The 70,088-nt window shown below is 50.8% G+C and overlaps 2 protein-coding genes across 5 annotated transcripts in view; both read left to right on the top strand.

Annotated features, from left to right (window-relative positions):
* Positions 1 to 14,696, top strand: part of NOS1 (nitric oxide synthase 1) — a gene marked incomplete at its 3' end in the record, with an annotated part of 110,733 nt that extends 96,037 nt beyond the window's left edge. For 2 of the 3 annotated variants that reach the window (XM_084764821.1, XM_084764822.1), the window contains 6 exons: positions 4,830 to 5,040; positions 5,969 to 6,056; positions 7,067 to 7,188; positions 8,647 to 8,795; positions 11,197 to 11,391; positions 12,336 to 12,458. In XM_084764821.1, coding sequence (XP_084620947.1) covers positions 4,830 to 5,040; positions 5,969 to 6,056; positions 7,067 to 7,188; positions 8,647 to 8,795; positions 11,197 to 11,391; positions 12,336 to 12,458 — 888 coding nt within the window. Of the gene's footprint in view, positions 1 to 4,829; positions 5,041 to 5,968; positions 6,057 to 7,066; positions 7,189 to 8,646; positions 8,796 to 11,196; positions 11,392 to 12,335; positions 12,459 to 13,610 lie in introns of those variants that run through there. The other variant, XM_084764820.1, reaches the window with a different exon arrangement.
* Positions 14,697 to 35,724: 21,028 nt separating this feature from the next.
* On the top strand, positions 35,725 to 69,440 carry FBXO21 (F-box protein 21). 2 transcript variants are annotated; one of them, XM_084761704.1, is made up of 12 exons: positions 35,725 to 36,059; positions 36,832 to 36,967; positions 38,962 to 39,056; positions 45,442 to 45,563; positions 48,235 to 48,381; positions 48,574 to 48,710; positions 49,984 to 50,120; positions 54,363 to 54,542; positions 55,564 to 55,696; positions 60,275 to 60,486; positions 61,772 to 61,929; positions 67,223 to 69,440. In XM_084761704.1, the coding sequence occupies exons 1-12, from the start codon at positions 35,821 to 35,823 to the stop codon at positions 67,408 to 67,410; spliced, it is 1,884 nt and encodes a 627-aa protein (XP_084617830.1). In that variant the 5' UTR covers positions 35,725 to 35,820; the 3' UTR covers positions 67,411 to 69,440. The 2 variants fall into 2 exon arrangements, with proteins under 2 accessions (XP_084617830.1, XP_084617831.1); XM_084761705.1 differs by having other exon boundaries at positions 35,731 to 36,059; positions 60,296 to 60,486.
* The last annotated feature ends 648 nt before the right edge of the window (positions 69,441 to 70,088 follow it).

The raw sequence follows: 70,088 nt of genomic DNA, 5'->3' as shown, positions 1-70,088 counted from the left end.
CAGTCTTGAGCAGGGGAGGGGCGGAGAATGGGGGAAGGAGGGGGTGGAAGCATGTCCTCATTTGCATATGGCCGCCATATTGGCTCATCCCATCTCTCCGCAAATGCAGAGTGGCCCCTCTTGAAACTCAGTAGACTCTGGCTACCACAGACATTGCTATAACTCTTACCACCTTCCTTTGTGACTTTGAGCGCTTGTCAGCACCACCTTAATCCATACATGGAAGAAAGGGAAGCAGAGACCCTCACAGTGTGTTCAAAGGTGCCCGCCCCAAGCTTCTATGCAGCCTTGCTCAGTAAGGCATCGAAGGCTGGGGATGTGCCTCAGTGGGCACAGCTCTTGCCTAGCACACAGGAAGCCCTGGGTTCGATCCCCAGCATCACATAAACTAGATACATGCCTGATATCTCAGCATATGGCAGGAGGATCAGGAGTTCAAAGTTAGAGAGTTCGATGCCAGCCTGGAAAGCATGAGACACTGTCTTTAAAAAAAGATAGGACTGGCAACATAGCTCAGTGTGTAAGGGTACCTGATGTCAATTCAGTACCCCGGGACCCACCTACGCCTGAAAATTGTCCTCTAACTTCCACTTGCACATGCACGTGCGCACATACACCTGTGCATAAATAAATAAATAAATAAATAAAGGCTGTAGGCTGAAGAGATAACTCAGCAGTGTAAAGCACCGGCTGCTCTTGCAGGGGACCAGAGGACCAAGGTTTTCTTCCCAGAACCCACACGGCAGCTCACAACTCCAGTTTCAGGAGATCAGGCAATCTCATTCGACCCCTGGAATTTGACCCCTGGAATTACAGGGGAAGCTCACGGTACACACACATGCACTCAGTCAAAACAGTCATACACATAAAATAAATAAACCTGAATTTTAAAATTGAATATTATTTTAAATAATGACACCTAATGTGATGGAGCACTCAACACACCCTTTCCCAAATTGGAGGGGGGGGCATGGGGTCTCCTCCCCAGGAAGCAAGACCCAGCAGAGGCCATTTCTTTTGCTATCCAAGAAGGGGGCCTGGGTGGTGAGTAGCAAGGGAAAGGCTCATTAGCGAGTGCATATTATCAAGAAATGTGAAAATAAACACCAGAAGGGATGTAGGACTCTGAAGTGGGGAGCTGGAGACAGATGGCACGGTAGAACGGGCGGCCGGCACTGCAGCCTGAGCTCAGTGCGATTTTATAACTTTTAGAGTATGCATAATTTAGACTAGAAACTTGTGGTTAATGGCGGGGGTGGTGAGTACCAAGAAGGAACTTTTTTTTTTTCATAGTATTCGTTAAGAGAGAATTTCATATAAAGTCCATTTCTTCCTAAAAGCACAGAGTCTCCAAGACAAGAAAAATGAGTGAGATGATGATGATGATGATGATGATGGTGGTGGTGATGGTTGTTGTTGTTGTTGTTGTTGTTGTTGTTACTGTCTTTGTCCAAAACATCTGGAGAGGGGGCGCCAGAGGGAGCTGGGAGACTGCAAAACAAAACTGACCCCAGAGAAGAAGGGAGGGAGGTCCGATGAAAGTGTCCCAGCTTGCATTGTGATTTCTGAAAAAATGGCCAAGGTCCTTGTGGGGTTCTGGAGCCAAAGCCATAGTTCTCTAGAAGGGGTCACCTTGACATGTGACATGGCCTTGAGCATCCTGCAGGAATCGAGGTAGTGGTCCCTGGTCCCTGGGAGGTCAGTTTTACGTGAATGGCCGTTCTGAGTCCTCCGCCGGAGGCTCTTGCTTGTGAGATCTCTGTTGTGTTTTGAATATGAGTTGTGGGCTGGAGGGTTTGCTCAGCAGTTTAGAGAACTTGCTGCTCTTCCACGGGACCCAAGTTTGGTTCCCAGCACCCACATCAGACGGCTCATAACTATCTGTCAACTCCAGCCCCAAGGGGATTTGGCCTCTGCTGGCACCTGCACTCAAGCGCACATACTCACATGTAGACACACACACATATGCACACACCTATACATAATTAAAATAATAAAAATAAAAATAAATATTTGAATGTGCAGGGCCCCCTACTCCTGCACTTGGCCCCCAGTGGTGGCGCTGTCTGAGAAGGTCATGGAGCTCGTGATGGGCAGGGCCTCCTTGGAAGAAGTGGGTTGTTAGGGGTGGGCCTTGAGGTCTTAAAGCCCAGCCACACATCCCAGGCCATTTCCTGCTTCATTCCTGCTGCGTGCATGTGCAATGGGAGTGCCACCTGATGCTGCTGCAGCCACTTATCCACCATGATTGGCTGTATCTCCTTGATTCGTAAACCAAAACCAACCCACCTTCCTTTTGGGTCTATTCTTGTTGGGATTCAGACAAGCAGCAAGAGGAAGTCAGTAACGCTGCCTCCAGCTCCTGGAGGCCAGTGAGGCAGTGTTGATGATAGATACTTTTAAAAGCATCGTTATCAGGGCTGGAGAGATGGCTCAGCAGTTAGGAGAACTTGCTGTTCTCAAAAAGACTGGAGTTCAGTGCTCAGCAGTCACATCAGGTGACTCACAACCTCTAATTCCAACCTGTAACTCTCAACCGGCTGTAATTCTAACTCTAGGGAGTCTGGCGCCCTCTTCTGGCCTCCAACAGGACCTGCACTCACACACAGATACACAGACACAGATACAAGACACACACACATACATGCAGACAACACAGATGTAGAAACATACACATAAATAATTTAAAGTATTTTTTTAAGGTAAAAACTATTCTTACCTCGCAGGCTACACGAAGCATGTGACAGTCAGGAATTGGTGTGCTGGCTAAAGGTTGGCCTCCCCAGCTCAGATGCGAAGCCTAGTCCCGGCTTACCGGGACTCTTGAGTCTCAGCGCCCTCCTCTGAGAAACCGGATGAGGATAAACAGCTGCTGTAGGGTGTCTATGGCCCCTGGAGTTCTCACGTCAAAATTAAACTCCCTCAGTTAGACTTGGTGTGTCATTTAACAAGGGGATGACATTAAGGGGCAGGGGACTGGGCTGGGAGTACAGCATGATGGTTGGAGGGTAGAGTGTGCCCAAGGCTCTCAATTTGATTACTAGAACTGGCACTATAGGAAGGGGACAGAGAGCCAGGTGTGGTGGCGCACGCCTTTAATCCCAGCACTTGGGAGGCAGAGGCAGGCGGATCGCTGTGAGTTCCAGGCCAGCCTGCTCTACAGAGTGAGTTCCAGGACAGGACACCCAGAGGTGTTACACAGAGAAACCCTGTCTTAGGAGGAGAAGAAGAAGAAGAAGAAGAAGAAGAAGAAGAAGAAGAAGAAGAAGAAGAAGTAGAAGAAGAAGAAAAAGAAGAAGAAGAAAAAGAAGCAGAAGCAGCTGGGGGTGGGGGGAACAGAGACAGGAGGGAGGCAAAGGAAGAAGGGGGGAAGGAAGAAAGAGGAAAATGAAGGGAGGAAGGGGCATCTTTTACAAATCAGTTGAATCAAGGGCTATGCACTCATAGATTGGATCAGCGTTGTTTATAAAAATAAACCACAGTTGGGCGGTGGTGGTGCACGCCTTTAATCCCAGCACTCGGGAGGCAGAGGCAGGCGGATCGCTGTGAGTTCCAGGCCAGCTTGGTCCAGGACAGCCAAGGCTACACAGAGAAACCTTGTCTCAAAAAAACAAAAAATTAAACAAATAAACCAGGAAAACTTCCTCTCCCCTTCTGTCATATTAGAACATGTAGCTGGCACCATCTCTGCACAGTAGCTCCTCCCCAGACACCAGATGTACTGGTGTCCCTGTCACGAACCTCCCGAGTATGCAAGAGAGAATTCTATTGGGCAAATTAAAGAGCCTTAGGTACTTTCAGAATGTCTACAGGTGTCTCTGTAACCAAATGACCAATGGGAGGCAACATAAGGTGAGAAAGGTTTTTCTTGGGCTCACAGCTGACAGGATGCAGCCATCATGCCGGGAAGGCATTGCAGCAGTCACGTGAGGTAGCTGGTCACATTGCATCTGCAGTCAGGAAGCAGAGCATGATCAGGAAGTGGGAGTAACTGTAAAACTTGATGTTCTGCCCCCTCATGACACTTCCTCAAGCTAGGCTCCTCCTTCTAATGACTCCACAGCCTCCCAAAACAGCCCCACCCACTGAGAACCAAGTGTCCAAACACACGAGCCTGTGTGGGACTGTTCACACTCAAACCACAACCATTAAAAGTCCATCTGTTCAACCAAGGACAATACAAGTAGTAAACATCGAACCCCTACTCTGATCTAGCCAAAGGACAGGACATTCTCCACAGTTATGTGGAGAGCAGGGACCGACTCAGACATGAACTCTGGTGCCCCATATTTGACACTCTGTGGCACTCAGAGAAAGGATAAGCAGGCTACCAAGATGAGACTTGATAGATAGCCTATGACCATATAGTTGGGGAGGAGGTCCCCCTCAGTCATAGACCTAGGGGAGGGGAATAGGGTGAAAGTGGGAGGGAGGGAGGAACATGTGGATACAAGTGAGGGGGAAACAATTTAGATGTAATCTGAATACATTAATTAAATAATTTTTAAAGAAAAAAAAAGTCCATCTGTTGCCGGGCGGTGGTGGTGCACGCCTTTAATCCCAGCACTCGGAAGGCAGAGGCTAAAGGGTCGCTGTGAGTTCGAGGCCAGCCTGGTCTACAAAGTAAGTCCAGGACAGCCAAGGCTACACAGAGAAACCCTGTCTCAAAAAAAAAAAAAAGGCCATCTGTTTCAAAGCCAGAGCCACATGGCCCCACGGTAGGTACCGAATGCCCTCCGGTCAGTTCACCTCTTCCCTGGCTCTCCTCCAAGCCTCACAGGAAATCCAGGGCCTGAACTCCAGCCCCTCTCTGTCCTCTCTTGCCACAGGGGCTGCAGGAATACGAGGAGTGGAAGTGGGGTAAGAACCCCACAATGGTGGAGGTGCTGGAGGAGTTCCCGTCCGTCCAGATGCCCGCCACGCTTCTCCTCACACAGCTGTCCCTGCTGCAGCCTCGTTACTATTCCATCAGCTCCTCGCCAGACATGTACCCCGACGAGGTGCACCTCACTGTGGCCGTCGTCTCCTACCACACCCGAGGTGCGCGCGCGCGCGCGGGGAAGTGTGTGCCGGGAGACCCTTGGGTCTGCATTTTCCTCCGAGGTGTCTGGAAGTCTCTCTCTCTCTCTCCCCCTTGAACTGCCTGTGGAACAAATCCAAAATCTTGCAAGACACTCCCAGCCAAGCCCAGGGTCTAGAGCAAAAGAAACACAGCAGGATGAGTGTGTCCCCACGGTTGAGCTAACCCTGAGTATGGTTGGAAATAGGTGGTGAGAGATAGGCAAGGTAGCTGGGTGAGGTGGTGGCGCACGCCTGTAATCCCAGCATTCGGGAGGCAGAGGCAGGTGGATCTCTATGAGTTCCAGGCCAGCCTGGTCTACAAAGGGAGTCTAGGATAGCCAAGGCTACACAGAAACCCTGTCTCAAAAAGAAAAGAAAAAGAAAGAAGGAAGGAAGGGAGGGAGGGAGGGAGGGAGGAAAAGAAATAAACAAGGTTTGTGTTTGGGAACCTGAATCCTCTCTGAATCACACTGTCCTCTCAGACCCCAAAATGGCACCTAGAACAGGCCTCCCCCCACCCTGTCTTCCCTGCTGTGTAACGCTCGCAGGGGCATCAAACAGGCCTAGCTGGAGCTCAGTTACACAAGCTCTCTTGTGATCAAGTAATTGAAATGAGCCTCGAGGCTCGGAGGCCCATTCAGAGCACCTTGACCCTGGGCCCTTGAGCGGGCAGGGTCTAGGTATTCACAACCAGGCCAATCCAAACCCTAAGCATGTGCCAACCTTAGCTCACTCCCGTCATGCGAGCTCCGCTTCCTCTTCAGAGGCAGAGATCCAGAGCTGGAACTCCAAGGCAACAGCACTTGGCATTGAGCTGGGAGATGCCTCCCTTGGGGGGGGGTGAGGATGGGGGAAAAGTGAGAAGATGCATGACATAATGAGATGGACCACTTGCTCATTCCATCAGATGGAGAAGGACCCGTTCACCACGGCGTGTGCTCCTCCTGGCTCAACCGAATACAGGCAGACGATGTAGTCCCCTGCTTCGTGAGAGGGTGAGTGGCCCGTGAGGAGAGGTCCGTGGCCATCTCCCATCAGCCATGCACTGGAGTGTATGAAGGACCAGCTTGAGGAATCCCCAGTGCCCACTTAAAAGCAGTCAGGCTGACGCATGTCTGTAACTCCGGTGCTGGGCTGGGGAGGCAGTGATGGATGGGTCTGCAGAGCTTAGTGAAAGCTAGCCAAGGATGAATCGGTGAGCTCTTGGTTCGGTGAAAAGCCCTGGCTCCAAAAACAAAGTAGAAGGGGCTGGAGAGATGGCTCACAGGTTAGGAGCACTGACTGTTCTTCCAGAGGACTTGAGTTCAATTCCCAGCAACCACATGGTGGCTCACAGCCATCTATAATGTGATCTGATGCCCTCTTCTGGCCTGCAGGTGTATATGCAGGCAGAGCACTGTATACATAATAATAATAAATAAATAAATAATACTTTAAAAACAAAGTGGAAAGCGATAGACATCCAGTGTTGACCTGCTGACCTCCAACCTCCACATGCACACATACATACATACATTCATGCATGTATGCACACATACACATGTGTGTATATATATGAAATTTTATAAATGTGTATGTTTTCATATATACATATATGTATATATAATATGAATTTTATAAGTTAAACTTCAACCCATGGTGATTTTTCACCCTCTTCCTACCACCCTGGGGTCATTGGATAATGTCCAAAGACAGCTTGGATCGTCATTAATCATGGAGTTACTCCTGACATCAAGCTGGTAGGAGCCCGGGGTGACACTTGAACTCCCACTGTGCATATAATAGCTCCCCAAGAAAAGGGTGCCCATCCCCAGAGCCAGAACACATGGACAGTCCCAGTTCGCTCAGGCTTATTGTCTGTGGGGATTGGAGAGAAAAGAATTCCCACTCTAAAGAGGGCCCATGGTCCCACTAGCCTCTCTAAGATGGCTGCCTGGGCTACCCTGGGGTCTGTCATTGGGGTTGGAGTGCCACACGGCAAAGCTTCTGTTTCTTCTTTGTCCAGTGCCCCTAGCTTCCACCTGCCTCGAAACCCCCAGGTCCCTTGCATCCTGGTTGGCCCAGGCACCGGCATTGCACCCTTCCGAAGCTTCTGGCAACAGCGACAATTTGACATTCAACATAAAGGTACATGCAGTCCAAGTCACTGCCTGGGGAGGGGCTGCCACACTGATATGGCCACAGGGCTGCCGTTTGAACAGCCCACCCAAACAGACCTGCTGCATGGCCTGTCTCAGGGACCTGAAATCTCATCCTCAGAGGACATCTCTTTGACTGGAGACTTGGTCTAAAAGCCCAATATTCCACCAAGGAAAAGCACTCGTCCTTGTCAAGTGGATTTGTGTGTGTGGCTGCCTCATGAACCACCCCAAGAACAGGCTTGCTATGTGAGATGAGCTTTTGGGTTTGGGAGAAGGGGAGAAAAGATTCCCAGTTGCAGACTCATTAAACAAACAAGGAGTCCAATAGGACAGGACAGAAGGACAACACAAATCCAATTTTAAAACCCAGACCAGGTGTGCTAGTGCATATCATTAAAGACTCGGAGGCAGATGAATCCCTGGGACTTCGGGCCAGCTTGGTCAGCACAGTTCTGGGCCAGCAAGTATTAATGTAGGTAGGTAGATGGATGGATGGGTGGATGGATAGATAGATAGATAGATAGATAGATAGATAGATAGATAATAGATAATGTAAAAATAAAAATGGCCCACACAGATATGCTCTGACAGAACAGAGACCCCAAGAGATCGTTGGCAGTGTTACCATTGGCCCATTGCACACCAAACAAGAAAAATATAGTCAATATTGAACACCTAAAGACTTATAAACAATTATTTTAGAGAGTTTACATCATTTTTATAAGTGAAGCTGAAACTGAAGGTACAAAGGACGATGTATAGGCGTTCTAGAAAATGCTATGCTTCAGCCAGGCCTTGGCTGGCTGGCCCACGCCTTTAATCCCAGCTCTCGGGAGGCAGAGGCAGGTGGATCACTGTGAGTTTGAGGCCAGCCTGGTCTACAGAGTGAGTTCTAGGACAGCCAAGGCTACACAGAGAAATCATCTCTTGAAAAAAACCAAAAACAAAAAACAAAAAATAATAATAAAGAAAATGCTATGCTATTTTACATGAGGTTTTCATACCCGGGAAAACCTGGAATCATCCTTTTCCTTGCATCCTGAGGCATAGCTGTGCTTCCCTTAAATGGGAAAACTGAGGCCCTGAGAAGGCTTGCTGGGGTCACACAGAGCCGGGATCAGACCCAGGCCACGGGGCTGCAGTCTGGACTCTTGAGAATTTTCCAACAGCGGCTGCTAAGGAGTCAGGGCTGAGCAAATGAATGGAGTGAAACCAGGGAAGGAAATGTCTAGTGAGCGGCCCCTGTTCCCCAAAGGCTGTGCTTGCCTGTGCGCATGGATGCAGATGTGTGGGTGCCCCTGTGTGTTTAACTACCTGTCCCATGCATGTGAGCTTTCCTCTGCATGCTGTGCCCCGAGGCCCCTGCACCCCAGTTCCTGTAGCTCAACCACCGCCCACGTGGGCATCAGAGCCATCCATGATACGGAGTCTTCCCGGTCCCCAGGAATGCATCCCTGCCCCATGGTCCTCGTCTTCGGGTGTCGACAATCCAAGATAGATCATATCTACAGAGAGGAGACCCTGCAGGCCAAGAACAAGGGCGTCTTCAGAGAGCTGTACACTGCCTACTCCCGGGAACCTGACAGGCCAAAGGTAACCCGGCCCACTTCCGGCACAGTGTGCGAGCATGAATCAATAAGTTTGCGCATGTCAACTCCTCCTCCCCTCCCTTTCCTCCTCCCTCCCCCCTCCCCAGTTTTTATTGCCCACTTGGAACAATCTAGAATCGCCTGGGAAGGAGGGCTGGAGGACTCGCTGGACTGGGATTGGGTTAATCAAGTGGGAGGGCTCACCCTGAATTTCATGGGCGGGACCCTGGCCTGAATGAAAGCCCAAATCCGAGCTAAGCACTGAGGGTCCCTCAGCCGTCCCGCTCTGCGCATGACAGTGGACCACCTGCCTAGCTGCTTCATGATCCCGCCACTGTGACACTGTGACATCCTCCCAATGATGGAACTGAGCTAAAAATCAACCTCCTCTGCCCTAATTTGCTTTCATCAGGGTATTTTATCGCAACGACAGAAAGGACTAAGACTCCCCACTTCTGAATGTACTCAGAAGGCCTGTTGAGGACCAAGTCCCCTGAAAAGACTTAACAGATGTGTTATATGATCTTGCTATGTAGCCTAGGCTGGCCTAGAACTCACTTTCTGTTTGTTTTTGGTTTTTTGATACAGGGTTTCTCTGTGTAGCCTTGGCTGTCCTGGACTCACTTTGTAGATCAGGTTGGCCTCGAACTCACAGCGATCTGCCTGCCTCTGCCTCCCGAGTAGAACTCACTTTTTAAAAGTTGTTGTTTTTTGGTTTTTTGGGGTTTTTTTTAAAGATTTATTTATTTACTATGTATAGTGTTCTGCCTGTATGTACACCTGCAGGCCAGAAGAGCGCACAGGATCTCATCATAGATGGTTGTGAGCCACCATGTGGTTGCTGGGACTTGAACTCAGGACCTCTGGAAGAGCAGCCAATGCTCTTAACCTCTGAGTCATCTCTCTAGACCTAGAACTCATGCTTTAGCCCAACCGGACCTAGAATTTGTAAACTTCTTGCCTCTGCCTCCCAGATGCTGGGATTAGAGGTAGATTGTATAGGTGGATACAATTGTAGAATTGTATGGCACATTCTGTGTTGTGTTTATTAAAAACAAAAACAAAAATGCAACTTTTAAATAGGGCCCAGCTGAGCATGGTAACCCATACCTAGAATCTCAGCATTTGGGAGGCTAAGGCAGAAAAATTGTGAGTTCAGGGCCAGCCTGAGCCACACAATAATACCAGTTTCAAAAAAATTAGCTAGTTAGTTAAAATTAAAAGTTAAGAAGCTCAAGCCCTTTTTATTTCACAGCCCACAGGAGAGAACACCAATCAGAATAGACATAGGCCACAGGACTGGAGCTCTGACTGCTGGCTTAGGGGGCAGTTTAGAGATCCCAGGGACCATGCTAGGAACTATGACATGAGGAGAAGGGACCATCAGAGGATGCAGAGAGTGGCTGGTTGATGCCTGGTTGGGTGGTCATCAGTGGAATCTACCAACTGAACACCAGCCTCACACAGGAGGAGTTTCTGGGCCTTTAAGTAATTCTGCAATGGAGTGCCTCTGGCGCTACCTTGCCAGGATCTAGCTTGCCCCCCACTTCCATCATGGCCTTAATAGCCAGCTTGTTTGGGGAGCTAAGGTGGGCCACGGAGCTTGGCAGCCCCTTACCTTGCCCCATGCCTGGCTTTCCTGCCCTGCCTATTCTCTGACCCAACAGTGACCACCACCCCTTAGGGAAAGAAGAAAGTAGCTCAGGCCGTAATAAAAACACTTGGCAAAAGCAACTTAAATCAGGAAGGTTTTATTTAGACTCTCAGTTAGGGAGTACAGGCTAAGGTCTATCTGTCACGGTGAGGAGGGCGTGGCGGCGGGAACCCGAACCAGACCAGTCACGGGTGCTACTGCAGTCGGAAGGTGGAGAGAGATGAATGCTGGCACTCTGTGTGCTTTCTCCTTTCATCCACTCAAGAACCCCACCCAGCCTTGGGAATAGGGTCACCCCTATTCAGGGTGGGTTTGCCCACCCCCACTACCCCAGTCCAGAGACTCCCTCACAGAGGTTTGTCTCCTGGGTGACTCTAGGTTTTATCAAGTTGTTGGTCAAAATGAACCTTACATGCTGGAGTGGTGTTCTCCCCCCTCCATCCCCATCCCCCTCCCCCCAGATGATCTAGGGAGCACTGCCCTGGCTCCCTAGCAGAGGGAGCTCCAGCAGCCAAGCTCCAGCTACCTAAGGCTGGAGTCAGCTCACTCCACATCATGGTTTGGTTCCCTGTTTCACTCTTTCTGATCCCCTTGTCCCATTTCCCTGAGGCTAGCTCACAAAGCGTCTCTCCCTACCCACAAGCCCCACTGCATCACACTCTGGTTCCTGGGGGGGGGGGGCGGGGGCGGAGGCTGTGCTGGAGTCTCTCACAGGGGAGGTACCCCCTCTCACCATCTTCCTCCTCTCTAGAAATACGTACAGGACGTGCTGCAGGAGCAGCTGGCTGAGTCTGTGTACCGTGCCCTGAAGGAGCAAGGAGGCCATATTTACGTCTGTGGGGATGTTACCATGGCTGCCGACGTCCTCAAAGCTATCCAGCGCATAATGACCCAGCAAGGGAAATTGTCAGAGGAGGACGCTGGTGTGTTCCTCAGCAGACTGAGGGTGAGCGACAGCTGGCAGCCAGCATCCAGAAGTTTCCCTCTCATCCAACCTGTACCATAATTCAGGGAGCTCTTTCTACCCTTGCAACTGAGTACATGGGCCTTGCCACAGGAGCAGAGTCCTAGAACTGAGTACATGGGCCTTGCCGCAGGAGCAGGGTGCTAGAACTGAGTACACCATGGGCCTTGCTGCAGGAGCAGGGTGCTAGAACTGAGTACACCATGAGCCCTGCTAGGCAAGCCAAGCTCCTGGCCACTATCCTCATCAGCATTGAGAGGAGTCTCTCTTCCCAAACAGACACACACACACACACAGAGAGAGAGAGAGAGAGAGAGAGAGAGAGAGAGAGAGAGAGAGAGAGAGAGAGAATGTCACTCTTAAATAATATTCTTCTTAACATACACACACACACACACACACACACACCTGCCATGGAGGTTTCTGAACCTGCCCCCTCCCCAACCCTGCTTTCCCCCTCCTGTGCTGGAATCAAAACCCAGGGTCTTGTTCATGCAGAGAAAACTCTGTACCACTGAGCTACACCCCCAGCCCCCACAGCTACTTTCTTTTTCCCCTCCTATCTCTGCTGGTACCAGTTGGCTGCAGCATCTCATGCGGATTCAGCCTTACTGGGATCTGAGCTTTCAGTAGTGAGTTGGAAACACGAGAGAGAGAATTAGAGGCTTCCTCATTTCTCCTGTGCTCAGAATCCTCAGGGAGGCCACCCTATATATACACCCCAAATACCCCCACAGATTCTCTACCTAGAAAGGCACAAAAGGGCAGGGTACCCCTAACCTTGTAGCCTTACAGACCAAAGATACCCCAGGACCTTCAGCTCAGCCTTTGCCTGGGTAGATGCTGTGCCATGTATCGCTCTGTCTGTCCCTCTCCCAGCCGCTTACCTGCCATTCGATCCATCCCCTGACTGTGTCTGTCCATAGGATGACAACCGGTACCACGAGGACATCTTTGGAGTCACCCTGAGAACATACGAAGTGACCAACCGCCTTAGATCTGAGTCCATTGCCTTCATTGAAGAGAGCAAAAAAGACACAGATGAGTAGGTCATGTCTAGGCCTGGGGAGGAGGGGCTGCAGCTGGGGTGGGGGGGAGTCAGTTTTACCATGGTTGGGCAAGGGAGGGGGGGGGGAGGATCCCCAGACCAAATGCACGGCCATGGTCCTGCTGCTACCTGGGCAGAAGGTTGCCCATTCCAGGCCAGCTTCTGCTGCACATGGAGACCTCCCCACGATAAAACAAAAGAAAGGGGTGCCCGTTCCCCCAATCCTGCTAAGTCTGGCATTCCAAAGTCAGGGCACAGTGGTTAGCAAGGCCTCTGGGGGACTCTGAGGAGCCAGAGAATGGCCGGTCCTGCTCTGGGTGCAGATGCCTGTCTAGGGCGCCACCTTGTGGAACAACTACTGTAGCTCTTGCTGCCCACCCCCACCCGTACGCTAGAAGTCACTGGGGACAGTCTGATAGATACAGATTAAAACGAAGAGGATCTTGACAGTTTCACTCAGCCTCCTGAAGTTGCTGGAAACAGCCCGAGGCAGCATGAGATTGGTATGGAGAGTCATTATTTAAACCTTCCCTCCCAGGGTACAACAGGAAGACCAGTGTGCTGATGCCCACCCCATCTTCCTACACTGCCCTTTGCCCTTCCCCTTAAAGCGGGAGTCCTGCTGCCACTCTCCTGGTCAGAGCAGCTTCATTTCCTGACCCTCCTAGCTGTTTCTCCTTCAGACAGCTCAACTGTCCCAAACACTGCCTGTCCACGCAGCTTACACTATTGTTGCACGTGCACACGTGCCTATACATGTATATATACCTGTGCGCAGGCACCTGCAGGGTTAGAGGCAATTGTGAACTGCCCCACATACTGGGAACCGAACTCGGATTCTCTGGAAGAGCAGCTAGTACTTTTTGACCATTGGGACATCTCTCCCCGCCCTTCTGGTCTATTTATTGTTTGTTTTTGTTTTTTGTTTTGTTTTGGGTTTTGTTTGTTTTGGGGGGTTTTGTTTTGTTTTGTTTTGTTTTGTTTTTGAGACAATCTATATGGCTCAGGCTGGTCTGAACTGGCTCTCCTCCTGTTTCTGTCTCCCAAGTGCTAGGATTACAGATGCACCCCCACTGTCACACCCAGATCACCCAGAGAAAGCTAAGGAGCCTGGCTTCCATGCCACTAATGCCCTCCCCTTCTCATCCAACAGGGTTTTCAGCTCCTAACTGGATCCTCCTGCCCCATAGGATGGTGGGGTGGCCACCCCAAGTGCCCAAGCAAGGGCGGCTGCAGGTTGACTAAACGCGGACACACATGGCTGAACCTTCCCCCAGGTGGCCTCTTGTCCTGTTACTGTGTCCTGGTCCTTTCTCTCCCTCTGGGGTCTCTCACCCCCCAGCCCTGGGTTTTCTCCTTGACTCTTCTGCTTGGATGCATCGTCTTTATACCCTGCAGTGGCTCTCACAAAACCGAGTCCTCCCTACCCACTGCTGCCAAGGGCAGGTTGCAGTGCATGAAACCACTGGGTCATGGCTGTCCCTCCCATTGGGGTCTGAAGGTGGCTGGCACTGCGGCTTCAGATCATCCCCCTTTCCATCCTTTTTTATGATGGTGGGGGGGGGCGTGTCAAGCCTAGCCCTTTGGGGCTGTCCTTTTGCCTGCACATGTGTGCTGACCTTACATGTGATTCCACTGCCTTTGTGAAGGGATGTTCAGTGCCATGAAACGTGTTCCTAGCTGTTGTTAAACCCTCCTGTGTCCACCATGACAGGCCTGCCTGCATCAGCCTCCCTGGGACACATCGAGCCCCCTTCCTAATCTAGGTGAAGTGATCATAAAAGGCGCTAGATGTGTGGTGAAGAGAAAGGTGTCCCTATGAAAGAGTCAATCCCACAATGCCAGGTGTTCAGAGTCTGACCCTGTCAGTCAGCAGAGGTCTGTCTGGGAAATGTACTTAGACAGTGGATTGGGCAAGCCCCTCCCCATTCGCACTAACCCTAGCCATGGGCCCTGCTGCCATGCTGTGCAGAAAAGCATTCTGGGAGTAAGCACTTTCGCTACCAATGTTGTTCGGGTAACCCTTTTTAAGTTTGTCCTCATTAAATAAATGGATGGGCCCTCTTCAGAGCTTTGAGCCTTAGCAAGTGTCGAGGAGGAACAGGATAGCTATTTTTTTATTTCCCCAAATGGGCTCGCCTCCTGCTTGAAAATATTTTCCTTCCCCTAAAACGAGCAGAATTCATTAATCTATTCAAAGCTACACCAGACAGCACTGACAGTCAAGAAACCCCCTTGCCCCACCCATCCACCCACCCTCCCCACCCACCCACCCCACCCCCACCCACCCACCCCTGGCTCAAGAGCTTGGGTCTGGGTCCCATGTTCTGTGCTCCTGTTTGGTTTTGTGAGACAGAAAAACAAATACATTTCCTCTCTGTCCTGAGCTAAGGGCTTTACAGCTGTGGGGGGCCAAAACCCTAATGACTTTAATCCCACCCACCCCCTCTCTCTCCCTCCCTCCCTTCTTCCCCTCTCTCTTCCCTCCCTCCTTCTCTTTCTCTCTCTCTCCTTCCCTCTCTCTCCCTCTCTCTCCCTCTCTCTCCCTCCCCCTCCCTCTCTCTCCCTCTCTCTCCCTCTCTCTCCCTCCCCCTCCCTCTCTCTCCCTCTCTCTCCCTCTCTCTCTCCCTCCCCCTCCCTCTCTCTCCCCCTCTCTTCCTCCCTCTCTTCCTCCCTCCCTCCCTCTCTCTCTTCTCCCTCCCTCCTTTCTTTCCTTTCCTTTTTCCCCAGACAGGCTCTCCTATTGCCCACACTGGCTTTGAACTCACCATCTTGCATTTCTAACCTCCTTCCTCTACAAGTGTGCATGCACCACCACATCCAGTTTTATGCTTGGCCAGAGGGTCCAGCCCAGGACCTCCTGCATGCCAGGTAAACACCCTACCAACTGAGTGACACCCCAGCCTTCAATCCCCACCCCCAAGCTCAGAGACAGGTCTCACATAGCACTGGACGCCCTCACTGTGTCCCATCACTGGAACATGGACTTTGCCCCAGTGACAGTCTCACCTGCCCTCCTCTAGTACCAGTGTTTCCTACTTGGTCATCAGTGATTTTAGAGACTTAGCCCCCCAGTGCCCCAGAGCTACCTTCTGTAGCCTGAAGGCATGGCGGTGACCTCCTACTGCCCTCCCAATACAGTTCTCAACGCTTTCTTCCAAGGGACTTTCTTCTCAACCCTTCAATGCTCTGGGGACACTTCTTAAGATGTAGCTGATTGCCCAGTTTTGAACTTCTGTGCCCACCCTCCACAAAAGAGCCTTCTCTCGCTGCACGCCAAGCTCCATGCATGCATGCACAAGTGATTTTTCCCACTTCTGAATAAGGAGTGCTTATTCTGTGATAGGCTCTTCCCTAGCCCCACCCCACCCCCCAGTGTCAGGTGGACAGATGGAAGCCTTGTGTCACTTGCCAGAGAGTCCAAAGACATAATTACATAATCAGGTTCAAGGGGGATGTTTGTTTTTCAATGCTGGGGATGGACCCAGGACTTCACGCATGTCAGGCTGAACTATATCCCCAACCCCCAAGAGAGAATGGCTTAAAAAGACCTTTGAACTGATAACACAGGAAGCTTTCTCAGCTCCTGGCTAGAAGGCCAGAGAATAGTTCGTTGTTCTTTTCCAAAAAGCCTTTAAGTACCTTATTGAAAGGCTAAGCAAGGTGGGCATCCAGGGTGGGTCAATACTGCCCTCTGCTGGTAGATTTTTAGTTCAGGCCCACAGGCTACAAGAAGTGCAAAGTTGTAGCTTAAAATTAGAGACCAGAGCAGGTGAGCATTTTCGAAGACCCAATTTGCAGCCCCTTTGTTTACCTTGCCTTCCACAGTCACCAGTAGCTCCACCCCGTTTCACAGGAGTGGGTCTGGCTGAGGATGATCCCTCAGAACGTGAGGGCTGGAGACATAATGACTCCTGTCCCCAAGGTCAGCCCGTGGGAGGAGAGAGGGCTTTCCCGCATGTCCTTGGAGAAGGAAGCAGGTGCTTCTCTTTGGGGGGTGGGAATGCTTAGACCCCCCCTTAGGAAGCTTTGTAAGCGGACCTGCTTGGTTCCTTGACATTTCTCATAATTCAGATTTTGCCTGGACAAGACAATGTTCCATGATAGTACCAACCCATGCTCTGAGGAGCTTCCGTCTTCCCTTTTCTTTATACCACGCACCATGGCTGATAGACAGCATGGGTCCAGCATCAAGATTGTGGCCATCACTAGCTTGAACAAGGGACGGGTAGACTAAGTCAGTGAGACTTGCTACCTGTCATAAGAGAGTGAAGTCAGACAGTACAGATCCTAGCCCCCCTCCCCACCCCCTAACCCCCAGTGGAAAAAGAAAGTTGAGTCTGATCTTAGTACAAAGGAAAAAAGCTTAATTGGCCAGGAAACATAGGACCAAGAGCTTGGATTTCCCTGACAAAGACCCCTGCTTCAGGATGCAAGGATTGAAGTTTTGTTCTAGCCCAAGGCAAAATGGATTGGTTTTGATCCTCATATCTGATCCCCATCCCTACAGAATCCCTCCCCCACCCTCCCCCACCCCTCACCCCCACCCCCGTGTCTCTCTCTCTCCCCCCCTTCTCCATCTCACCCCTTCTCCCCCCCCACACACACACACACACGGGAGTGGGGGGGGGGAGACTTTCACTGTGCCCTAGGAAAACTCTGAGCTTCCAGACTGAGTTCAGCCAAGGTGTACTTTTATTTCCCTTCCACCTCTGCCTCTGCCTATTCAGGACCCAATTCAGACAGCATTCACAGACAGGGGTTCAGCCTTGAAAGGTCCAGACCAGACTGGCTTGCTTGCTTGCTTGCTTTCTTTCTTTCTTTCTTTCTTTCTTTCTTTCTTTCTTAAACTGCCAGACCCTACCTAGAAGGAAAGGCACCCAAGAGGATGGGTTGACCATGCTGTGTCTCAAACATGAGGACCCAGGGACACCCGGGGAATCTGTTTCCTATTGTGAGTTGGGCATTTCAGTTCCCAATGTCAAATGCTCCAAAATCTAAAACCCTTTGAGAACCAATAAGATACCAGAAGTGAACACTTTAGCTCATCCACAGTATTGAAAAGAATAGGGTGACTAGGCATAAAGCTCGAGGGTAGAGTTCGCCTCGGATGCAGAGTCCTGGAGCCCATCCCAGCACCATCAATAAATTGCCTCAGGCTACGTGTGTAAGGTGTATATGGGAAACATTTATGTTTAGAGGTGACCAGAGATACCATCACGAATACGCAAATATTGCAAAATCAAAAAAAAAATCCAAAATCGGAAACACTTCTTGTCGCAAGTATTTCAGCAAAGCACAGTCAACCTGTCAGAGGTCAGGGAGATGCGGGGATGAACATGCTTGAGCTGTGACAATGACTTGGTTTAGTTCTAGGCAGTTCTGGATAACTGGGCATCTCTGACCCAAGGCACTCACTGTCTAACGAGGTGTCCCCTGGGAGGCAGAAGCAAGGATGCCTTCAGAAACTGAGAACCTCCGTCTTCTAGATGAGTTGGGATGTGGAAGTGACCGGGTCTGGTCATGACCCTTAGGAGATCCTAGTCAGGAGCCCACTAACCTTGGCTGCTGCCCTGTTTAGGGCTGAGTGAGTCTTCATGGCATGGTCTGTCTTGGGTACCGCAGGATGCTGATTGAATGCCATCTGTGACCTTTCCTACTAAATGCCGCTAGCAACCTCCTGCCATCTGTAACCACCACAAAGGTCACCAGAAAATACTGCATGGCCCCTGGGAAGGCAGGCAGAACCTTCAGCCACTAGACCAAGAAATGATTGCTTTTGGCTCTCAGGGGCTATGAAACCCTAATGCTGTGGGCCTTCCGGTTACAGATCTGGGGGAGGTCAGGAGAGCCTGCCCTGGTTCCACAGTTGTTACTCTTATATCTGCTTCAAACTTGAAACCCAAAAGCCCTGTGGAGGATGATATAGCAAAGCTCCCGGGCCTGAGGGTGGCTAAGTGTTTTCAAGGACACCATCTCTTAAGCTGGGTCTGAGGCTATCCCCTGTCCCCATCCTACCTCGGTGCCCCGAGCTCTGTCTTCCCACTTCTGTTGCTGTGTTGTCCTTGTGACTGTATGACCCACTTCAGGCTCAGCACTTGCTTGCCAGAAGTCCCAAGTCCCACATGGGATTGGGTGTTAACTGTGGGGTTACAGGGAGGCTGGGGAGAATGGGCAGAGCCAGGGTTCCGTCTCACCACACACAAGCTGTCAGAAACTCGGATACCCCACCCCACCCCACCTCTGACATCTCTATGCTGCTAATCTCTGCCAAGTGTCCCGTGTGCTCCAGCACCGCCACCTGCCCCCACGCCCTCTGTGAGGTTGTCCAGGCTGTGTTCTCGCATGTTCCTCTTCTATATAATCTTCATCTTCTCATTTTATGGGATTGAACACAAAGTCTACTTATGCTTGTTTGCATTGTGGTTAAACTATTAAAAAAAAAAAGTGGACTGACTCGGCTGGCTGGTGTGTTTTGTTGCACTGGGTTGGAATGTCACACTGGAATGTCACACATCCACCACCACCACCACCACCACCACCACCACCATAGCCATGGCCCCAGGATCCGGAAAGCACACATTGAGGCTAGAGGAAACCAATAAGGGTATACAAAATGGAGTCTCCCTGGTGTCCTGATTTGGGACCAGAAGACTAGGTTTTATCCATCAATCCCTCTTGAGGCATTGTACTCTTTAGCAAATGACCACTGAGGACAGTCCTGGATGGTGACAGGAGTTAGGAGGGCCTAGGTCTCATCCTCCATGTACCCCCCTCTCCTCTCCAACATCCCTCCTCCCCGTCACAGCTACATCCGTTGGTGGCGGCGTGGGGGATGGGGGGCAGAGAGGCAGCACCACCATCACTCAGTCCCTTCCTTCCATAAAATAACCCTGAAGACCCCAGAGCTCAAGCCTAGCTTGGTTCCAGGCCCAGTTTCACATGAAAAACTTAAAAGCCCCTGCAAGGAGCCGCAGAGACGGCGCAGTGGTTAAGAGCACTAGCCACTCTTGCAGTGGACTCAGGTTCAGTTCCCAGCACCCACATGGTGGCTCACGGACCATCTGTCACTCCAGATCCAGGGTATTTAAATGGCCTCTTCTGGTCTCCACAGGCACGAGGTGTTGATGTATGCATACCAAATGTTCATATGTGTAAAATATTTTTTTAATGTAAAGTCTCTGCGAGAGCCGATGGAGAGGTGGTCAGCTTAGATGCCAAGACAAGTTGGTTACTGTAAAGGATTGGATGGGTGAGCAGAGGCAGAACAATATGCCTTCACATACTCTTCCTGACAGAGCCCCAAGGGCAGTCACACCAGTTTCCTGTGCTCTGCAGCATAAGAGTGACACATTTCCATAGGTAAAGTGCTTGCTAAACTGGTGGTCTGTCCCTGGGCCCCACAGGATGGAAAGAGAAAATTGACTCTTAAAATTTGTCCTCTGACCTCCACATGCACACACACACACACACACACACACACACACACACACACACCATTCCTAACTTCTCAGTGCTGACCTCACATTCAAATTCCAGTGCAAGGTGAAGGTCAGGTACCGAGCAGGGATGAGGCCAGGACACTCATGCCCTCCTCCTTTGCTGGGCTACAAAATGTATTAGCCAATTGACACCATGGCTAGTGGAGGATGAAAAGCCACAGGGAGCTTTGATGTGTCACCTCCAGTCATGCGTCACTGAAGGACAGGCCACATCCTGAGAAATTCAGGATAAACTGATAGATGTGTCAGTACGCAGCACGTGACTATTCACTCTCTGGTTCAAACCTTGGGAAACTGAGGCATGGGAGACCAGGCAGCTTGTACAATGTCAACATCTAGTAAATGACACTAGTGGCTCTAGAATCTGCCCGTCCAAATCTCAGGACCTGAGTTTCTAACCTGCCATGTTGGTCCGAATCCCAGCTCCTCTTCCTCCTCCTCCTCTTCCTGTGTAACTTTGGGTAAGTTACCCAACCTCTCTGTGCCTTCATTTCTTCCCTTAAGATAGGTTGAGTGTTGTAATTTGTTGGATGAGGATAGAATTAAATGAGTTGACCCATGCAGTGCATCAGATGGGATGGGGCCCGCTGGGACGTGACTGGATGGGATGGCACAGGGTGGAGCTGAACGGGTATGATAGGAAAATAAATAAGCCTGAATTCTTCCAATTTTCTCTTCTTACTTCCCTTCTGACTATAAGTAGCTTCTCCATGAATCTATATGATACTTAAATGCATATTGTTTTTTCTGGCCTCTTGAGACTCTTAACTGACTGTGTTAAGAGTCAGTTCCTGAAAGTGTGTACACACACACACACACACACACACACACACACACACACACACACACACACACACACACACACACACACCCTGCGCAGTAGCATTGGCTCTGCACCTGGCCTCCGTATCTGCATGTTTAGCCAGCCTCCCACCTGACACCTCCCCAGGCTGAAGTTTTCACAGGACTAGCCTGAGTTAGCTAGGGGCAACTTAACAATATTTGCCTTCCAGCCTATAGCTCCTGTTGCCTAGCAACCAGGTGAACTTTTTTTTTTTTACGTTTACACCAACACAGAACCTTCACAAGCACAAATCTAAGAAGGAAAAGTGGCAACAGCATATGGTATGTGTGGGTGGAGTGGGGTGGGGGTAGGGGAATAAGACTATTGTTAAGGGCTGGAGAGATGGCTCAGAGGTTAAGAGCACTGGCTGCTCATGCAAAGGTCCTGAGTTCAATTCCCAGCAACCACATGGTGCCTCACAATCATCTGTATTGAGATCTGGTGTCCTCTTCTAGAGTGTAAGCACACATGCAGGCAGAACATTGTATACATAATAAGTAAATAAATCTTTTTTAAAAAAAGAATATTGTTAAGTCTCTGGAGAGCAATTCAGAACAGGGATTCTCAAGCTGTGGGTCACGACCCTCTTGGGGATCGAAAGACCCTTTCATCAGGTTATTTAAGACCGTTTGAAAGCAAAGATATTTATGTTACAATCTATAACTATAGCAAAACTACAGGCATGGTGGCACACAGCTTTAATCCCACCCAGCACTTGCGAGGCAGAGGCAGGTGGATCACTGTGAGTTCAAGGCCAGCCTGGTCTGCAAAGCAAGTCCAGGACAGCTAAAGCTACACAGAGAAACCCTGTCTCGAAAAACAATAATAATAATAATAATAATAATAATAATAATAATAATAATAATAATAATAGTAGTAGTAGTAGTAGTAGTAGTAATAGTAATAATAATAGTAATAGTAATAATAATAGTAATAGTAATAATAATAGTAATAGTAATAATAATAGTAATAGTAATAATAATAATTTTATTATTATTATTATTGTTATGGCTGGGGTCACTAGAATATGAGGAACTATGTGAAGGGTCTCAGCATCAGGAAGGTTGAGATCCATTGCTCTGGAGTACAGGCTGCTTCCCTGGTGAGATGGCTCAGTGGGTAAAGGTGCTTGCCACCAAGCCTGACGACTGGAGTTCGATCCCTGGGACCCACCTGAAGGAGAGAGCTGACTGCAGAGCTGTCCTCTGACCAGCACAGGTATGTCATGTCACAGACACACACATGGGCTTCCCACTCACATAGTAAAACTACACGTGTGTCCATGTGTACTAGCGCATGCCCATAATCCCAGGGTGGGAGGCAGGAGGGTCAGATTTTCAGCGTCTGCTACACTCAGAGTTTAAAGTCAGCCTGGAACACATGAGACCTTGTCTCAAAAGAGAAGATAAATGGGGCGCTGGCGGCATGACTTGTAATCCCAGCGTTGGGGAGGCAATCTCTGGGTTCTTCAAGGCCAACCTGCTCCAGGAAAGCCAGAGCTACACAGAGAACTGAGAAGGAAAAAAAGATTAAAACAATTTTTTTTTTCTCTTCACTTTACCCTTTGCAAAGTCACCAAAATTGTCAAACCAAGGGACAGGGGTGGGAAGCTGGCTCCATGGTCCAGAGCATTTGCCATGCAACCTTGAGGGACTGAATTCACATTCCCACACACATGAAACAAGCCCGGTGTGTCACCCTGTAAAGTCGGTGCTGTGGGGACAGAGACAGGAGGATGGGGGCTTGCTGCCACCAACCTCTCTGAAGCACATGAGCTCCAGGCTCAGGAGAGACACTGCCTCGAAAGAGTAATATTATACTACATCATGTGTGTGTGTGTGTGTGTGTGTGTGTGTGTGTGTGTGTGTGTGTATGTGTGTGTGTGTGTGTGTGTGTGTATGTATGTATGTATGTATGTGTATATATATTTGGTTTTTCAAGACAAGGTTTCTCTGTGTAGCCTTGGCTGTCCTGGACTCACTTTGTAGATCAGGCTGGCCTCGAACTCACAGAGATCCTCCTGCCTCTGCCTCCAGAGTGCTGGGATTAAAGGCGTGCACCACCACTGCCCAGCTAACTACATCATATTTACTATACACTATTTTATTATATATTATATAATAATTCTCTGGAATCAGAACACACAGGCACATACAACCACGTACACATACCCCCCCCCCCAGGTTTCCCCTTCTAGAAAGATCTCTTTCTTACAGCCTGTTACACTTCTGGTCAACAGTTGAGGTTGAGCCAACGCTCTGCCCCCCACGTCCACTCTCTGCTGGCCAGCCCCTCCCCAGCTCCACAGAAACCTTGTCTCCTGGGCTCATCTTCCCAGAGGTCATTAAGGCCACTTCTTCCCCTCCACCACCACCGCCACTGCCACCACCGCCACCACCACCACGGCCACCACCACTGCCACTGCCACCACCACTGCCGCCACCACCACCACCACCGCCGCCACCACCACCACCACTGCCACCACCACCACCACCACCGCCACCACCACCACCACTGCCACCACCACTGCCACCACCGCCACCACCACCACCACCACCACCGCCACAGCGCCGCCCCCCCACCTCCCCCAAGGAGTAGCCCCTGGCCTGCGACATCTTTGTCAACCACCCCCCCCATTCTACTGTTGAAGGTTAGTTACTTTACAATTCACCTGTGACATAGAATCAACCCAGGAGTTGGGGAGGACTGTCCATCATGAGGGCAAGAGCAGGAGGCAGCTGGGGTGGCGCTGGTTCTCAGAAGGGGACCCTGGCCCACAGAATGGTGCTGCCCATAGTTAGGGATGAGTCTTTCCACCTCAATAAAATGTAATCTAGCTAAGCCCCTCCCCCACCCATATATGCCTAGAGGTGTGTTTCTGTCGACTTGAAATTCCATCCAATCGAGGATTGAGATTAACCCCTCACTCCCTGGTTTCTAGAGTCTGTACCCACTTTCCTCCTTGTCCATTCCAGCCACTTGGCAGCACTCTGTGCATATATTACCATGGCGGCTTCTCTGCCTATGTGTATTAGTTAGCTCTCACCTCTGAAACGCTGAGTAACAAACATCCCTAAATCTCCTTCTTGGCTGCAGAGCCATTGCTGCAAAGGTTGGAGGGTGAGGCTCTGAGTCCAGTGTTTGTTGTGCAGGGCTAACCTCCAAGGCAAACTACTGCTATTTCCAGGAGTTCAGGTGGGTCTGCTCACAAAATATCGTCACAGCTAGGCTTGGTTTTTTGTTGTTGGTTTTGTTTTGTTTTGTTTTTTAGACAGGGTTTCTCTGTGTAACAGCCCTGGCTGTCCTAGACTCACTGTGTAGACCAGGCTGGCCTTGAACTCACAGTGATCTGCTTGCCTCTGCCTCCGAGTGCTGGGATTAAAGGTGTGCGTCACCACGCCCGGCTTTCAGCTGGGCTTGTTAACTACTGACATTCCCTCCTACAAGGAGGGGGTGGGGAGAGTCATGAGACCCTCACCTGAGTGAGCAGCCAGCCCTCCCCAGCAGTTGTAGGCAATTCTGTCCTACTTGGAAGCAGCCTGGGTCAGGGGCGGGGCTAGGGTATACAGATGGAGAAGGAGTGGGGGGGAGGGGTCCATCTGTGAAGCCATGATGACTTCATCGTCAATGCTGGATGCCAGATACAAGCTATTTGGCTGTTTCAAGGTCATCCTCGCTCCTGCCAGCAACTCTTCACCCAGGTAAGTCGGCCCCAAAACTCCCAGTTCTCCAGCAGAGTGAAACTTCGGTTTGTTATTCGGCAGCCCCTGGAAGGCAGATGCTATTTAGTTCCCCACCCTTGGAGAAAACAGCCTCATGACACTCAGGGCTATGGGAGCCCTCAACAAGCCGAGAAAGACACAAGGCTCTCATCGCAGCATCCGGGAAGGAGCATGGCTTACAGCATCCTAGAAGGAGCATGGCTTACAGCATCCCAGAAGGAGCATGGCTTACAGCATCCCAGAAGGAGCATGGCTTATCAGTACCCATTTTTCAGTCCCATATGACTCACAAGGGGCTTCTGGTTTCCAGAGCTGGGAATCTCTTTGCGGGGGATTTTTGTTTCTTTTTTTGTTTTTTGAGATGACCCTGGTTGGCCTGGAACTCGATATGCAGACCAGAAATGGCCTTCAGCTCACAAAGATCTGCTTGCCTCTGTCTCCTGAGCGCTGCGACTAAAGGTATGTGCCATCACGATGCCCAGACACTTTGTTGTTTTTAGCCAGAATATGATTGCTAACTCTCTAAAGCAGCATTAAAAGCTAAAACTAGCCGGGTGTGCTGGCACACATCTTTAATCCCAGCACTCGGGAGACAGAGGCAGGAGGATCACGGTGAGTTCGAGGCCAGCCTGATTTACAGAGTGAGTCCAGAACAGCCAAGACTACAAGAGAAACCCCGTCTTGAAGAAAAACCACCACCTAAAACAAAAGGCGAGAGATTTAGCTCGAAAGCTCAAAGGCGGAGTTTCATTGCCTTCTCTAGCTTCTGGAAGTTTCACAAATTTCTTGGCCTATGGTCCAGGTTCACTGAAGCTGGTGTTTCTCAACAGCAGCTATTCTCTGGCCTCTGCCCTCCTGTCCACTTCTCCTGAAGGCCTGTGTAACAACCCTGGCCCCGGGTCACTCCACGTGGAGTCTGGGTAAAGCATTCTGACTTGATCACGTCTGAGAAGTCTCTTCCACAGTGACATGGGTGACCTATTCGCCAGCTTCCGGGGATGGGCACAGGGATATGTTCTCGACCTTTGTCCTGACCACCACAGCCTGATCCTGACACCCAAAGACTCTAGTTCTCCTCAAATGCAAAAACACAATCCGACTGGTCCCTTGTGGCATTTTTATCCATCCAGTCCGAATCTAGTGAGAAGACACTGGCTAGCAAAGCTCATCTCCTGGAGGGAAAGAGGACAGAAATGATGGGTCGCCGTTAAATAGGATGGTGGGGAAGATGGCCAGCAACAAGGAACACTCGAAGAAAGTGAGAGGGTTCGACGAGCAATGACGGGAAAGTGAAGCTAGCTGGACCAGCCAACGAGTCTCACTTTATTTATGTGTGTACATGTGTCTTGTACGGGACTATCCTGGGAGCCAAACAGCCACCATCTTCACGAGCTCAGCTGTACCCTATTACCAAAAATCATCCCAGCTGGACTTGTTGACAGTTGACCTCCCGCATAAGGAGGGGGAGGGGGCAGAGACATCTGGGACAGACACTTGTAGCCACTCGCCCCAACCAAGTGCATTTAATTCTGCCCTAATTGCAGGTGGTCTAAGCGGGGAGCTAGAATACAGACTAGGGAAGGGCTCCATCCACACAGCCAGACGGAAGTCATCTTCCGTGCTGGGTACACCCTCCAGTGTGGGTGCTTTTAGCCCGCTTATGCCCCTCACTTTACTCCATAAAAAAGCCTCATAAACCCACCGGTTCCCCATTTGGTGGGATCATGCCTCAGTTTGCCATTGGGGCCTTAGGAGGAGGTGTACATGATGTTTATGTCTCCCCCACGGAAGAGATTTTAGCAACTCTGTGTGTGTGTATGTATGCGTGTGCATGTGAGTGTAATGCCCACAGAAGTCAGAAGAGGGCGTCAGATCCCCAGCGCTGAGTTACAGGTGATTATGGTCCATTTGACATGGGCACTGGGAACCAAACTCAGGCCCTTTGACAGAGCAGTAGTGTTCTTAATCTCTGAGGCGTCTTCTCCAGTCCCTTGGTGGTGTTTTTGTTTGTTTGTTTCTGTTTTTGTTTTTGGTTTTTGGTTTTGGTAAAACAGTCTTATGCATGACTAGCAAGCACCCTTCCACTGATTTATATCCCCAGCCTCTGATTTGGTGGTGGTGATGGCAGCGGTTGTATATGTCCAGGTAGTGTGCATGCGTGTATGCACACGTCAGAGCTTAGCTCTCGTTCCTCAGGGACTATCTCCCTTATTTTTTGAGATGTTTTCTTACCAACCTAGAGCACCCTGATTCCTTCTAGCTGGTTGGCCGGGAAGCCCCCAGGGACCTATTGGTCTCCACCTCCCTGGTACTGGGGCTACAAGCCTTCACTCAACACCATACCTGACTTTCTTTCATTCTTTTTTTATTTTTAAAATGCTCTGTTTGAGGCCGGGCGGTGGTGGCGCAAGCCTTTAATCCCAGCACTCAGGAGGCAGAGGCAGGCGAATCTCTATAAGTTCGAGGTCAGCCTGGTCTACAAAGTGAGTCCAGGACAGCCAAGGCTACACAGAGAAACCCTGCCTCGAAAAACCAAAAAAAAAAAAAAGCTTCCTTTTTAATTTTTACTCATGCATATGTCTATGTCACATGCTTGCTGACGCCAGAAGAAGCTGTCAGATGTCCTTGGGCTGGAACCACCCCATAGCTGCCTGGTGTGGCTTCTGGGAACTGAACTCAGGTCTTCTGGAAGAGCTCTTAACTGCTTACGCATCTCTCCAGGCTCTGGGATCAATTCAGGTCCTCCTGCTTGCAAGCGTTTTTTTTACTGAGCTATCTCCCAGCCTCCTTGACCCTTGACCTCTTTCTTTCTTTCTTTCTTTCTTTCTTTCTTTCTTTCTTTCTTTCACAGAATATCACTGGATAGCCCAGACTGGCCTCAAATTTGCAACTTCTGTCTCAGCGTCCAGTCTCCTGGGATTCCTGGGGTGCCCACATTGGGTTTCAGTGCCTATCTGAGGCTAGCTGGACAGTAGACCTGTTTTCTTTGGTTTGACCATCTCACAGGAAAGGATGTATACAGCACGGGGCAAATGAAGACTGCAGACAGATCTCTATGCATTCTAGGCCAGCCTGGTCTATAAGGCAAGTCCAGGACAGCCAGGGCTTACACACCGAGAAACCATCCAGCCAAAATTAACTGGGGAAACTGAGGCTGTGAGCTGGAGTTACTGTTGGAACTTTGTTTCTGTGGCTGAGCTTCCGGCATCTCTCCTCTGCAGGCATTTTTCTATCAGGAGATAAATGACAGTAACCTCTGTGCAAAATGCTTTGCCTCAAGGACACAGGCCTTAACTCTTGGCCTGTTTTGCTGTTTTTTTTTCCCCCTCCCTGTCTCCGAGTTAGGGAGGGGAGCCCATCCCTAGAGGGCCTCATAGGATATCAGACAAAGACGTGCTTGAAGTAGAGGATCGGACTCAGCCTCTGGAGCCAGCTCCTCGGTGAACTCAAACAGCACACGGCAGTTTACTGACATACCGTATTTTACACAGCCACTCGGGTGTATTGAGCAGGTGAAAGGCAGGGGCCTGTGAGGCAGAAAGGCTCACCCAGCCTGAGCTCACGGGATGTGTGTTCCTGCACTCTGAGGAGGGTCTGCCAGAAAACAGAGCTGTCAGCAGGAGAGGAGCTGGACAGGGGGGGGGGGCGCTTGGGGGGGGAGTGGGTGAGTTCAGGTGAGGGGGTGGGAAGGTATGTTTGCAGTTGTCTCTTAGTGTGGAGGAGGGGGTGGTGGGAGAGGCTCCCTGAGATTCCCCAAATCTATGGTTTCTCATGAAACATAGGAAGCACCTCGCTTATGGCCCCCCCACTTTGTGTGCTGTGAAGTCATTTGCTTTTAGTTAACTTTAGAAGTCACTGGGTTTCGAGGTCACACAGCTGAGTCAATGTATCTTTAGCCCCCCCTGCCCCACCCCCCACTGGCTCTTCTCATGGTAATACCTCAGATAACAGTTATTTTAGGGGACTTTTGAAAGATGGGAAGACTACTGTTTTTAAATTCACCAACTCCTGTGTGGCACCAAACACAAACACTCAGAAATCACGTATTCTCAGCATTTTGACCAGTATGTCTGTCGCACACTGCCAAAAAAGGCTTCTTGGACTAGGGCCAAAAGCTGCACTAGTTTATGGTACAAACATAAATATTTAGAAGACAGTTTGACCACACATCCTTTTGACAAAGCAGCGGTAGTAGATCTCACCCAACTAGGGCCTCCCCAGATATGGGCAGCTTTGGACTAGTTCTAGGGTGTCCGAAAAATGCATTCCCTCCCATGGAGCAGGCTTCAAATCCATCTGGGAACTGAGGATGAGGAAGAGTACCGTGGGAATATGGGAATTCTGTCTTCTGGATGTGACGTGGCCATTGCAATTGAGAACACGCAGCAGCTGTGTCTGCCTGCATGGGGGTCTGAAGAAGAAAAGGAAAGAAGCAAAGGGCTTGAGGGTAGGGTAGGGTACAGTAGGGTAGGGTAGGGTACAGTAGGGTAGGGTAGGGTAGGGTAGGGGCTGCTTGGTAAGAAGGGGCTGGAAAAAGCGAGAGGAGGTGAGAAGGAGTAGTTGGGGATGACCATGTTCACAGTGCCTCCTATGCTAGTGTAATACTGTCCAAAATGTTTAAGATGTAAGAGTGGGAGGGTGTGGGTCTCTGAGTTCGAGGCCAGCCTAGACTACTAAGTGGGCTCCAGAATAGCCAAGCAGAGCTACACAGAGAAATCCTATCTCAAAACAAAACCAAAACCAAAACAAAGTCCTGTCTTGTCTTTCAGACAGGGTCTTGAGAAGCTTAGGCTAGCCTCAAACTCACTATGTAGCCAAAGACGACCTTAAACTCCTGATCCTCTGCCTCCCAAGTGCTAACATTACAGGCAGACGACATTACAGCAGTTTACTCATTGCAGGGTAACACCTAGGGCGATTCTCAACCTGTGGGGTCATGACCATGGAGAAACATGTATTTCCGACGGTCTTAGCAACTGAGACACCCATCGCTCGCTCAGTAGCCACATTAGAGTTATGAAGTAGCAACGAAACTAAATTTCTGGTTGGGGGTTCCTAAAGCCATTGGAAATCTGTTTTCTGATGGTCAGGACCCACAGCTTGAGAAGCACTGATTGTGCACACTAGGCACGAGCTGTTACCACGCACCACATCCTAAGCCCATCTGTTGTTGGTATCCTTGTGTTTAAACAAGTTCTAGCTGTATAGTCAGGCTGACCTCAAACTCTCACTGCCCACCCCCAAACCCCCCAACCCACCCCTCAGCTCCCATGAGTTTCTGGGATTACAGGCACCACATCTGACTTATGAAAAGGTTTTTGACCCCTGGTCATTTTGCTGGCTGGCTGAATCAGCAGTGTAGAGCCTCCCAAGGGCCAACTGCACTTATCCTGAGAACAAGAGGCACTGCTGAAGGGGTGGGGGCGGGGGTGGGCCCCAAGCCTCCCTCCGCTGGATTGTGGGGATCGTGTGCAAGATGGAAACACTCCCACATGCAATCCAGTGAAATACCCTCCCTTTATTTAGCAGCAAGGGAGCACTGGGGAACCAACAGGATGGTTGGCAGGACGGAACCTGAGATTTCCGGCTTGTATGGATACCTTCAAAGCAAGTGGGCATTATTACCAGAGCTTTTCAGGTCAAAGCCTGGGTCTTAGTGGCCCTAACAGGCTAGACTCATCCACTTGTCCCAAACACATCATTGGAAGAGACAGGCTATGACAAAGCATAGAAGAGAGGCTTCTTCAGTGTGGCCACACTGGGAAGAGGAAACTAGGCCAATGACCCCTAAGACAATGCTGGTAAACTGAGATGTTTAAGAGAGTCCTTTTTTTTTTTTTTTTAAAGTCTCTATGTGCACCTCTGTGTTGGGGTATGTGTGCATGCATGAGGACAGAGGGTGACAGATCTCCCCTGGAGCTGGAGCTACAGGCTTCTGGGAACTGCCCACATACAGGTAAGAGGTACCTCTGTCTAAGCAGTCTGGGTCAGGATGTGGTCCAGCCTGCCCCCACAAGGTGTTTATTAAGCTGTTGGACGGTGTGAAAGCCCTTTCTGGGAGGGATTCAGTACTTTCTATGGCTGGATCCAGGCCTTGAGCCTTGCCCTGGAAAAGAGGGGCTCAGTTAAGTTAATCGAGCGCCATTGTTTCACAGCTCCATGAGTGGAGAGAAAACCACAAGTGTCCCTTTTTAGGACATCTCCCATCCCCCACGGGGGTAGTTACAGCTCCCAGGAGACAGTCACACATCTGGGCAGTCTAGAGCACAAGTATGTGACATTTAGTGATTGATTGATTGATTATTGATTGAGACAGGGTCTTTCTATGTAGCTGTGCTGGAGGTCAATATGTACAGCAGGCTGGCCTCAAACTCGGGAGCTCTTCCTGTCTCTGCCTCCCTAGTGCTGGGATTAAAGATGTATGGCACCACACCTGACACACACACACACACACACACACAGAGAGAGAGAGACAGACAGACAGACAGACAGATCATTTATCTTTTATTCCAGTGTTGGGATGAAAACCCAGGACCTCTCATACACTGAACTAGCTCCCTACAGTAGCTTTACTTCTCAAAGCATTTCCTTGTGAAATGTGTCTATGCATACATTATCTCTTTGATAGGTAAAGTTTTTATGTGTACTTTATGTGTGTGTGTGTGTGTGTGTGTGTGTGTGTGTGTGTGTGTGTGTGTATGTGTGTATGTGTGTGTGGTTTTTTGAGACAGGGTTTCCTGTGTTAGTCTTGGACTCGCTTTGTAGACCAGGCTGGCCTTGAACTCACAGCAATCTGCCTGCCTCTGACTCTGCCTCCCGAGTGCTGGGGTTAAAGGCGTGTGCCACCACTGCCCGCCTATATGTGTACTTTATTTTTTATCATAGGAAAACAAGCAAACTAGACAATTTACCTATTAACTGCTGCCACTACAGCCTGGTGGCATTAAAAACAAAAAACAAACAAACAAACAAAAACAACCCAAAAAAGCAAACAAAAACAAAACAAAAAAAACCACTACCCAAATTTTTCATTGCTGGTGTCAGAAAGTCAGCATTCATTAGGAAGTAACCTAAAGGTCAGGAAAGGAGGCTCTGCAGTTAAGAAAGAGCACTGGCTGCTCCTCCAGGGGTCCTGGGTTCAATTCCCCTCACCCACCATTCATAACGCCAGTTCCAGGAGTACCAGGCACATACATGGCACACAGATATACATGTAGACAGGCAAAACACCTATACATATAATATAATTTTAATTTTGCCAAAAAAAAAGTAACCTCTATTTTCCTCCTTTCCCTTAACCTTAGTAACCTCGAGTCTACGTTCTATTTGAAGCCATCTTTCCTAAGAGCTTTCTGCCATGTGGAATTTGAAGTTGACCTCTTGAGTCTCATGATTTTCGAGGGGCATGCCACCCTTGGGGTCTGCCCTGGCGGTGGTAGCAGCAGCAGCAGCAGCAGCAGCAGCAGCATTCACACTTTACTTGCGTTTTTGAGGCATTCTGTCAGTCTTTTCTTCAAGGTCATAATGAGTTTTTCTGGCCAGGAATGTTTTTCTTACAGGCCTGGGAAACATCAGTCTGAAAATGTAAGTATCAAGGAAGACCGTGTCCCTGCCTCCCCTATCACCAGGGGGAGTTGAGCTGGGCTATTTGCTTCTAACTGTAACCACCCAAGCGATAAAGATTTGAAAAGTTTTTGTGTTTTTCCTGCAGGGCAGTTGGCCAGCTTGGTGGGTTCCCAGATGACTGGGCCAATTTAGGATGAAAGAGGCAAGACTGTCTCAAGAAGACAGTCGAAGGTCATGCCTTCTACTGAAGGAGCCTCGAGTCTAGGCAAAGGAGCCTGTACTCTTCGGAGAGGGGCAGGGAGCTCCATGTGTACAGAGTGGGTCACACCTTCGGTCTATACAACACTCTTTTTGTCTCATTATCATATTATCTGTGGTGGGTGGCTCACTTGGTTTTAGGCTTATTCCATAACAACTGGTGTCTTCGTTTGCAAAGGGCATTTTGGCTGCCAGATTCTCCCCACCCCACTCCACCCTACCCCACCCCACCCCAATACCCCAAGGATTGTCTTTGGTTAATCTTTAGTCATCTATGATGTGGTGGCAGGCTGCACTAGGAGGGGACTGTCACTCCTGACAAGATCACTGATCAACTCTCCAGCTGCAGGAAGGATGGCCGGAAATGGTTTCTCCAGGTCTGAGTACCACCAGTGGTGGTGGTGATGATGGTGGGGGGGGTGATCATGGTGGTGGTGGTGATGATGGTGGGGGGGGGTGACCATGGTGGTGGTGGTGATGATGGTGGGGGGGTGATGGTGGTGGTGGGGGTGATGGGGGGTGTGATCGTGGTGGTGGTGGTGATGGTAGTGGTAGGGGTGGTGGTGATGGTGGTGATGGAGATAATGATGATTAACCACAGCTTAGGATCAGGGCCAAACCTGGGAGGAACAGCCCCGGGTGGACCAGACAGCAACTGAGGACAGAGACAGATATGGTCCTTGGAGGCCAGGCTGTGAGAGGCCAGGCTGAAGCCCAGCATCGCCCCCAACTCCAAGTTCATTATAACTGTGCAGCTGGCTTCTCTTCCACCTGCATGGGACCTGCAGCGAGGTTCTGCATCCTACCTCAAATGCAGGATGGAAAAATACCAGGAAAGTGAGGAAGGCAGCAGTCGGAAGCCAGGCCAGCCCTGGAGAAGGAGGGTCTGCAAATAAAACATGGGAGGCTTGTCCGAGAGTGCGTTCAGAGCAGTGAGGTGCACCCAGGATGACACACCAATGGCAGGCAACAGCTATCTGGGATCTGCTTGGGCTGGAAGAGAAGAGATGTGTGTCAGCCACAGGCAGGTGATGTTTGTCCCTTTGTAACAGTGTTAGGGATTTCAGATTTATCCCTAAGGGCAAACGAGCACCTTGGATGTCTTAGAAGGATTGCGCTTTACTGTGCCCTTTATATACCAGCTGGTGGTGTGGTTCAGTTTTGGTTAAAAAAAAAAAAAGTTAAGCTGGGTGTGGTGGCCCATGCCTTTAATCCCAGTGCTCAGGAGGCAGAGGCAGGCAGATCGCTGTGAGTTCGAGGCCAGCCTGGTCTACAAAGTGAGCCCAGGACAGCCAGGACTACATGGAGAAACCCTGTCTCGAAAAACAAGAACAACAACAACAAAAAAAAGTGTATGATAATGCACACCAGAAGAGAGCATCAAATTCCATTGCAGATGGCTGTAAACTACCATGTTCTTGCTGGGAATTGAACTCAGGACCTCTGGAAGAGCAACCAGTGCTCTTAACCTCTGAACCATCTCTCCAGCCCTGGTTTTAGTTTTGTCAAGACAGGGTTTCTCTGTGTAGCCCTGGCTGTCCTGGAATTCACTCTAGACCAGGCTGGCCTCAAACTCACAGATCCTTCTGCCTCTGCCTCCTGAGTGCTGGGATTAAAGGCGTGACCACGCTGGTCTTTCTAAGCCTAGTCAGAATCTAAGTTCCTGAGAGTCAAGGATTCTGACTGTGATATCTGTGTTCCCACAGCACAGGATCTGACAATGAACTGAATTGAGTTTTGTCTGCTTGTTTTTCTGAGAGGGAGGACGGAGATTGGCCTGACAGGCTTGATGTCAAGTCTCGGGACCTAAGTTCCTTCCCTAGAACCCCCGGGGATGGAAGCAGAGAACAGACTTCTGCAAGTTGCCCTCTGACCTCCATATGTATACACCACCTACAAGTGAGTACACACACACATAAACTACAAATAAAGGCATTACTAAAGATGAGCCCCGAGGTTCCCCTCCGCCCTTCACCAACACGCATGCACATACACACGTGCATTAAGAAATAAAACGGGCAAGCACTGAAAATACCCACTCACGCCTGGTGACACCACCTGCCTTTAGAGGTTCAAATCCAGGTTTTTGTTCCCCGTGACTCAATCCGTGACTCGTGTTTATCAGCTGTGGTTTTCTTACCTGTGGTGTGGGTATGCATATGGTCATTATTGCATTGCTGGTGAGAGAATATATATCCCCAAATACAAGGGGTTGCAGAAGGGAAGAAAATTGAAAATGGATACATGCCCTAAGTACCTCTAATGTCACACTCAGCACTTGGGAGGCAGAGGCAAAAGGACCAGTGGCTTGGGGTCTTTCTGGACCCAGTCACATACAGGAAAGCTCCCCACCATCCTTTGATTTGCCTAAAAGCAGGACACAGGTTCAGGGGCTACTAGTCTGCTCCATACCACTATAGGGCTCAAAATAGTCACCTCCGAAAAGCAAACAGTAGGCTTGGACCAGCACCCACTGGAGAATGGGTCAGTCTTGGGGAAGGCCAAATCTCTTCCAGGAAATGCTGGGCATAAGAAAATTAACCGTTTTTGACATCTTAATTTCGAAACTAGGGAGGTAGGTCGGTAGAGTGCATGCCTAACCCGCGCAAAGCCCTGTAGTCCCTCCCTGGGAACTGTCACCTCCGAATATATCTTGGTGATGCATGCTTATAAACACAAGCTCTTGGGAGGCAGAGGAAGGGAGAGCAGACATTCAAGGTCATACTCCGATACATAGTTCAAAACCAGCCTGGCCTGCATCAGACTCTGTCTCAAATTATCTTTTGAGCTAGGATCTTGTAATGTAGGTAGCCCGACTCTTGATCCACCTGCCTCAGCCTCCTCCTGAGAGCTGGGATTGCAAAAGTAAGCCAGATGGCCGGCTTTGATTCTTAGTTACTGTCAGAGCATGAAGGTGAAGGCCAGAGTACCAATTGCTTGAATCAATTCCCTTCTCCTGCTCTGTGAGTTCTGGGCTTGGACCTCTGGTCACCAGGTTTCCTTGCTGAGCCAGCTCACCAGCTCCCCACTCCTAACTTTAAATTTTTTTTTTTTTTTAAATTTGAGGCAGGATTTTTCTGTGTAGCCAATGGCTGTCCTGGAACTTGCTCTGTACACGAGGCTGGTCTTGAACTCACAGAGATCCCCTTGCCTCTGCCTCCCAGGTGCCTCCCAGCAATGCTTCACGAATTGGCGCCTCATCCTTGCACAGCGGCCATGCTAATCATCTCTGTGTGGTTCCAATTTTAGTATACGTGCTGCTGAAGCGAACAGCCAGCTTTAAATTTTAAAATGCCTCTGTAGCAATGGTCTACCCGCCCCTAGCCCTTCCCTCTGCTCCCGGCCAAGTAGGCAGGACCCTGTCATGGGCGGGGCGTTCCCAGACCACGCCCACGGGTGGGCGTGGCGTGACTTCTTGGGTTCCCTATCACGCGCGTGCCCGCGCAGCGGCTTCTCAGGTACGCGGACAAGATGGCGGCGGTAGCGGGGGACAGCGCTATGGAGGTGGTGCCGGCGCTGGCAGAGGAGGCCGCAACCGAGGCGACGGGCCCCAGCTGCTTGGTCCAGCTGCCCGGCGAGGTGCTGGAGTACATCTTGTGCAGCGGTTCCCTCACGGCGCTCGACATCGGCCGCGTGTCCAGCACCTGCCGTCGCCTGCGAGAGGTGTGCCAGAGCAGCGGCCAGGTGTGGAAGGAGCAGTTCCGGGTGAGGTGAGTCGTCCGCTCGGGTCCGGGAGCGCCTCGGCCGGGGGGGCCCTGGCGTGGGCCGCGCCCGCCCGCCCGCTCGCCCGCGCGCTGCCCGCTCCAGGCCCGCTTCCCGCGGCCGCAGACAAAGGCCTGGGTCCGGGGGGCCTCTGGAGCCCCGATGGGGTCGCAGCAGCCGCCCTCGGCCCTCGGTCGGTCCTCCCGCTCAACCTCGCGGTTGCGGCCTCACCCGCCTCCCGGCTGCGGGACGCGCATCTTTTGTGGCCCGCTCGGTGCAGGATGTTTACGTGCAGGCAGCGTTGCGTGCATTCCCCCGGCTTGCTAGGATGCCGGGATCGGACGTGCCATTCCAGCTTGTGACCTTGGTGGTGGATGGGGTGATGTCCACCTCCCTTCTGGACAACCTGGGTCTTCTGTGATAAGACTCCCCCCCCCTTTTTTTTTTTGCAGAGTGGGGGATCAAATGAGATGCGGCCCGGGTTTCGGGGCCTGGTGCTGAGAAGCTGAGAAGGCGCGCCATCAATGCGTGCATCATCGCTGTGATTGTGACCGCCACAGAGATTGGGGGTGGGGTAGGGGGACTGGTAGCAGAATCGCTGCCTTCATGTCGCCACGCCAAGGTCACTGCATCTGAGTAGTGAGGGGGTGCATGCATACCTAGAGAGGCTGGCCCGGCCCCTCTCCCCCCCCCCCCCCCCCCGCAGACTCCTCTTGCTGTCAGTGGTTTTTGCAGTCTCTCTCGGGGTGGATCTGAGAAGGGTGTTCTCTCCCCTTATAGGTGGCCCTCTCTCATGAAGCACTACAGTCCCACCGACTACGTCAATTGGTTAGAGGAATATAAAGTTCGGCAGAAAGCTGGGTTAGAAGCCCGGAAGATTGTAGCCTCCTTCTCCAAACGGTTTTTTTCAGAGCACGTAAGCATCTGTTAATGTGGCTCAGACTTGGTCATGCTGCGCTCCTGTGTGTGTGTGTGTGTGTGTGTGTGTGTGTGTGTGTGTACACGGACGAGCCTGCCATGGCTGCTTGGCCCTTGTTAATATTTCCCCTTTCGGTGCTCACACAATTCCTTACTTACATGGCTATAAGAGTCATTGTGCCCTCTCCCCTCCCGCCCGGCAACACGGAGCCATTTGTCCCTGCCAGCCCTACTTTTCCAAAGCCAGGGAAGGAACGGGATGTTGAGCAGGAGGGATACGCAGGGCGGTGTCCACTGGGTCCAAATAAACCTCATTTCTTTTCAAGATTGTTGAACACGCTTTGTGCACCTGCCACGTGATTTGAGGGTCATCAATGATTGAACACTCTAAAGCCTTTGCATTTCTTTTCCCAGGGAGGCTGCCGAAGTCAATGCCATCCCTCCTACTCAGTAGCGAACTACGTTTATTTGTTCAGGAACCTGGGTTAAAAGCTTGCCTCCAGGTCACTTCTGTTGCTCCTCCGCCCCCCCCCCCAAAAAAAAAACTGTCTGGCATCTGTTGGCTCCTGACAGTTCTGAATTTTTGTTATCACTGCGGCTCTTTGTTCTGTGAGAGGTGTTGTACTATGTAGCCCAGGCTGGCCTTGACCTCCTGTCCAGCCTCCTGAGGGCTGGGATCCCAAGTGGGCAGCCTCAAGCCTCGCTGAAGTTGTGTGTTGCTTTTCTGGTTTGGAGTTAGTTGTTTTTTTCCCTTGTCCAAAATGCCCCCATGGAAATCAGTATCCATTCTTGACACTACTTTTTGTAGGACTATGAAATTGTCTCCTCGTATTCCCAGTTCCTCCATCGATTGGGCGTCTACCAGTGGAGCTGATATTGCATGTTCTACCCTTCTGGTTCAATGAAGATTATTTTCTGAAGATTGCTTCTGGCTTTCCACTCTGCTGTTAACAGTTTATGAACAGTGTTTCTAAGGTGTTTTGGGTTTCAAAAGGGCAGATCTGAACTTTGAACACATTTTAACTCAGTCTCCTGTGGGAACTACAAACAGACATTCCTCAATTAGTTATAGAAATGCTCATGAATGGGTGAGTCGGGAGCAGTGCCCTGGCTGGCCTGTAATCGCAGGTGTTGAGTACCACCTTAAGCATGTGCACACACAGGTATGTGAGATGCATGTTAGTCCCAGGCTCCTGCTTCACAGGCTCTACCCATGATGCAGCTGGGTTTGTGTGTACTCTTCACAGTCTGCGCCTTTATCTAGTAACGATGGATTGTCGAATGGTGAACTCTCCCCCTTTTCCCTGTACTACTACTTACTTAACTAGAATGTACAGGGGACTTGGAGCACAGCAGGGGCACACTTAGGGGCAGGTCCAGAGGTGGGTGATTGCTGTGGCTCAGCACCCTGGTGGTCTTGTTTTCTCTATATGAACACACATTACCCTGAAACACCGGCTGCTTTCAAGAGGGAAACTGGGGGAAGCCCCAGGACCTTAGCCCGAGACTCTCAATGCTCCATCAGCTCAACACATGTGTCTCCACCTCAGCATATGTGTACTTCCATCCCAACCAACACACATGCACCACTGCCTCTGTATACATGTACCATCGCGTCAACATACAGAGCAGAATACACATCCAGCTGCTTCAGGCGCACCGCTGCCTTGACCTTATGCCTCCTGCCTCTCCTAGTTAATGTTAACAGAGACCTTGGGAGAGTGGGTTCTTGCAGCCCCCAACCTGTGTGAGCTCTCTGTCCGCATGTAAGGATTCCGCACCAGCAGGCGCAGGCACTCGGACCGTGAGAGTGTAACTGCAAGTACCAAGGTCAGAATGTGCTGTAGTTTCCGTGTTGCTTTCTGCCCTGGGGGCCCTAGGAGAGCTGCTGTCCCTGTCTCTGTGTGCGGCCACCCTCAACTTGCAGCTTAGCTGTGTGTCTGCTCCGCTGACACTCGTGGTTGAGGCCTCCCGTGTGTGTCTTCTCCGTAGGTTCCTTGTAACGGCTTCAGTGACATTGAAAACCTTGAGGGTCCAGAGATCTTTTTTGAGGATGAGCTGGTATGCATCCTAAACATGGAAGGAAGGTAAGCCGTGACTTTCCTGGGGTCCGCAGCATACCACATACCCACAGAGGGAGTTGCAGTGGTGTGTGGGGAAGAACTGTGAGGTTCCAGATATTTGACATTTTGTCCCAGTTTCCACTTTGAAAAGCTCTGTTTATATGAGACCAACACGCCAGGACAGTTGGCACACTCAGTCCCTGCAGCCATGGGTTCCTCATCCGTGGAATCAGTAATGTGCAGAAAGCCGTGCATGGGAGCTCATGCCTGTGATCCCAGTGCTCATGAGGCTGGGGTTGAGAGCTGCGTAGTGGATTTCAGAGCACCCCTGACACAGAATGAGAGACCCTGTCTCAAAACACTGTGTGTCAGTCAGAACAGTTCGCTTTACAAGCACAAGGACCCACGTTCGAGCCCCAGTGTCATTCACTTGCTGTCCTAGTGCTGGCTTTGGTGGCTACCAGCTTAGCCACAAGCAGTGGCTCCAGCGAGAGATTGTCTCAAAAACCAGTGTGTATGACTCCTGAGGAGTAACACCTGAGTTCGACCTCTGACCTCCACATACACTCACACCTGTGCATCACGCACACACTTGCATGAGCATGTGGGGACTTTGTTGTTGTTGTTGTTGCTGCCTAAACAGTAACTACCTAAATTGTACTTAATGAGCCTGGGTCCTCCACAAACCCACTCCTGATCAAGAAGAGCCCCCTGGGGGCTGGAGAGCACCAGACTTCAGTTCCCAGCACCCATGTTGGGTGGCTCCCAGCCACCTATAAAGCCAGTGCCTCAGGATCTGATCCTCTTTTGACCTGCACGGGCAACTGCGATCACATGGACAAATCACACAGACATATCACTTGAAATAAAAATAGGCCCTTATCCCTTACTGCTGTTTAGAATGGCATATTTCATACTTCCTGCTGGGAAGCTTAGTTTCCGGTTCACTGGTGACTCACCTTGCAGCCTACCGTCCTGTGGGAGAGACCTTCTGTTGTAAAGTTAGAGATAGCATGCACTGAGAAATGTCCAGACTGGGGGCAGTGTTTCATGGGGGTTGTGGGGAGAAGTAAGGTGCTTCCACCAGGCCCCCACCCCATCTGTGTGTAGGTTTATGTGTGCACTGGAGTGTGCACTGACAGTGTTGTGTGGCCTCGCAGTAGTCTTTAGGCACACCATGTGTGTGGTGCACTTTATTACTTCATTGGCTTTATTTGTTGGCAGTGAACTTTTTTTTTTCTTATTTATGCTCTTTCCCTGTCCTTCCCACTCCCTACTTTTATGTTGGCCTTTCCTGACCCCACCTCTTTTTTTTTGTTTGTTTGTTTTTTGTTTTTTGTTTTTTGTAGTGTTGAATGTCAGACCCAGGGCAAGTAAGTGCTCTACCCCTGAGCTCAGCCCCACCTGTATGCTTTTTTTTTTTTCAGTGTGCATTGGTGTCTGTCTGTTTGATCGTGTCAGATCCTCTGGAACTAGAGTTACAGTTGTGAGCTGCCATGTGGGTGTGGGAATTGAACCTGGGTCCTCTGGAAGAGCAGCCAGTGCTCTTAGCTACTGAGCCATCTCTCCAGCCCCTCCCGTGTGCTGTGTGTGGTTTAGTAGTGACATACTTTGTCTTGTTTTATTCTGAGTTTATGGGAAAGGGGGAAAGGGATCAGTGTTTCACACAATTGAGGCTGTATGGGAAACGTACCCTCCTCTGCTTTTTTTCTCAGGAATACCCCAGGGGGTCTGTCCCAGTGGGCTGTGAGAGGACAGCCATCCTCTGTCCTGTGGGGTCTCCCTGGCTGGTGGACAGCTCCTTGCTGTACTGTGGTGTCTGCTCTAGAGGCTTCAGTTGGGAATAGGTTTCCTAAGTCAGTGTTGCAGTGTGTTGAAAAATGTGCAAAGACTTAGCCACAAACATGTGAGTTCTCTCCAGATTAGTACACAATCCAGTGCTGCTCCAGGTAGACACAAGGAAGCAGCCTAGGTTTGAGAGTGGGAAGGTCTTTATTTTGCTAAGTTGTTCTTCTGACCGGATGATGTCATAAAATAAGTACAAAAAAGTAACTCTACAAGAAGAGCCAGCAGAAAAAGTGTTTAGTGTAATGAGAAGTGGGCACTGTGAGCTAGTGGGACAGAGTGTGAGGGAACTTGTTATCTGAACCTCTGCAGAAACAGACGCGGACAGAGGGATGGCAAGAGAGATCCCTAGGAAGAGAGGGGAGGAATTTGTTGAGTAGGGAGTACTGCGTGGAACTGGATACCTAGCCTGGACCAGTAAGCCAGCCTTCTGCTCAAAACTTACTCCTGAAGCGTGCGCAGCTGGGAAGCTATTGGTGTCCTGCAGAGACTGCCACCCAGGGAGAGGGGGACGCATGACGCTTTCCAGGAGAGTGTCTGCCCTGCTGAATGAGCATCCTGGGAAACACCTTGGAGTTCACTCCATGCAGGAATGTTAAAATCTCTGGGAAAGGCTGCTTCTGCCACCTAGTCAGGTCATCAGAAAACCCGACACTGTTTAGCCTGGGAAAGTGTGTATTAGTAGCTGTTTTCTAAACAAGTGTTGTAACCACATTGCCCTTAGGACACACGTGTAATGACAGGCAATGGTGTGCCTCCTAGAATGTTTGGGGTTGCCAGTCTGCATGGTGACCCTGTTTGTATCCTGTCCTGTTGTAGAGAGCTCATGGGGGAGCAAACAGTTTCTGTGGATACTCAATGCCCCTCCCTGATTGCACCTGTGCTGTTCTGTGTGGTCTGCAGGAACAGTGTAGCACAATGCATTTAAGAGCTTATGCTGGGCCTGAGAGAGTGGCCTGGGTGGCCGTTACCCAGCAAGACACTTGTGATAAAGTTACTAGATTTTAGAATCAGAAAGGGCCTTTGTGTATCCAGGAAAAAGAGATGAAATCACTTCTGTGCAAAAGAAAGACTGTCTCCTCAGACTTCAACAGCAGCACTTTCTGCCAGAGGGAAAAGGTATTCTAAGACGTAAAGGAAATGCCAGCCAAAGATTTTTATATCCAGCTGAACTGACTTCCAAGTATAAAGGCTAAAGACAAACTTGTCAGCTTCAGACTTTAGGCTCTATCTGACACGTCTGCTAGAAATGGAGTTTGAAACCCAAATCCACAGAGCTAGTCTGACTCCTCAAGCCCTGGGTGTATATTAACTTGGTTGACCTGGCTCCAAATGAAAGCTGTCCAGGAGACTGTACTATGTGTGTGGTTAGGGTGGGAGCCCTGACCTAGAGTCAGTGTAGCTGGGGGAACACTGAGTAGTGGTCTGGCAAGATGGTTCAGCAGATAAAGATGCTTGCTGCCAAGCCTGATGACCTGAGATCCACACAGCACATCTGTAAGCTGTCCTCTGACTTGCACTTGTGCCCCATGGTGTACATGCACACCACACGTACATGGATGAACGTATACACACACACACACTTGCCCACCCAATAACAAACCTAAATTTTTTGCAAAAGAAAGGGAATTGAGCAGAGACCATGGAGAGACCCTGTGCAGAATACCCAGCTGCTTTCACTCAGGGAATGACAGGATGACGGGTCGTTACACTGAGGCCAGGCTTGTATATAGAACGGAGACGTGCAGTAAGGCTGTGAATGACCATCCTTTCATCTCTGGGGTTGTGGAGGGAGACTTGTTCAGGACCAAGAATGCACCCAGAAGGCAGAAGGAGGTCAAAGGTGCATCGAACTTAAACTGGAAGTGTCGGGGTGAACTCACTGCCAGCCAAGTAGAAATGGCGATCCCAGCTAGCAGACTGCCATCTTCAGCTGCTGCTTCCCCCAGTGCACGCTGGGTCATCGAGAAATGGCTGTTTCTCAGGCCTGTGTCAGAAATGTACAAGATGAGCCCAGACCTTCTTGGCACCTGGAGCCAAGACAGCAAGACTGCTGTCAGCCCCTCGCTTCAGTGTGGGCCCTGTGTGAGGCATCTGTGGGGCAAAGGTGTGCCAGCTGGGGTGACAGCCTGGTGGAGGCAGGGCATAATGGACTGCAGCAGACAGTCTTCAAGACAATTCCTTGGTCTTTGAAGGAGAATCGGAACCTGTCATTTGAAAAATGAGTAGCAAGGATAGTCTGGCATTTGTGCTGTTTTTGCTATGTCTATACCATTGGGAAACTAAAGAGTAGATGGGGGTTTGCAGGTGGTCTACGAAATTGGGAAGGATGGGTTCAGTTAGACTCACCTCTAAGGAATTAGCAGACCTGGGCACTGAGCAGTATCTCACAGAAGGGCACCAAGCCTTGTCACCACCTTTTATTTCTTTTTTTTTTTTTTTCTTAAGGCAGAGTCTCACTCTGTAGTCCAGGCTGGCCTCACTTGCAGGCCCTTGCATCTGCTTCCTGAGAGGATCATAGACACAGGCCTTTTCCCCCTTGTGCTGGGGATGGAAGGCTGGAGAAGCAAGTATCTACCACTGATTACCCACCCAGGTGGCTTTTGATGGAAGGCTACACCTCCAGGGAGGCAGCTTGCCACATAACTGGCATCTGAGTCCCATGGAGCCTGTCCAGCCACTTGGTTGTGCGTGTATTTTGTGTTCTTGTGTGTCTTGTTCGTCGGTGTCTACATGAGCACACCCATGCCCCTGTGCACTTGGTGGTCAGGGGACAGCTTGTAGGAATTGGCTCTTCTTTCTACCAGTGTGAGTCTTGTGCTCTCATGAACGTATTTCAAACTGGGGGGAGCTGGAGGGAGGGGCCGCTGTAGATAACAAGGCCTAAAGCTCCTGAGCTCTTTAGGGATGTGTGTAGGTGGTTACACTAGAGCAGTGGTTCTCACCTGTGGCTCTCAACCCCTTTGGGGTAGAACAACCCTCTCATAGGGGTCTCATATCCAGTAACCTGCATATCAGATATTTACATTACAATTCATAACAGTAGCAAAATTATAGTTATAAAGTAGCAATGAAAATAATTTTTTTAGCTGGGGGTCACCACAACATGAGGAGCTGTATTAAAGGGTTGCATTACTAGGAAGGTTGTGAACCACCACTCCAGAAAGATGCAGGGAATGTCCAGAGGCATGAAGTGTGACTGTGGCAGAGTGTCTCAGAGTTGTGCATCTTGGTCTGAGGGGTGGCTATGGTGTTTGCCCCACACTTCTTTTGTTTGTTAGAGGTGACTTTCTACAGCAGATTTTAAAGAGCACGGGGAACAGACAGCTCTACTGACTGTCACTGACCTCTCTGTAGATAGGGGGAGGGGGGCAGGGTTACTGTTCTTAGAGGCTGCCACACACATTAATCCCGCCCCCTGTCCTGTCCCGGGCGTTGGGGAGACCTTCATGCAGTGAGTTTTCTGCACATCCTCAGTGCACCAGGTGTTTTGTAGGCACTGGGAATACAGCTGTGAACAGCCCCAAATCTGCCTTCACAAGCTCATGGGGTAGTGATTAAAAACACCTAAGCTGTTTATTTTGGCAGGAATTGGGATGTGCTAGGGGAAATGCTGTGTGAACTCGAGTGTGAGGGGTTGGGGGCAGCATTTGAAGTACCTGAGCAGAGAGCCAAGAGAAGGTACAAGAACAGACTGCAGGTGTCTGGGGAGGGAGCGTTCCACTGAGGAATAGAAGGTGCCAAGGTGACACAGCTAGACACGGGCTTGACGGGGCAGAAAGAGCCCTTGGAACTTAGATTTCAGAGGCCATGGGGATGGTGTAAAGGGACCTTTTGGGTCTTCATTAGAAATTGGATTTTTAGTGTGAGGAAGTAAAAACAGAATTGGGGCAGAAGTCATGCTCTTGTGGCTGAGGACCTCACTGGGACTCTGGACTGCCATGACAGAGGTCAGAAAGAAGATGATGGAAGTAGGAGCCAGGCAGGTGAAGGGCAGTAAGACACCACAAGTGGCCAGCTTGATATTCTTCTGTGCTGGTATTGGGAGAAGAGGTGCCAGGCGTTCAGGATGGCCCAGAGGCCTGACCCTCACAGGCTGACAGCTCACTGTCTCAGGTGTTTCCAAAGGAGAAAGGCTTAGGATGCCCCCGGTTATGCCGGCAGGTGTGGATTAACAGTTGAGGGTGCAGGTTTGAGTTCTTTGGAAAACCTATTTGGAAAGTAACTTTTGGAAAGGTGGTCAATGTGGATGCACCTGACACCATGAGCCTAGGACTCCCTGAAGGAGCAGAAGGGAGCAGAAGCCCAGAAGGAGCAGCCTGGGCCCCAAGTGTCAGAAACAGAGCCTGGAGACTGGCACAGTGCACCTCACTTCTCAGGATGCTGTTCACAGCCTTTCTCCAGAGATATAGAGGGTGTGAGTCTGTGTGCCATCACACTGTCAAATCAGGGTGCAGGGCCCTCGGGGTGCAGGTGTGTTTGTCCTGTTAAAGTGGTATGTGTGTGATGTGATGGCAACGCTGGGCAACTGACACTCTTAAGTGGCTTGTTTGATTGCTTCCAGGAAAGCTTTGACCTGGAAATACTACGCAAAGAAAATTCTTTACTATCTGCGCCAGCAGAAAATCCTCAACAACCTCAAGGCTTTCCTGCAGCAGCCAGATGACTACGAGTCCTATCTTGAAGGTGGGTCTCTCTGTGCCTGTGTCTTCAGCAGCTAGGCAGCCTTTAAGAGCCTCGGACAGCTGTCTCTCTAGGTAGAGGGGAAAAGAAAGCCATGCCAGTGGGCTTCAGGAAGTTGGATTATGAGGCAGACAGCACTCAAACTTACAGCAAAGGTTCTGGTGACAGCTTCACTGCCGCTCAAGTGGCCTCGTGTCTCCAGAGTCATCACTGGCTTAGTGACAGTGGGCGCTGGATGCTTATTAGGGAAAGCACTTGCCACATGGGTGGGAGGAATTGATTTCAGTCTCCAGAACTGGTATAGAAAGCCAGACTTGTTGGTCACACTTTTAACCTCAGCACCAGGGAGGAGAGAGGGGACTCTTGCAGTTCCCTGCTAGTGAACTTAGGAAATACAAGATGAACAGCTAGGAAGATGCTGAGGTTGACCTCTGACCTCAACACACAAGCACATGTGGGCCTGCAGAGCAAGTGACCTTTGGTAGTGAGACCAGTTCTGTGTCCCTGAAGCAGATGGGGATTGGTGAGGATAGGCTGCTCCCCGGGGAGGCGTGGTCTATGTGGGAGGGAAGGGAAGGAGAGCGAGGTATCCCCCAACCCCGACCCCCTGCTCTGTGCCAGGAGGAACTGGGTTGTTGGGGGGAACAGTGAGAAAATGTGACTTGGCTTTTTAAACCCTGCTTTAATTCTCAGGTAGAAACCCTCCTGAGCTGTGGTTGTGAAGTGTGTGCTGTGTATCCTCCCTGCTCTGGGGTCACTAGATGGGCATCTTTCCCTCTCTAATATTCTAGGTCCTGCCCTGTCCATTAGGGGTCTCCTGGCTATCAGCAGGACTCTGCGGAATCCTGGATTTCCCTGGGCATCACTGCCTACTGCCCTCCAGTCAGCCAGCTCGCCTGACCCGCTTAGTCCCCATCGCTGTGGGAGCTGCCACGTGTTTTCTGAGTTACTGCTTGCTTCCCAGTGCCCTCTGTGGTCTGGACCTCCCCTAACTTCACACCTTTCTGCACTGCGATGCAGGATCCTGATCCTGTATCCAGGCCTTTGCCCTACAGGTGCTGAGAGATGTGTGCTTGGCTTCACTTCCTTGTGGTGACAGCCCTCTTCCTGCAGTCCCCTTTGCCCTTTAGCCCAGGGCTTGCTTCTGTGCTGGTCCCCCACCCTGTACAGAGCTCACCGTGGCGTGGCGGTCTCACACCCCTTCTGTGTCACGAATATTCATTGCATTTCTTTGCTTTTGTTTTTTGTTTGTTTTTTGTTTTCTTTTTTAAATTCGAGGAACAGCCTAGCCATCTTCTGAGTGCTAAGTGCCCAGCCCTTGTTAAGTAGGTTTATATGTTCTCCACAGCTCCCAGTACCTAGTGGAGAGATGTGCTAATTGTGTGAAGGTCTGCTCTTGTCTCAAAGGAAGTGGGAAATCTTGTAACCAAATGGAAAAGGTCATAGCCATCCTCTTGTCTGCTTTTATGCTTACTAGAGCTGAGAGTTAGGCCCTCTTTTGAGGTATTTATTATTTTTTGTTTGTTTGAGGCCGAGTCTCACTATGTAGCCCTGGCTGGCCACAAACACAGAGAAAGGCTTAGGATGCCCCCGGTTATGCCGGCAGGTGTGGATAACAGTTGAGGGTGCAGGTTTGAGTTCTTTGGAAAACCTATTCTGGAAAGTAACTTTTGGAAAGATGGTCAGTGTGGGTGCACCTGACACCATGAGCCTAGGACTCCCTGAGGCCACCAAGCCCAGAAGGAGCAGCCTGCCCTTCCTCTGCCTTTGCTTCCTGAGCACTGGGATTAAAGGTATACACCATCACACCAGTTTCTACTTATTTAATGGTTCAGAACAGTGAGACAGTCTTTGTTTCCTGTAGGTATATATGAAAAATACTTGTTTTGCATTTTCAAGTACAAGGTTATAGTTTCACAGTCCACCTAGATCACTAGGTAGGCAGTGGAAGCCACTGAGTGGCTGAGCACAGCCACCCTTGGGCAGCACAAGCCCTGGAGCTTAGGCTGGGTCTCCCGTTGCCAGCTCCTTGGAGTATGGAGCAACAAGATTCTGGGCTAGCCTCTTGAATTTAAAGGTAACTGGAAGGCTTTCAGGTAAAAATGTTCTGCAAGCAAATAATTGCTTAGGCATGACATGAGATTGACTGAGGCTCAGGCAAGTGATGAAACTGTGGCCCTGCTCTGGGCGGCTAACAGGGCTCCTTCTCTTGCCTGAGGGGGGCGTGCCCTCTTCACCTGTGAGAGTAGGGTTGGTTGGAATGGTCTGTCTGTTATTCCTGCTTTCAGCATGGCTGAGAGGACTTGACTTGCAATAATTCTTTCCAGTGCTTGAGTTTGGACTCACACAGCAGTGAGGAGGAGAGAAGCGGCCTGAGGGCTTTCTTGTGGCATTTGGTTCTCTGTGTAATTGGATGTGGGAGCACACATGGTCTGCTTTCTGAGTCATGACCTCCAAAAGAAGTGGTTTGTTTTGTTTTCCTAAATGGTATCTGAAGTGCTTTGCGGTGACCGTGTTTGATCCTCCCCCTCACTGTTGGCGCAAGGCCTGGCAGCCAGGATGGGAGCTGGTTCAGTGTGCAGTGTGCCAAGTCACAGCCCCAGGGGCTGGCTCAGTAAGGCCCTTCTATCAGTCAGGTAGAAAGGAACGCTGACTCTGCGCTTGCCACCCACAGGTGCCGTATACATTGACCAGTACTGCAACCCCCTCTCCGACATCAGCCTCAGAGATATCCAGGCCCAGATCCACAGCATCGTGGAGCTTGTGTGCAAAACCCTCCGTGGCATCAACAGCCGCCATCCCAGCCTGACCTTCAGGGCGGGTGTGTAACTGCTTTGGATGAGCTGGGCTACAGTGGCCCTGCGGGTGGTTACCTGAATGATGTGATCACCACCCTGCCTCCGACCCCGCTCACTGCATGTTTGCGGTGTGCCTTGTGCCTTGCTTGTGTTTGGGGTGTGAGTGTTGGGGTGTGCTTGCTCATGCTTGTGACCCAGAGATCTCTGTGCTGCAGGCGAGTCCTCCATGATAATGGAGATAGAGCTCCAGAGCCAAGTGCTGGACGCCATCAACTATGTCCTGTATGACCAGCTGAAGTTCAAAGGCAACCGCATGGACTACTACAACGCCTTGAACCTCTACATGCACCAGGTGAGTGCGGCTGCAGTGAGAGGGGACATGAGATTTCCTCCCATAGCCGTGGGGTGTCTGTGTGCTTACCATGCAGGCGCCCTTCATTGCCTAAACCTGCAAGTGTGCACACACACGGGATTCAGGTAGTGTTGGGGCATGTAGGATCTGGGCCCTTACCTACTCCACGTGTGTGTGTGTGTGTGTGTGTGTGTGTGTGTGTGTGTGTGTGTGTGTAGGCATGTCCTTCAGGGTCATCTCTGACGGGCTAGCCATTTCTTGCTGGCGAGTGCTGTTGTCTTTCCGTGTCTCAGTGAAGTCCGTTTTTCCTGTAGCATGGGGATAGCATTGTGGGTTAGACCTGCTACAGGACGGCAAGCCCTTTGGCAAGGAGTGGGCATTTCTAGGGCTCCGTTTGCTCAGTTTATCATTATGAGTGTTGAACTGCACAAGCCTTCCTCCATTGGCCTGGAATCCTCTGTCCCAGCTTGTTAGCTGTACACCTTTAATGTCCATTTTCTTGTCTGTCCTATTCTCTGTAACTTTTTCTGTTTGCAGTGTCATATCATACACTTCTTTACATGCTTTCTTTCTGGTAGGAGGAGGCTGCCAGGTTGCCTGCAGAGAGCCTGGCAGTGAGCCAGTCCAGGTTCACAGGCTGTGTGGTCTGTACGCTCAGTACAGTCTCACTGGGTGAAAGGGCACAGGCAGCTGAAGACTTGAGGGTGGCTGTGCACTCCGTGCCAGCAGAGCTGTGTGGGTATGGAGTATGCCAGTTACGGTCCTTTGCCTATTTTGAGATAGGCTCTCACTCATAGCCCAGGCTGGTCTTGAGCTCCCTGTGCTCCTGCCTCAGCCTCCCAGGTGCTAGGACTACAGGCCTGGACCATAGAAGCTAGCTTCTGTGGTTCCATGTCACAGGGTAATACTGTTTTTGAAATATTTTTAAACTTTCAAAATTCAGGGATGTGTGTGATTGCTAAGTGGTGGAATGCGTGCTCAGTGTGCACAAGGCTCCAGGTTCCATGCCAGGCCCTGCAAAAACAAAAGGCAAAAGCAAGAAATGGGTGTGGGGTGGCACACAGCTGCAGACCAGCACCTGGAGCCTGAGGGGCATGGTGGTCAGTTTGAGGCCAGCCTGGACAGTCGGTTCTCTTGGGGTGGCCGTGAGAAGACAGCCAGCGGGCTAGCTTTGGTCCTTGACCTGGATGCGGCTCTGGAAGGCAGCGTGGGATGATGGCGTGGCAGTGGGCCAGCCCCTGGCCCTCCTGAACCTGCAATTTTCCTCCCTCAGGTGTTGACCCGCAGAACAGGGATCCCCATCAGCATGTCTCTGCTCTACTTGACCATCGCCCGGCAGCTGGGGGTGCCCCTGGAGCCTGTCAACTTCCCAAGCCACTTCCTGCTCAGGTGGTGCCAAGGCGCAGAAGGGTGAGCCGTCTCTGCCAGGTTTTTTTTTTTAAAGAGGGAATTGACTTTTTTATTTTTAAAAAAGCCTTATTTTATTTATTACATATACAGTGTTCTGCCTGCATGTATGCCTGCACAAATCTCATTATAGATGGTTGTGAGCCATCATGTGGTTGCTGGGAATTGAACTCAGTACCTCTGAGAGAGCAGACAGTGCTCTTTTAAGTGCCGAGCCATCTCTCCAGCCCATCTCTGCCATGTTTAATGGGTGCTGAGGAGTCGGTTCTGGCATTACAATCAGAGTTACCAAGCAAGCGTCTGCTTCTGAGGAACGTGTTGGGATTCTGGTGTGATGCTGTGCTGTTGTAACAGTGGCCTTGGGTGGGGAACGATAAACACTCCTCCGGATGGTTTTCTGTCTCTCACATGGGCACGTGAATCTACATTATCTCAAAAGTGTAACTTTAAAAAAAACAGGTTTCCTGGCTCTCAAGGTCCCATAGTGTGAAGATCAGTCCCATCAAAGGGTTCGTCTCTTTTCCACTCTGACACAAAACATCTTCCCCCTCCCAGCTTGTGAGAGGGGAGGAGCAAGGTGGGCAGCTTGCGGCCTGGCTGAGGAGTGCTGTGTTCTGGAATCAACCTGTCCTTTTGCTCCCCGGCTTCTAAGGAGTCTCCATGTAGGGAGAAACTCATTCCTGGTGCCCTGTCCTGGAGAGTGGGTTGTGCAGTCCCTGAGCTTTGGTGCCAGGCAGGGCTAGCATTTTCTGTAAATGCTCACTTGAAGAGTCTAAGGACAACCCCCATATGCATGTGCGTGACCTGCATTCGCCCGCTTAGTCTCTCTAGTCCCGCTCTCCTGCTCTGTGGGAAGAAGCACAGCTGGATTCCATGTGCCTGCCTTTAAGAAGACATTCCACCAGGCCTGAAGCCCCGTCCTCGCCCGTGACTTTCGGTTTGCTCTAGGCTGTCATTATTTTCCAAATGTGTGGTCCTCACAGTGCATTGGTAGGTTATGTCTGGAATCTGGATATCTACTTCCCGTTACCCTTTAATAAGAAAAATGTTTTGTTTTGGTTTTTTTAGCCCATCCTCCTCCCCTCCCCTCCTTGTGTGTGTGTAAGATACTCATGTGACATCCACTAAGGGCCCTGCACAATCATCTGAGCATTTCTGGCTTGTTTCATTTCTACCACAAGGTCTCACTATGCTACCCAGGCTGACCTGGAACTTGGCATCCTCCTCCTTCAGCCTCTCACCCTGACTGCTAGTGCTGGGGTCCAGCCCTGGGGTGAGGGTCAGGGCCTGAGGAAGGGTGGATGCGGAGCAGTGAGGGAGGAACGAGTCAGGCGGGAGATCGGGAGGGGCTTGCAGCCTGACTGACTGGCAGTCCCAGTGCCTCTTTCTTTATACAGAACTCAGTAGGCAGGGTTAGGTGCTTGTTGTTCCAAAACATAGAACACACCATTTTTGTGCCCGGACACGTGCTTTAACATCCGCTTGGTCCTAAGTTTAGTCATCATTGATAAACCGTAACAGAACAGAGTTATCTTTTACAGTCACTTTCCCTCATCAACCCATAACCCAACTTTTAACAATACTGAAGTTTCAAGGGCATATTTTGTCAAAGCAAGACAGCCTGTTCTCAGGTTGGTGGCTCGTGCAGTTTCAAGGGCACAAGATAGAAAGAAGATCTCCTGAGCCAGCCTGGCAGATTGTTATGTCCCAAGCAGTGTATTATCAACTTTTAATATAGTCAGAATGCAAATTGTCATAGGCCCAGGAAAAGTCTGCAGGCCAAATATGCTCCATTATTATTTAGTTTTTGCCATAATACAGTGTTTCTATTTTATATATTTGTATAATTTACTTCTGTGTCTAATCTTGGTATTTGTTGTTGTTGTTGTTCCTGTTGTTCCTTGGTTGTACGACACCACAGTGGTCCTGTGTATGAGTTAACTTTTTCTAAGAAAGGAAGGTCTTAATAGTTTATTCTTTATCATTTATAAGTTTACTTTGTTTTGATTATCTTGTTCCTAAGTAAGGAACATCCAGGGGCAGATGTGCCAAGATTATCTTTGAGTCAGAGCCTCAGAAGGAGGCCTCTGGCGTAATTATTGGAGTCACAGCCTCCATAGCATAAGGAAGACTTCAAGTGGGACCAGATAAGGATAGCGCCCTAAAAGCGGGAGGGGTAGTACATCAGGACATTGCTGGAGAAGCTCAGAAGCAGTGCTCCGGGGAGGGGGTGTAAATGATTCCATCAATCCAATATCCCCAAGTTGTAAAAATAATAAAAGCTCCTTAAGCATGCGACATGTAGAGATCAAGGCCAAAAAGTAGGGGACAGCAATTGCATCACTAGACTCAGCTGTGTTGGAGCTTTGTCAGACAGCTGTGCTGGCTTTATTACTTCCGCTGTTCCATTACATGTGGCTGTGACATGCTAGTATTACAGGGCCAAGCTCGGACAGTGCAATAATTTGTTAGTACCACTAGGCAGCCTGATAGCCTGTCTGCTTTGGAGGCTGAGACAGAGGGATCACTGCCCTAGCAGGGGGGCAGAAACAAACCCAGAGAACTGGAGAAGACAGAGGCTCCAGGGTCCATGCTGGCGTGCACACAGGCCTTATTAGCAGCTGGAGTCTACCCTCCCTGCTGTGCCCTGGCAGCACAGGGCACCCTTGCCCAGACCTTCAGAGTGCTGTCATCATTCTTAGCTTTTGCTCTTCTGCAGGTTGTCAGTTCCTTAGGAGTCCTATGTGGAGGGCACTAGGAGCCTGGGCTACTGTCTAGCCAAGAAACAAAAATTCTCCTTGGATATTGATTGGAGCTAGAAACTGCTTCTGGTTTGTCCTGGCACTAGTATAACGGTCCTGCAGCTTCCTGTCTATAACTGTGGTTTGAAATTGTTCATTTGTTCACACGGTCTGTTGGGGTCATCCTGAGCTACTGAGCATTTTGTCTCTCTAGCTGTGGCTGGGAACTGTATATAGGGCTGGCCCTCAGCACCTGGCTGGATCAGACTTCAGTGCGGATGGTTTGTGGCTCTGGCTTTTGTGACTGTGATCACAGAGTCTGAACAGTGCTGCTTTGTTTCCTCTAGCTCAGTGCGCTGGCTTTGTGCTCTGTTGACTACAAAGCAGAAACAGACAGCGGATACCCTTCCCTGGGGATGACTTTTGAGGGTTTTGTTGTTTTTGTTTTTTAACTCTGTGTGTGTGCGCGTGCACGCACACATAGAAATCAGAGGACAGCTTGTGGGAAATTTTTTTTTTTTTTCCTTCTATTATTTGGGTCCCAGGGATTGAATTTAGGACCTTGGACTTGGCAGCTAGCCGGCACCTTTACCACTGCGCCATCTTTCCAGCCCGGGGATCGCTTCTTCACGGAGTGCTAAGCTCTCTGCCTGGGCTGACACCTCTTATTGGTGTCATCAAAACTGTCTTCTGCATTGTGTGTTTGCTTGTGGTAGTCCTTTGTTGTTTGTTTTTACTATTGAGACAGTGCCTTACTCTGTAGCCCTAGCTTGCCTGGAACTTGCAATATAGATCAAACAGGCCCAAAATCAGACACATCCGCCTGCCTCTGCCCTGGGATTCAAGTCATGTGCTATTTAGAGTTTTTTTCAAAATATATTTTTTATTATCTGTACATGTTTTTCACTTTTAGTCTACATAGCTGTTTGGGTTTTTGTTTGGGGGACTTGATTTTTTTGTGTGTGCTATAGATTGAACCCTGTCTTACCACTGAGGTTCATGTATCCGCAGAACTGAGCTCCTGTGTTCATGGCACACCGAGTCCAGGGAAGTTTTTAAAGCACCTTGGCACTTAGCCACATGCACGTTTTGTCAGTGTGTTCTACATCCTGATGACTGCTTGTAGGAAGTTCTGGCCTCACAGCAAATGCCAACAAGTTCTGTGCTTTTTCAGAACATTTATGTAAGTCTCAAGTCTTTGCCAGAAGTGCGCTAAGAACGCAACTCAGGAAAGAACTCCGACTGAGATAGCAGCCAAAGAGAATGTTGTGTGATTGTAGTGGGCACAGGATCAGGATTGCTCAAAAGAAGCTATCCCCACGCAGAGCCGTGAGTGTGTGTGAGTGTGTGTGAGCGTGTGCGAGCAGATCCCGGGTCATTGCTCACCACAGCCGGGGCCTTGATGGTGTGTGGGGGGGAACAGTGAAGTACTGCTCTGACCTCCACCTCTGCCTGGAGCTCCATCCAGGGTTTTATTTCTGACTTGTTGGCTCTTCTTGGGCAGGGCAACCCTGGACATCTTTGACTACATCTACATAGATGCTTTTGGGAAGGGCAAGCAGCTGACGGTGAAGGAGTGTGAGTACCTGATTGGCCAGCACGTGACGGCAGCGCTCTACGGCGTGGTGAACGTGAAGAAGGTCCTGCAGCGCATGGTGGGCAACCTGCTGAGCCTGGGCAAGAGGTGAGGGCCGCGCCACTGTGCGCAGTGGGGCTTCTCACACTGCTCTCCACAGGGTGGCCTTCCAGCTCTGCTCCCCACAGTCTGCCTTCCAGGGTTTCGAGTTGCAGCAAGAAGCTTATGCAATGAGCTGGCCTGTGCTAACTGTGACATCAGCTGTGTTTTTGTCCATGTGAAGTAGCCGCCCTCCGATGTTTGCAATGGACCTAACTGCTCAGACACCAGATGCTTTCTACAGAAGTCAGAGTGTCTTACAGTGGCACAGATGGTGTCCTGCTGTCTAGGTGCTGCAACCTCTGACCTTACACCTCCTATAAGAGAACAGAGCCTGAGGTTAATTTTGTCCATAGTTCTAGGAAATCAGTCTTGGGAAATCACTGCAAGTGGTGTGTGGCACTCAGTTCCTGATGCCTAACAGCACTCAGTTAATAGACTGTTTCTGGAGCAGTGTCAGTTGGTGGCACAGTTGAGCAGACTGCAGAGGGGGCTACCCTCTGTCTGCATGCATATGAAGCTTGTCCACTCTCTAGCCCCAGCACCAGAGCAGACACTTATTACAAGTCCTGACCCCTAATTGACAGATCTACCCAGAACTCACTCTTTTTTTTTTTTTAAGATTTATTTATTTATTATGTGTACAGTGTCTGCAGGCCAGAAGAGGGCACCAGATCTCATTATAGATGGTTCTGAACCACCATGTGGTTGCTGGGAGTTGAACTCAGGACCTTTGGAAGAGCAGCCAGTGCACTCTGCAGCCCCCGGGCTCACTCTCAATGGTGCGAGCTCTGCAAGTTTGGGCACCCTGGGTGGCAGTCCTCTGCTCTTCAGATCTCTGGGTCTGCATTTGTTGCTGGGGTGACTTGTTTCATGAGGGCAGCTGTTAATGTGGTACGGGAGTTATGTTCAGGATGGGTTCTGCTGAGAGCTTCGCAGTGTGGAACAGAGGAATGTGGGCGTCAAAAGCCTGGGAGTGTGCACTTCACTGGGAACACACAGGCTGAGCTGAAGTGTCTTCTCTCCCCAGGGAAGGCATTGACCAGTCCTACCAGCTCCTCAGAGACTCCTTGGACCTGTATCTGGCTATGTACCCAGACCAGGTGCAGCTCCTGCTCCTGCAGGCCAGACTCTACTTCCACCTGGGCATCTGGCCAGAGAAGGTAATTATCTTACTTTGATGCTTGGCCCTTGCTTTAGAGAGGAAAGCTGTAGCTCAGGCCAAGGCTGTTGCAAGGTCATCCTCCTCTTAACAAGGGAGGAAGTTCAGATTTGCCTAGTCTCCCACTCCCCTGACCCACTAACTCAATGTCTTTCTGTCTTCTAAGAAGTGTTGGTTCTACCACCGGGAATGGCTGTTGGCTTGGTGCCTCATCTCTGAGCACTGGACACAAAGCCTCTATCTGTTCTACACTCACTCAGTGCCACCCTTGGTGCCTTTCTAGAGTCACCTGACTCAGCAAGGAGAGGCAAGGCATGTGCTCACTGCTGGCTTCCTGCAGCTGTTGGACATGGGAAGACCTGGCTAAGGCCAGCTGAGGCTTCTTACTGTGCCAGCTGAGGGCTTTGGATTTGCTCATGCCTTAACCCCACATCTGGCAGTCAGTGCTGCGCGCAGGGAGGCCCCTGTGGATCCCAGAGCTCGCTTTGGGCCCGCTGCGTGCACTTTTGTCATAGCCCATTCCCATCCTGCCCTTGGTCTGGAAAGAGGCCATCAGTTCTTTTTGTTTGTTTAGAACAGTCTGCAGAGGGCATTTGATTCTAGCTCTCATAGAAGACTTGGAGTTCAGTTCCCAGCATGCACATGGCAACTCTGAGCCATCTGTAACTCTTGCTCCAGGGGATCTGGCCCTGACACCCATCCCCCATACCTACCTAGCATAATTAGAAATAAAATCTTATAACAATTTTTATTTTTAAAAGAATGTAAATGCCCTCATAAGTGACTCTGTACTGGGTCATCAGTTCATGGCTTTAAAGATGTTCAGTGGGACAGACATGGGCAACCCTGATTCTGTAACTTAAGAAAAGATGTCCTCAAACTATGGCACCAGCCAAGGACAATACATGCAATAAACTTCGAACCCCTACCCAGATCTACCCAGTGGACAGGACATTCTTCACAGTTGAGTGGAGAGTGGGGTCTGACTTTCACACCAACTCTGATGCCCCATATTTGACCACGTCCCCCTGGATGGGGAGGCCTGGTGGCACCCAAAGGAAGGATAGCAGGCTACCAAGAAGAGACTTGATACCCTATAAGCATATACAGGGGAAGAGGTCCCCTCAGTCACAGTCATGGGGAAGGGAGTAAGGGGAAAATGGGAGGGAGGGAGGAATGGGAGGATACAAGGAATGGGATAACAATGAGATGTAATATGAATAAATTAATAAAATATATTTTTTAAAAAAGAAAAAAGAAAAGATGTCATGCATGGGCACATAGCCACATGCACTGGAAGTGTTTACCCTGGGACCTGTCACTGCCTTAGCAGCCCAGGCTTTTTAGTCCTTTGAGTTTGTTCGGCCAGTTGTGTTTTGAGGGATTTCAGGATCACTTGGGAAGGAGAGAGCAGAGATCCCTGTCCTGAGCTGTCCCAGTTGAGTGGCAGGTGCAGGCACGGGAGTGGGGCCTCCTGGGCCTCTGTGCTTGGAATCCTAAGTGCTGCCTTGGAGTCTACAAGTGACTCTCATCATCCACTCTGGGGGGTCCCCTGGGTGTTCCCTCACAGCATCACTCAGACCAGTCAGTCTCCCCTTTCTTGTGGCTTGTGCTGCCAGGTCGAGCATCTGGACACAGTGCTTTCATTCTGAGCTGGGCCCTTCCCTTTAGTTCTTGGTGGCCAGCTTAGGAAAACAACACCCCAAGACCATGTGAGCAGTGCTTCTGGGCCCAGTCATTAGACATGGCTGCTCTCCAGAGGAGGTCAAAGGGTGGGCCATCCCAGAGGGCAGAGGGGCAGGGGGGTGCTGCCTGGAGAAGGCAGCCTGCCAGAGGCCTGGGGAGAGGGGTGCATGGATGTGTAGGTGTGTAGGATGAGAGGAGGCTGATAGCAGTCTGTGGGGCGTGGGCCTTGTTTGTTAGAAAGGACCTGTTCCCAAGCAGGAAGCCGACAGGTTGCCTGACTTTCCACTGTCTGTTCTGTGGAGTCAGGGTGACTTGCGAAGCCTGACCCTCCTGACCACTGTGGCTGGGGTGCGAGAGTAGGACCTGGTGGCCATGCTGGGAAACGTCCCTACTCTTGTTGAAGACCCCCCTCTGTTCTCTCAGCTGTCCTGTGGCACGGCTTGGTTCTTAACAGTTTCTGGGTGCTGAAAAGCAAGAAGTCACCTCTGCAGTGCTCTGAGCCCACCCAGGTGTCGCTGTCTCCAAGGAGAAGCCAGCTGCACTTAGTGCCACCAAAGCCACGGTAGACTGTGACCCATATGGCTTCTCTGCAGTGTGGGAAGCGTCCTCCTCCCTTCCTGGATTGAAACACTGAGCAGTCCTATCAGCCCCACTGGGCCTGCCTGTGGCCACCACCCATCTACTCCCTGCCTGCTGACCTCACACTGTGTCCACTGTGTGCTAACTGCCCACCTTTGTTCCTGTTCTCTCCCCCAAAACATGAGCTGGCACTCCCAGCCCTCTCCCAGGTCCGTCTGGCCAGCAGCCCTTCTGTTGCTGTTGCAAGGCCAGGAGGTGGCCTTGGCCTTTCTCCTGCTTCTCTGCTGCTCTGCCTGCCACATGCCCTCTGGTTCCCAGGCTCCTCTGGTCTCCTGTCTGGTGTCTCCATGCCAGGCTGTACACATGGATGCTCTCTAGGCTTTCTCTACCCTGTGTACTGTCCCAGGGCCTCCCTTCAGTGCCTTTGTTACACCTCAACATCCCTGCTTGGCCTCATTGTCCTGTATGCAGTGGTCAGGGTCGCAACAGGATAGACTGGTCCCTGGGTGGCTCCCAGGTGTGTGTGGTCCTGCCCCACCTCCTGCCCATCTTTGTCGTCTGGTGCTGTTGTGTCTGCCATGCCCGTGCTGCAGCTCCCTCTGCTGACCCCGCAGCTCCATTGCTATCCCAACCTCCTTCCACACTGGAACAGGTTCTTCTAGGAGGGGGATACACTGTGCTCCCCACCAGCATTCTCTGCTCATAGCGCGTGACAGCTAGCCAGAGACGCTCCTATTGGGGAATAACTGGGTGACTGTAGTTCCCTTGGACTTTGCATCATAGGCCAACATGCTAGCCTAGAAGTGGGTGCCTAAGGCATGGGCTGTTAGGGCTGGGAGGAAATGCCACGACAGGGTGTGTAGAGTGAGCCCAGGACCACCTATGGCACGCAGCATTCTGCGACCTTTGTCAAGGGCTCCTGCCACGTTCAACTGCGGCTCCAACAGACAGATAAGTAAGGGGAAGCAAGAGCTCAGTGAGGCTTAGTGACAGGCAGGGCTCGTGCCCACAGGTCAGCAGATGGGCCGGTTTGGAGCTGCCGTCTGCAGGAGCCTGGCCACAGCCATCTGTGCTGCTGTGTGTCCAGAGGAGGAACGTATAAATGAGCATGCTGAGCAGGAGTGCCTCCTCCCAGTCCCTGAGCCTTGGGGGCTTTGTTTGGTTTTGATCAGGGTGGGACGGGGTTGTTGTTATAGTCTGTAGCCCACAGTGGTTCTCTGGGTCTTATGTCCCCTTGCTGGGCTTAGAGCTGGAAGTCACCATGTCCAGCCGAGGCCTATAGCATTGGTTGGGCACATGATGCCCACTGTTAACACTGTCTTCTGAACACACCAGGTCCAGGTCACAGGTACTTCTCCATGTCCCCTCGCCCTCAACCTCACACACCCATGCAAGGAGCCAAAACCTCCTGTCTTATAGTCTGAGTGCAGGCCACCTTTGTGCCTGAAGAGCCTATGTCTGCCTGTGTTGCAGGTCTGTTGGGTGGCCTCTGGGAAGGAAACGCAGTTATTAATAGCCAAGGCTCTGTGGATCTGGTGCTCAGTGTGGCTGGAAGTAACAAAAGCGAAGCAGCTGGTTGGCAGGTCTGGGCCTAGCGTGGAAGTTGCCTGGCCCACTGAGCTCAGCAGACTGGAAGATGGGCTTGTCAGAGACTGGTGTGTGCTCCAGTATGCATGAAGCCAGACTCCTGAGTGGAGGTGTTGTACATAGCAGACAGACCATGTGGGGTTGGCCGTGCTCCCGCTGCCAGCCTCAGCTCTGCAGAGGTGGCCATTTAAATGCTGCTGACTGGAAGCTTGCTAAACCTGGCTCCGACCAACATCAGCTTAAGAGAGGCTTGTCCAGCTCTGTCAAGGGTCTTTATGCCTTGGATAAGGGGGTCTTGGAATTTTCCCCTCTTAATGCAAAAATGACAAGTTAGGATAGTTTCTGTATTTTGAAAAACAAACAAGCAAGCTGGAGAGATGGCTCAGAGGTTAAGAGCACTGGCTGCTGCTCTTCCAGAGGTCCTGAGTTCAATTCCCAGCAACCATATGGTGGTTCACAACCACCTGTAATGAGATCTGGTGCCCTCTTCTGGTGGGCAGGCACACATGGCAGGTGAAACACTACATATGTTATAAATAAATAAAGCAAACAAGCAAACAAAAACAAGTCAGCATTCCTCCTCTCCTCCACTAACCAAGAGTGTTTGGCCCTTTAAGGATCCTGGTTCACAGTGGCGTGCTGCCACCTGTCTCTGTTAGACTACACGGGTAGGTGTCGATCCCACGCTTCGGAAAAGAAAAGGCCTGGCGAAAATATTATCTCCTAGTCTTTCTGTCTTGTCTTGAAGGTGCTTGACATCCTCCAGCACATCCAGACCCTCGACCCGGGGCAGCACGGGGCGGTGGGCTACCTAGTGCAGCACACGCTCGAGCACATTGAGCGCAAGAAGGAGGAGGTGGGCGTGGAGGTGAAGCTGCGCTCCGAGGAGAAGCACAGAGATGTCTGCTACTCCATCGGGCTCGTTATGAAGCACAAGAGGTGAGCGGCTGCCCTAGGCCTCCATGGCTGTCCACAGGCTGCCAGGGCCACGGCCACACCCTGGCACCTCAGGTCACTTCATCCAGCACCCAACCTGCACCCTGCTGCTGACTGGGAGCTGGGGTGTCTCTCGTGGACACTGGCTGCACTAAGAGTTTGTGTAGGTTGGGGTTGAGCCTAGGGACTGAGCTCCATCCTCGCGCCTGACCCTTCCGCTTGTCCCTTCTCCCCTGACATCTTCGTGACCCGGCTGTCCTGGCCTGTAGTTCTACACACGTCTGCTTACCAGGCCGAGTTTAACTCCAGAGGGGTGGTGTAGGTTCATGTCCCATGAGCAGCCTAGGAGCTGTGAGTTACTGTCCCCTCAAGAAGCAGGTGGCACTTGGTCTTCAGGACTCCCTCAGTGGCAAAGGCAGTTCTCTGACCACACAGTCTTCCCCTACCCCCTCTGTGTGAGGATAGGCTGCGAAGGCTTCCCTGCTAGGGGCTACGACTTCCATTCATTTAGTGAATTCTTTCTTCTGGGTGCTCTTATGGAAATTTCCAAACATTTAAGAGTGGAGAGGAGGGCACAGGAGGCAGCAGAAGCTCCCAGCGTCCCTGCCTCAGCAGCGAAGCCCGCCCCCCTCCTCAGGTCTGGACCAGTGAAGCTAATGCTGTGCACATTCACCATGTCCACCTTCTGTGGGGATGAGGTGGGGGTGGGGGCCGGGGGGAGGGCGGGATGGGGAGGGCTCTACTCCTCACGTTCCTTTCCCTGTATCTCCCAAGGGCAGTAAGCAGCTCCCTAGCCTCCTTCCAAAGCTGGGTGGGTTGCAGAATTTTTTGCATGGTTGTTTGCTTAGGATCCGTTGTTCTCTTGGCTTTAGTGTCATCTGTTTCCTTCCTTCATAGACTCAAGTCACACAGATATTTAGTTAGTTGTGCCTCTGGGGTCCACTTTTCTCAAAAGTTTTTTTCTTAAGCCAGGCATGGTAGTGCTCATCTTTAATCCCAGTACTCAGAGGGCAGAGACAGGCTAATCTCTTGAGTTTGAGGCCAGCAAGAGCTACATAGTGAGAAACTGTCTAGAAAAAAGAACAAAGGTTATTCTTTTCCATGTGGTGTTTTGTTGCTAGCAAGAGGGTTTGTAAAGAGGAACAAGATATCCTGAAAAGTTACTTGATGTGGGGTAAAAGCAGGTACTGAGGAAAGGACATGAGAGGACCCCAGCTAGGCTCTCCTGGTTATCCTGCAGCTCTGAGGCTGCCCAGGAACTCACTGTATGTCTTCTCCTGCCCCACAGGTATGGCTACAACTGTGTGATATATGGCTGGGACCCCACCTGCATGATGGGGCACGAGTGGATCCGAAACATGAACGTACACAGCCTGCCTCACGGCCACCATCAGCCCTTCTACAATGTGCTGGTGGAGGATGGCTCCTGCAGATATGCAGCCCAAGGTAAGGCGCTAGCTGGACCTCCACCAGCCCCTGGCTGGCCGTGCTGCCATGCTGTGGGCAGAGCTCGCCAGTGTTCATGGGTCCTCACTGTAGTGCAGCTTTCCCAATGTCCACAGTAGCTTCTATTAATACTGCCTAAGGTTGCCCTCATGTGGCCACAGGTGGAAACTGCATTCCCTAGCACAGTCCCCGTGTGTTTGGAGACCCAGGAAGTCCTAAGGCTGGGATAGACAGAGCTAAAGAGTCAGCAAAGGCTGTAGTGTGGGCCTCCCTCTGTCCCTGTGCCTCTTGGCTTTCATTTGTTTAATATTCCCGACCAGGACGGTGCTCAGTGATTTTATTAACAAGAGGGAGCATGAATACTGACTGGAGCTGGTGGAAGCCACCCCCACTTTACCCTGCCCAAAAGGACGTGGAGCTAGGAGCTTGGTGATGGACTCTGGCTTGAACCATTAGAGGGTCTCACGAGAGGTAAAAATGCCTGGAGGACTGAGCTGGGCAAGGTGGTGCACGCCTTTAATCCCAGCACTCTGGGAGGCAGAGGCAGGTAGATCGCTGGGAGTTCGAGGCCAGCCTGGTCTACAAAATGAGTACAGGATAGCCAGAGCTGTTACACAGAGAAACCTTGTCTAAAAAACAAACAAATAAAAACAAAAAACTGAGGGCTGAAGGCAGGGATTGTTCCCACATGAGTGATCATGACCCATCTGAGGCCAGGAGTACCCCTGCAGTACATCTGCAGGCACCTTGCCACCATGGGTTCCTAGGAAAGGTCCCTGGGTGTCCTGGAGGCCCCCGCAGTGCAGTCTTCAGCCTTTGAAGCTGAGTCCAGTGGAAACTGAAACTCCATCATTGAAAGTCACAGCAATGTAAAATGGCCAGGCTTTGCTAGAAGACATTCTGTTACCAGCCATGGCTGTGGCTGTGGCAGTGCCAGGTGCAGCACTTGTCCATTCTACACAGAGTAGGTATGAGCATCTTTAAATAGGGTGTTGAGATTTCTAGAAACAGTTCACTTAGTTTGTTGGCTTGATGCACTTTGTAAAACAAGCCCTCAGCTTTGGGTGTTTGAGTAGGTCCTGCTGAAGCCAGGAGTTAGCAGTCACGGTGTTGAACAACTCAAAGAAAAAGCAAAGTGTGTGGCCCATTGACCCACTGGTGTGGGGAGCGACTGGGGTTACGTTGGCTTTTGCCGGTTCCTGGTGACCCTCCTGTTGGCCACAGGACCATGGTGTCTCCTGAGGGTAGCAAGGGACTCCTCCACAGCCACACACACGCATTTACTCACCTTCCTGGGCCAGCTCCTGTCTCTGGTACCTTGAGAAGGCTTTGTTGACGTGCTGGACTTCCAGCCTAGGCTCTGCTCCATGATGTAAATTGTCTCCTGTGTGTTTCCCTGAACTGCTGCTCACCCTGCCTGCCCCTGCAGGTGCACCCCACATGCTGCTCACCCTGCCTGCCCCTGCAGGTGCACCCCACATGCTGCTCACCCTGCCTGCCCCTGCAGGTGCACCCCACATGCTGCCTCATTCACCACCGATCTCTGTTTCATCATGGATAGAGATGGGGCTTTTTTTTTTTTTTTTTGCCAACATTTGAAGAAAGGAACATTTTTAGGACCCTGCCTCATGGGGCACTAGAGCTGCAGGGGCATACCTACACCACATGGTGAGTGGCACATGTTCCATGGGCATACTCACTGCCTGGTGTCACAAGGCAGCCCTGCACAGCTTAGCAGTCCCCAGTCACGTGGTTCCTGCTGTGCGTTGCTCCCTTGCAAAGCCTTTCGTTTGAGGAGGGCTTCTGACTCCATCTTGGTCTCCTGCGCCAGGACTTGGATGGTGATGATGTTGTTGATGTTGTTGATGCTGTTGTTGTTTTCTTTTAAAGCGTCCAGGCCCTGGTTGCCTTGGGATTGTCTGACCTTCTGGCTTGGTTCACTGCCTCTTTACCTACGTTTTATGTGTGACCCAGCAGTGAAGTCTGAGGCCTGACTGCATGGGTGTCACTACCCCATCAGGCTGCCTCACCCTAGGTGATGCTGAGTTCAACTATAGGAAGTCCATGGTCATACAGTGTCCTGTGAACATCGCTCCCCAGAGACCTGTGACACTGCAGTTAACTAGCAATTGGTCCACGGCTGACACAGGAGTGCTGTAGCTTGTAGAGTGTCTGCTGCACCTGCTTTTCCCTGCTACCTCCCTCCCTCCCTCCCACCTCCTGCTCCCTACCAGAGTCTTGACTTTCTTTCTTTCTTTCTTTCTTTCTTTCTTTCTTTCTTTCTTTCTTTCTTTCTTTCTTCTTTGTTGTTTTGTTTTGTTTTCAAGTTAGGTTTCTCTGTGTAGCCTTGACTGTCCTGGACTTGCCTTATAGACCAGGCTGGCCTTGAACTCACAGTGATCCACCTGCCTCTGCCTCCCTGAGTTCTGGGATTAAAGGTGTGTACCACCATGCCCAGCTAGAATCTTGATTCTTACTTAAGTGTGTTTTGATCTCTAGGGACAGTTTGATGCTCATAGCCCATAGCCATAGGATAGAGGCCTTGACAAGCTAGATTTTTAATTTTTTGAGAGTGTGTGTGTGTGTGTGTGTGTGTGTGTGTGTGTACCAGGAATAGAGGGATATATGTGTTCCAGGCATGTGTTGGAGGTCAGAGGCAACTCTATGGAGTTGGTTCTACATAAAGTCTCTCTTTATGTAGGACACAGGGATCAAACTTGGGTCCTCAGGTTTGAGCCAGCTCAAAGGTCTGAGAAACTATGTTTTTTGTTGTTTGTTTGTTTGTTTTGTTTCTTTTGTTTTGGTTCTCGAGGCGAGACAAGGTTTCTCTGTATAGCCTTGACTGTTCTGGACTCACTTTGTAGACCAGGCTGGCCTCCAACTCACAGCGATCTGCCTGCCTCTGCCTCCCGAGTGCTGGGATTAAAGGCATGCGCCACCACGCCTGGCTGAAGCTACGTTTTTAAGAGACTTATTTTGCTTTTAGTTATGTGTAAGTGTGTGTATGCGAGTGCAGCGCCTGCAGAGGCCAGAGGCACTGGGTCCTCAGGAACTGGAGTGATGGGTGAGTTGTCCACACAGATGCTGGAACTAGACTGGGGTCCTCTTGAGCAGAAGTACTGGGGCATTCAGTGGCCATGAGCTACATTTTTTAAGCTACCGCCTTAGATTTCCCTTCAGACATCTCTGAGCTAATTTATTTTTATTGTGTGTTACTTCTCTGGATCTAATTGTCAGTGACTCTAGTTCCCTGAGTAGAGGCCGTTAGCAAAGCCGTCAGTCCCCACCCTTCACAGGGCACTGACGCATGTGTCCACTAAAGCATGTGTGGCATCTTTGAACAAACTCAGAATTCCCGGGTCTTGTGTGTGACTCCCTTCTCCCACTAGGGGGAGCGCGCCACAGCACTTTGTTGGCTCCTGTAGCTTACTTCATGGCTGGTGCTGAGGTGCCATGGGAGATGGCATGTGCTGGGAATGCTTCTCTCAGAAGGCTGGGGATGCTTCATCAGTTAACAGAATGTTCTTGGTGTGGGTTTGAACACACGAGCCCTAGGTGGATGGCAGCTCTCCTTCTAGAATGTGTCTCATCCTATGCTGCTCTTCCTACCCCAGGCCCACACAGTCGGCTCCTGCTGCCACTTGTGCCAGGGTGAGGACCCCTGAGGTGGGGGTGAGGGGTCATTTCATGCGGCCATCTGGCCTTCTCTTGTTTAGATTCTATTTGGTGAGGTGGGCATGGACTGTGGTGTGGATGAAGAAATGAGAGGGCAACGTGTGGAAGTCAGTCCTCACCGCCTCGTGGGTCCTGGGGGCCAAATTGAGGTCTTCAGGTTGGTGACAGGTGCCTTTGCCCACTGAGCCACCATAGTGGCCTGGCATTGTCTTTCGAATGGTAGCGCCCTCAAGCATTCTCTCTTCCTGGTGGCTCCACCGTGACCCCTTGACTAGGGACACAGCCACACTTAGTACCAGGCCCTGTGTGGTCCCTGTTGAAGCAGTGAAATATAAATCTCTAGAATGCTGAGCATCAGGTAAAGCCGATGCACATAAATGCTTAGTGTGCGTTTGTTATAGATAGCACCGGGAGTGAGTACCAAACCGCAGGGTGTGCGGGACGCACCAAGGGTAAAGAACACATTGTACTGGTTCCCTGCAAGAGGTGGGTGACGTGCCAGGTGCCCACGAAGGACTCAAGGTGCCGTTTCTGAGTGAGTGTCCGTGGAGCTAGAGAAAGTAACTGATGTGACATTAAATAAGCGAATTCTAAATGTTTGTGGTTCTTAGCGTACATGACTTCAGGGCGTAGCAGGTGATGTGAGATGCACCAACCCCTTCAGGCTCTTCTCTCCTGGACGCGCTTGGTTAGTCTCTGTGGCCTCTGCACTGGGAGGCAGGAGGGGCATGAGTTTGAAGCCAGCCTGAGTATCTTAGTCTCAAAGCAAACGTTAGCGCTGCCTGGGGTGCAGCTTGAGTGTAGAGCGCAAGCCCCCATGTGCCAGACCCTGAGTTAGGTTCCCCGGCGCCACAGAACAGACTGTGTTTTTGTCTCCTCTTCCGCTTCACGACAGGCTGAGGGCCGCAGGCCGGGCACTGAGTGCTGCTGGAGGTGGCCTCCAGGCGTCCCAGAGCGGTCTGTTAGCTCCCAGGTCCTGCCTGCTGTTGTTGCCTGCTCACCCAGGAGATGTGGCCCCAAGTGAGAGAGCTCTGGTGGAGAAGGGTGGCTGTGTGGCAGGGGCTCCTCTCTGTGGACAGGCGTGGATGCTACCTACAGCCAAGTGAGAGGGTGGTTCTGACACTAGCCGCAGGCAGAATGTGCAGCTGAGGATCGCCTGCCCATCTCCAGCTGTTTGCCAAGCCAGGCAGGGGGTGCAGAGAGTACCCAAGAGGCACCACTGAGGTCTTGGAGCCAAACATCCAGGAAGTGGATCTGCGTCCCCATTCCTCCCTCCCCGCAGTGGCCACCTCTGCCTTTTCCTCTGGCATCCCTGTAATACCAAAACACGTTTTTTGTTTGGTTGGTTTTGATTTTTTGAGACAGGGTATCTCTGTGTAGCCTTGGCTGCCCTAGACTCACTTTGTAGACCAGGCTGACCTAAAACACTCACAGCGGTTCACCTGCCTCTGCCTCCTGAGTGCTGGGATTAAAGGCATGGCCCACCACGTCCCGCCCTTACCAGAATATCTTGGTGGTAACTTTTGCTCTGTTTCAAAAGCACCCTGGAAGGCATGGCAAAGAGCCCCTGCGGAAAGTGAAGTGCTAACAGCAGTGTCTGGGGCCTCTTTGTCAACAGAAAACCTGGAATACAACGTGGAGCCTCAGGAAATCTCACACCCAGATGTGGGGCGCTACTTCTCAGAGTTCACAGGCACGCACTACATCCCAAATGCAGAGCTGGAGATCCGCTACCCTGAGGACCTGGAGTTTGTGTACGAGACAGTGCAGAACATTTACAGTGCCAAGGAGGATGCAGCCGAGTAGACTCAGGGGATGCTGCATCTTTGCTGCTGCTGCTACCTTCTGGGGGAGCAGGATTCCTGAAGGACGAGTGCTGGTCCCCTGGAGTCAGCACAGGACAGCCACCTCACCAGCAGCCCTGGCTGCCTCCCCAGTTTAGATGGCGTGTGCTCCTCCAGCCACAGAGACAGCGTTGCTCTCCGCTACACTAGTGAATCAGTTGAAAGGCACCGTGTCCAGTGGCATGGCTCGTCTGCTTGTCCCGTGGTGACAGTGTGTGACATTCTGTCCTCATGAGGTCTCACCGTCTACACTCTGTTCTTTCGTCCCCTTCCTATCCCTGTCTCCATCTCCATTGTGTCTGCGGTTTCCCCGCGCTTCCTGCTCGCTCTGGCACACAGCGCCCTGGGTCAGGACCGCCTGCCCTTTGCCTTGAGGTTGGTTGTGCTCAGATGGAGGCCTGGAGACGGGAGGCAGCATGGTTAGGTTTTTTTTTTTTTTGGTTGGTTTTTGTTTTTGTTTTTTTTAAATACATGAAACACAGATTTCAAGTGTCCCCCCCCCCCTTTTGTTTTTTTATTTAAATTGGAAGAGCGACCTCTTCTCCCTTCTCTCCGGCTGGGTCTGTGCACAGTTGTGCCCGTTGTGAGCCTCTGTCATATTACGCAGCCACGGCCCTTCCGAGTGAAGTTCTCCCCGTTCATCAGCTGCTCCTCTAAGATGACTACTCCTGTTGAACCCTGGGAAGCCACTGCAGTGTTGTGCGTGAGTCTTAAGTCGCTCGTGGTCCCGTTTCGGTGCTGAGGCCTGCAGATTTGGATGAATATTAAAACTTGTACCTCCTGGTCCCCGAAGACCAAGAGAAGGGGTGTGTGCTCTTTGGGTCAGGGGACTGAACTGCAGAAGCCTAGCCAGGGCAAACAGGCTCCATGCCCCGTCACCCCTTAGAGTCACGTCTACACCCTCGTTTTGAGCGAGATGGGCTTGTGGGGAAAGACATGCATGCTTTGGGCTTGAAGCTGCCAGTCTGAAGGCTCCAAGGCACTGGCTCCAGGTTGAGGTCTAGCCTCGGGTCACCTGTAGCTTCTTTCTGCCTGATACTGTTCCTGAGTGTGACGGGACCGAGCCTGTAGCAAATCTAGCAAGTACACCTGGTTCTCAGGCGAGCTGCCCCGTAGGTAGTAGGTACTTATCCATTGGGCCAACGGCCCTCCAATGGCCCTCCTGCCCTGCGTTGAAAATGCCGCTGCTCTAGTGAATGGGGCTTTAGGAGGCTGCCGCCGCCGCCGCCGCGCCTGCCTGCCTTCTGCATGTGTATCCACACGCCACTCCAAATGACCACGCGCTCCTCGATCGCCCTTCACCACCCCAAGATGGCCAAGGGAGACCGTATGGCAGTCTCTAGAAGGATGGGAGGCCTGGGGCTCTTGCAGCCCCTAGGCTCTTGTCCTGTCAGAGCCAGTCAGGCGGGTTTGAACTCAAATTTAGAAATCTGGCCATTCAGAGCATCTGCCTGAGGCTAGGAGCTCTTACACCTCCTCGATGAGAGGCGAGCAAGAGTTACCCCACACTGGTTCACAGTCCACCCAGTGCGAAGCAGCCACAGAGCATGCTGGGAGACTCCACTGCTAGGTTTCTGCTTTGATTCCCCTTTTTTCCATAGAGAACCGTCAAAGCTGAGAAAGATGGCTTCCCTCCCTGACCTGACTGTAAATATGTACCTAGACTGTTTTTAAATGTGTTTCTTCACGAAGGCTTCGTTTGGCTGAGGGAGCCTATATCACCCGTGTAAGTTGGTATTTGGGCACTTTATATTTTTCTAAAAATGTGTTTTGGATCCTGTACTCTAATAAATCATAAGTTTCTTTTTAAAAATTTTTCCAAAAGTTTTCTCCATTTTCAAAAGCCCTGTTATAAAAAGTAGAGCTTTCACAATGTTAAAATACTAAAATTTGGTTATAGCAACTTCTAATGAACGCCAAGGGTTTTTTTTTTTATTTAATTTTATTTTTTTGTACAACAACTAATAAATGAACTTACCAAGAGAAACCACACCAGTGGCCTGCCCACTTTCATTCAGTAGCAAGAGAGGAGAAAGCAAGGTCTCTCTTGAACAAAGTGAAAATAAAGGAAAGGCAAGCCTAGGGTTTTTTTGCTTTTTTAACATTCGACAAGTGTCTTGCTAAGTGTAGGCTCTCTGGACCCTGGTGACGGCTGGAAGACGTGTCCGGCTGTCAGATGAGCGCTCCTCTGGTCTGCCAGCCGAGAACTGCATATTCATTCAAGGAGGTGGCGTGTGTTGTCACTGTGGCTTGCTAGCTGCAGTCCACTCAGGGATGCCATGCTGTGGACACAGATGGGCCTGCAGCTTGCTAGACAGAGAGGCCACACGGCAGGACCTGTTCCCTCAGCAGGACCCCACATGCTGAGATTTACACCCTTCCAGGCCCAGCGTCTGCAGCCACACTCAGAAGTGGACTCAGAGGGACCAGAGATGTCCAAGGCTGGTCCATCCCTGTCACCCAAGTTTGCCAGGGCCTTGTTTTCCAGCTTGGAGTGCCATTGTGGTCTCAGTTAATGTGTGTTGCACTGGCTGCTTAAGCTCGCGTTTGGAAGTGTTTCCTCCTCCTCGCCATCTTAAACAACCAGGCAAGCGGCAGGTCAGTTTCCTAGAAAATAAGAGCTGCTTGTTTGCTTTAGTC

This window comes from Acomys minous, assembly GCF_964271855.1.
Source record: "Acomys minous genome assembly, chromosome: 16".
NCBI classification, from domain to species: Eukaryota; Metazoa; Chordata; class Mammalia; order Rodentia; family Muridae; genus Acomys; species Acomys minous.
The sequence above is the reverse complement of the archived record's forward strand: the minus strand, read 5'-3'. Positions and strand labels throughout refer to the sequence as shown.

What these genes read in the sequence shown, in the direction of transcription:
- FBXO21 (XM_084761704.1), top strand. Translation starts at nt 35,821, where the DNA reads ATGGCGGCGGTAGCGGGGGACAGCGCTATGGAGGTGGTGCCGGCGCTG. An exon ending in CAGCCTGACCTTCAGGGCGG is followed by an intron (nt 48,382 to 48,573) that starts GTGTGTAACTGC and finishes TCTGTGCTGCAG; the next exon opens with GCGAGTCCTCCATGATAATG. An exon ending in CTGCAGATATGCAGCCCAAG is followed by an intron (nt 61,930 to 67,222) that starts GTAAGGCGCTAG and finishes CTTTGTCAACAG; the next exon opens with AAAACCTGGAATACAACGTG.